The following is a 68319-nucleotide window of genomic DNA, read 5'->3' as shown; positions in this document are numbered from 1 at the left end:
GAGGGGAATAGGAGGGGGAGTGCGGTCGATTGACACAAAAGTGTGATTACGGTGCAGAGTGACGTGACCCCACCTGCTGCTGATTATAAACATATCCATGTGTATAAATATAGAAGATCAGTATGATAGAAGTAAATATTAAAAATATTTTAAGGAAGGGACTTTTTCTTTATTATTTCGATAGAGGCATGACATTTAAATGAATAATATAGAAATGAAAATATACACATCTATAATAAAGAAATAAATAGAGGGAGATATATATATATATGTATATATATTAGTATATATATAGCCATAAAAAAGAAATAAATACAAGTAATACATATCTAGACAAGTAGATTAATATTCAGTATGAAAACTGTATGGATAGATGCTAATATAATAAATTTTAATATCTGTTATGCAACATATCTATGTCTATAAATATAGAAGATCAGTATGATAGAAATAAATATTAAAAATATTTAAATGTGGGACTTTTTGTTTATTATTTGGCTAGACGCATGGCATTTAAATGAATAATATAGAAATGAAAATATACACATCTATAATAAAGAAATGTATATAGGGAGATAGATAGATAGATAGATAGATAGATAGATAGATAGCCATAAAATAGAAATTAATACAAGAAATCCATATCTAGACAAGTAGATTAATATTCAGTATGAAAACTGTATGGATAAATGGTAATATATTTTATATCTGTTATGCATTACATCTGTGTGTATAAATATAAAAGATCAATATTATAGTAATAGATATTAAAAATGTTTAAATGAGGGACTTTTTTTTTTTGTTTGGTTAAAGGCATGGCATTTAAATGAATAATATAGAAATGAAAATATACACATCTATACTAAAGAAATAAATAGAGGGAGATAGATATGTGTATATATATACATATACATATATAAATATAGCCATAAAAAAGAAATAAATACATGTAATCCAAATCTAGACAAGTATATTAATATTCAGTATGCAAACTATATGGATAGATGCTAATATAATATGTTTTAATATCTGTTATGTATTATATCTATGTGTATATATATAGAAGATCAATATGATAGAAATAGATATTAAAACTATTTAAATCAGGGGTCTTTTTTTTTTTATTTTGTTACAAGCAGGGCTTTTGAATAAATAATATAGAAAGGAAAGTATACACATCTATACTCCAAAAATGAATATAGGGTGGTACATATATATATCTTAATATATATAGCCATAAAAAAGAAATAAATACAAGTAATTTAATCTAGACAAGTAGATTAATATTCAGTATGAAAACTATATGGATAGATGTTTATATAATAAATTTTAATATCTATTATCTATTATGCTAATAGAATATATTTTAATATCTGTTATGTATTATATCTATTTGTATAAATAAAGAAGTTCAATATGACAGAAATAGATATTAAAAATATTTAAATGAAGGGCCTTTTTGCTTTTTATTTGGTTAGAGGCAGGGCTTGCTAAGTTCCGATGGGGGGTTTTTTGGGGCGTTCCTTGGAGAAGGGTTTTTGGAAGGGGGTTGCACACGTTCTTTCTTGCCGGGCTTCTTTGCACGTGGGGGGGCGATCCCCGCCCAGCCCCGGGCTGAGCTCTGCGGCAGTGCTGCCACCTTGTGGCCACAGAGCGGTACTGCAGCTGTGCCCCGGCGCGGGCGGGGCCGAGCCGAGCGGAGCCGAGCCGAGCCGAACCGAACCGAGGCGTGCCGTGTCGAGCCGGGACCCCCCCCCGCAGGAGCCGGGTCGGGCTGATTGCCACACTGAAGTTTGCGGCCGGCCGGTAGGACCCCGGCAGAGGCGTCGACTCCAATGCCTGCCGCCGCAGGCGCAGCCGCCGCCCAGCTCCGGAGCCGCTGAGCCCCGCCGCCACCGTCCTCGCCCCGGGAAAGGCGGCGGAAAATCAGCCGGAGTGCTCGGAGTCGGCCGGCTTCGTCGGGTTTTTCGTTCAGGCAAGTAAGGTAGACAGACGCGCTGAGAGCAGCGGGGGCCTCGATCGTGCCACAACAAAGATGGCCGCTCGGCCGGAAGTGGCTTCAGCCACAACAAAGATGGCGGCGAGGAAGGGCGGAAGTGACGTCACGCCCCTCACAAGATGGCTGCCGAGTCGCGGCTGGCTTTGACCTTCCAAGCATGGCGGCCGAAAAGGCGGGAAAATGCAAGGACCCCGGGCGGTGGGTGTCTACTCGACTGCCTGACAAACACCCCGACGCCGACGCCGCTCCGGCGCAATTTTCCGCGGCTTTTCCGGCCGTGCCGACACGGGCTGTACGCTCAGCAGCGCCGGGGCCGGACGCGAGCCAGCCGGGCGCCGACAGGCAGCGGTGAGGACGCCTCTCTCTGACGGGGTCCTTGCCGCGTCCCGCTTCGGCTCGGCTCCGCTCGGCTCGGCTCGTCTCCGCTCGGCTCCGCTCGGCTCGGCTCCGCTCGGCTCCGCTCGGCGCCGCTCGGCTCCGCTCGGCACGGCTCCGCTCGGCACGGTTCGGCTCGGCTCGACACGGCTCGGCTCGGCTCGGCACGCCTCGGTTCGGCTCCGCTCGGCTCCGCTCGGCACGCTTCGGTTCGGCTCCGCTCGGCTCGGCTCGGTTCCGCTCGGCTCGGCTCGGTTCCGCTCGGCTCGGCCCCGCCCGCGCCGGGGCACAGCTGCAGTACCGCTCTGTGGCCACAAGGTGGCAGCACTGCCGCAGAGCTCAGCCCGGGGCTGGGCGGGGATCGCCCCCCCACGTGCAAAGAAGCCCGGCAAGAAACAAGGTGTGCAACCCCCTTCCAAAAACCCTTCTCCAAGGAAAGCCCCAAAAAACCCCCCATCGGAATTTAGCAAGCCCTGCCTCTAACCAAATAAAAAGCAAAAAGGCCCTTCATTTAAATATTTTTAATATCTATATCTATCATATTGATTTTTTATATTTATACACATAGATATAATGCATAATAGATATTAAAATATATTAACGTCCATCCATATATTTTTCATATTTATTATTAATCTACTAGTATATATTTGTTACTGGTATTTATTTCTTTTTCATCTCTCTCTCTCTCTCTCTCTCTCTCTCTCTCTCTATCTCCCTATATTTATACCTTTGTTATAGATTTCTATATTTTCATTTCTATATTATTTATTTAAAAGCCCTGCCTGTAACCGAATTTAAAAAAACATCCCCTTCACCTTAAAGGATTATTTAAATATTTCTAATGCTTATTTTTATCAAATTTATATACTATTTTGAACTAGCCCAGGGGCACTGGGACCGGCCCAAAGGGACCCCGGCCGTGCCCGAGACCCGCGCCCGGAGCGGACGGATCTGCTGCTCCTGCTCCAGCTGCTCCTGCTGCTCCTGCTGGCAGCCTCAGTGCTGGCAGCACAGGGCAATTTCTATGGGGTTGGGAGGAAATGTGCTGTTTCAAGCTGGGATCACTGGCTTCTGTGGGTGGGGAAATCTTGAAGACTCAGCCGAGTCCTTCCTGAGAATTGCAAGGCTCGTGTCCCTGTGATTCTTGAGACAGGGTTTAAGTAGCTGCCATCGACTTGAGACAGCATCGAGTGGGTTTGTTCGAGTGGCAGAAATGATTTCTGTGCCTGGAATAAGGTGTCTTGGGATAAGCAACTCTCTTTGGTGGCAGAATGAACCGGTCTTTTTCCTTTTTCCTTCTTTTTCCTTCTAGATTGCGGAGCATTGGAGACCGGCGGCTCTGTGCTGCTCTTTGTTCACCTGTTGTGCTTGGAAGAGACGTGAAACTGCAGGGAAGCTGCGCTCGCCGTAGTGGCCAGAGGGAGAAGCACCTTGTCCATCTCGTCCATCTTGCCGGCCCCTGGCGTGGTCCTTTCCCCTCTGGCTCCTTGTTTCCCTCTTGTCCAATCAAGGACAGAATCCCTCTGTCCTTGCTGTGTGTTCTGCGCTCGGCCTTTTTCTGTGTCCTTCTCCGTGGCTCACTCACGTGCCTTTTTTAATTCCGTCTGTCTCTCTGCTCTTCCCCGTGCCCTTGTTTCCCAGTGGCTCCTTGTGTCCCCTTCCTTGGCTCTGTTCTTTTTCAATCCCTCTCTGTCTTGCTGCCCATGCCAGGTTTTGGGTTTGGGTGGAAGTTTTGGTTTTTTGGTGGTTTGGTTTTGTTTTTGGTGGTTTTTTTGTGATTTGGTTTGGTTTTTTTTCAGTTTTGTTTTGTTTTTCTATTTCATCCTACAGCCCATTCTTTTGTTCTTTCTTTTCTTCCTGTGTCCTCTCTGCCACCACTCCCTCTTTCTGCCTCTGGCCTGTGCCTGGGGTTTTTGGGGAGGGATTTCTGGCACCTGCCCCCCTTTTCTTGTTGCAGCAGAGCTCCTTTTTGGGAGGGGGTCTAGTCCTAGAAGGGCTTCCAATAAAGCAGGGTGCTGCTGTCCAGGGCAGTTGGAGTTGTTCTGTGCCTTCTTTGGGGGTGAGGAGCAAAGGCTGAGGGGGACGGGGTGGGCACTGGGGGGCTCCCCTGTCCCTTGGGGCACGCCGAGGTCCCCGGCAGAGGGAGGCAGGCGCTGCGCTGGAGGAGCAAGGTGAGCGGGGAATGGGGAGGGCTCGTGCCGGGTACCCTTGCCCAGAGGGGACCCCGAGCTGCCAGGAAATTCCCTGCGAGGGCTGGATGCAGAATCCAAAAACCTGTGGAGCTGTTCTGGTTTTTACGGTAGGCATTGGCAAGGAACAGGAATGGATCTCTCTAAATTCCCTTGGAAAGAAACCCCCTCTCTGTGCACGCCGTCTTTAGGGTTTTGTTATGTCAGGAACGGCTTAGGGTTAAGAAAGTGGCTTTTGTTTTTCCACCTCTTACTTCCCTGTAAAAAGTGAGTGTATAAAACACATCTGTGCATCCATGAGGTACTAAAATGCACCGAGACAAATTTCTGTGCCTAAGTTCCATAGTGACGAGCGCGTTCTGCACTCGGGGTTCACCAGGGCTTTATATTTTTGTCATTCTGACCTGTCAGCTGAATGAATGGGTAGAGTTTCAAAGAGAAAGAAATGCAAATTTCAAAAAGCAGAACATCAGAAAGAGAAATACATACCTGTAAAAATAAATATAGGGGAGCTAGGTAGATACATATATATATAGAGAGAGAGAGAGAGATAAAAAAGAAATAAATACAAGAAATCCATATCTAGACAAGTAGATTAATATTCAGTATGAAAACTGTATGGATAAATGGTAATATATTTTATATCTGTTATGCATTACATCTGTGTGTATAAATATAGAAGATCAATATTATAGTAATAGATATTAAAAATATTTAAATGAGGGACTTGGTGTTTTTATTTGGTTAAAGGCATGGCATTTAAATGAATAATATAGAAATGAAAATATACAGATCTATAATAAAGAAATGTATATAGGGAGATAGATAGATAGATAGATAGATAGATAGATAGATAGATAGATAGAGAGATATAGATATATACATAGCCATAAGAAAGAAATAAATACAAGTTATCTAAATCTAGAAAAGCAGGTTAATATTCAATATGAAAAATATACGGATAGATGGTAATGTATTTTAATACATGTTATGCATTGTATCTATATGTATAAATAAAGAAATCAGTATGATAGAAATGGATATTAAAAATATTTAACTGAAGGGACTTTTTGTTTATTATTTGGCTAGAGGCATGGCATTTAAATGAATAATATAGAAATGAAAATATACCCATCTATACTAAAAAAATAAATAGAGGGAAATATATATATGTATATATATTAATATATATTAATATATATAGCCATAAAAAAGAAATAAATACAAGTAATACATATCTAGACAAGTAGATTAATATTCAGTATGAAAACTATATGGATAGATGCTAATATAATAAATTTTAATATCTGTTATGCAACATATCTATGTCTATAAATATAGAAGATCAGTATGATAGAAATAAATATTAAAAATATTTTAAGGAAGGGACTTTTTGTTTATTATTTGGTTAGAGGCATGGCATTTAAATGAATAATATAGAAATGAAAATATACACATCTATAATAAAGAAATGTATATAGGGAGATAGATAGATAGATAGATAGATAGATAGATAGAGAGATAGATAGATAGATAGATAGATAGATAGATAGATAGATAGATAGATAGATAGATATAGATATATACATAGCCAAAAGAAAGAAATAAATACAAGTTATCTAAATCTAGAAAAGCAGGTTAATATTCAATATGAAAAATATACGGATAGATGGTAATGTATTTTAATACATGTTATGCATTGTATCTATATGTATAAATAAGAAAATCAGTATGATAGAAATAGATATTAAAAATATTTAAATCAAGGGACTTTTTGTTTATTATTTGGCTAGAGGCATGGCATTTAAATGAATAATATAGAAATGAAAATATACACATCTATAATAAAGAAATGTATATAGGGAGATAGATAGATAGATAGATAGATAGATAGCCATAAAATAGAAATTAATACAAGAAATCCATATCTAGACAAGTAGATTAATATTCAGTATGAAAAGTATATGGATAAATGGTAATATATTTTATATCTGTTATGCATTACATCTGTGTGTATAAATATAGAAGATCAATATTATAGTAATAGATATTAAAAATATTTAAATGAGGGACCTTTTTGTTTTTGTTTGGTTAAAGGCATGGCATTTAAATGAATAATATAGAAATGAAAATATACACATCTATAATAAAGAAATGTATATAGGGAGATAGATAGATAGATAGATAGATAGATAGATAGATAGAGAGATAGGTAGGTAGATAGATAGATAGATAGATAGATAGATAGAGAGATAGATAGATATAGATATATACATAGCCATAAGAAAGAAATAAATACAAGTTATCTAAATCTAGAAAAGCAGGTTAATATTCAATATGAAAAATATACGGATAGATGGTAATGTATTTTAATACATGTTATGCATTGTATCCATATGTATAAATAAAGAAATCAGTATGATAGAAATGGATATTAAAAATATTTAACTGAAGGGACTTTTTGTTTATTATTTGGCTAGAGGCATGGCATTTAAATGAATAATATAGAAATGAAAATATACTCATCTATACTAAAGAAATAAATAGAGGGAGATATATATATATGTATATATATTAATATATATAGCCATAAAAAAGGAATAAATACATGTAATCAATATCTAGACAAGTAGATTAATATTCAGTATGAAAACTATATGGATAAATGGTAATATATTTTATATCTGTTATGCATTACATCTGTGTGTAGAAATATAAAAGATCAATATTATAGTAATAGATATTAAAAATATTTAAATGAGGGACCTTTTTGTTTTTGTTTGGTTAAAGGCATGGCATTTAAATGAATAATATAGAAATGAAAATATACAGATCTATACTAAAGAAATAAATAGAGGGAGATATATATATGTATATATATACATATACATATATAAATATAGCCATAAAAAAGAAATAAATACATGTAATCCAAATCTAGACAAGTATATTAATATTCAGTATGCAAACTATATGGATAGATGCTAATATAATATGTTTTAATATCTGTTATGTATTATATCTATGTGTATAAATATAGAAGATCAATATGATAGAAATAGATATTAAAACTATTTAAATCAGGGGTCTTTTTATTTTTTATTTTGTTACAAGCAGGGCTTTTGAATAAATAATATAGAAAGGAAAGTATACACATCTATCCTCCAAAAATGAATATAGGGTGGTACCTATATATATATTAATATATATAGCCATAAAAAAGAAATAAATACAAGTAATTTAATCTAGACAAGTAGATTAATATTCAGTATGAAAACTATATGGATAGATGTTTATATAATAAATTTTAATATCTATTATCTATTATGCTAATAGAATATATTTTAATATCTGTTATGTATTATATCTATTTGTATAAATAAAGAAGTTCAATATGACAGAAATAGATATTAAAAATATTTAAATGAAGGGCCTTTTTGCTTTTTATTTGGTTAGAGGCAGGGCTTGCTAAGTTCCGATGGGGGGTTTTTTGGGGCGTTCCTTGGAGAAGGGTTTTTGGAAGGGGGTTGCACACGTTCTTTCTTGCCGGGCTTCTTTGCACGTGGGGGGGCGATCCCCGCCCAGCCCCGGGCTGAGCTCTGCGGCAGTGCTGCCACCTTGTGGCCACAGAGCGGTACTGCAGCTGTGCCGCGGCGCGGGCGGGGCCGAGCCGAGCCGAGCCGAGCCGAGCCGAGCCGAACCGAACCGAACCGAACCGAGGCGTGCCGTGTCGAGCCGGGACCCCCCCCCCGCAGGAGCCGGGTCGGGCTGATTGCCACACTGAAGTTTGCGGCCGGCCGGTAGGACCCCGGCAGAGGCGTCGACTCCAATGCCTGCCGCCGCAGGCGCAGCCGCCGCCCAGCTCCGGAGCCGCTGAGCCCCGCCGCCACCGTCCTCGCCCCGGGAAAGGCGGCGGAAAATCAGCCGGAGTGCTCGGAGTCGGCCGGCTTCGTCGGGTTTTTCGTTCAGGCAAGTAAGGTAGACAGACGCGCTGAGAGCAGCGGGGGCCTCGATCGTGCCACAACAAAGATGGCCGCTCGGCCGGAAGTGGCTTCAGCCACAACAAAGATGGCGACGAGGAAGGGCGGAAGTGACGTCACGCCCCTCACAAGATGGCTGCCGAGTCGCGGCTGGCTTTGACCTTCCAAGCATGGCGGCCGAAAAGGCGGGAAAATGCAAGGACCCCGGGCGGTGGGTGTCTACTCGACTGCCTGACAAACACCCCGACGCCGACGCCGCTCCGGCGCAATTTTCCGCGGCTTTTCCGGCCGTGCCGACACGGGCTGTACGCTCAGCGGCGCCGGGGCCGGACGCGAGCCAGCCGGGCGCCGACAGGCAGAGGTGAGGACGCCTCTCTCTGACGGGGTCCTAGCCGCGGCCGCATTTTTGGGTTTGGCCCTCGCGGCGACCCGTACCTTCCCGCCGCTCCTCTCGCTCCGTTCTCTCCCCCCGGCCCGGGGAAATGGAGGAACCCCCCGATGGCTTCAGCTCCCAACGGTCGCTCCCCGGCGCTGGGTCCAGAGCGGCCCGAGGAGGGGATGCTCTGTGTGCCGGAACGGTGAGAGGTGCAGGCGGGTCGGGGGGACTTTATCCACCGAGTATATACCTGGAAGTATAATGATGATCAAAATAGATATTAAAAAATATTGAAGATAAACGGGCTGCTTGGTTTTTATTTAGTTAGAGGCAGGGTTTTTAAATAAATAAGAAAAAAATAAATAAAATATTTCAAGAATGAATATGTAAAGGTATAGAGAAATATATATATATATATATGTAGGCATAAAAATAAGTAAAAATAAGTAATAGAAATATATGCATATATATTGATTTATAATCTATAATATGATTTCTGTACGTATAGATGGTAATATGATATATTTTAGGATATGTTATGTGTTATGTATATCAACAAGGTATATAAATCTGATAAAAAATATATATTAAAAGATTTTTAAATACCGTTTAAGATAAAGGGACTGTTTGGTTTTTATTAGGTTTGCTTCGGGGCTTTTAAATAAATACTACAAAAATAAAAACATAGAAATGTATATTAAATATATCAAGATATAGAGATATGTGCAACCAGAAAAGTAAAGAAATAGAAGTAATGCAAATATATACAAACAGGTTTATGTTTAATCTATATATATACATTATATTTATTTAATAGATGTATTATATATATAATAAATATATATATAATTAAAATGTATATAATATATTTAATATATAATAATATATGTATACATGTTAAAATAATATATTTTGATACTTTATATATTGTGTGTTATATATAAATGAATATAGTATATAAATTTAAACACATGTTGTGGAAATAGATGTTAATTTTTTTTTTTTTTTATTATTTTCATTGTTTTTGTAAGTTTCTCAGAGGCAATCCTCCCGTTGCAGCTGCTGCCAGCACTGAAAACCTGTGTGCTTCGTGGTGTCCATCGCCCAGCTGGCAACGATTCCCTGGTGTTTGGTGCATTAAGTCACACCCAGCTGTGTGGGATGGCAGGTGAGCACATTGCCCGAGCCTTTTAGCTTTTCTGGCTCACACACAACTTCCTTTCCTTTTTTATATGGAAATCAGGGAAGAGGGTAGTGTATATTAGTATATTAGCATTTCTAGCAGATTTTTAACTGCCACTGATGCCCGTTCATCTTTGCAGTGTGGGTTTTCATGCTGACAAATCCTCTGCTTTGCCTTCTGCTCAGAGTCAGGTGGGCCCTTTATTGAACAGATTTATCTGCTACAAGGCTACACAAAAGGATGGAAAGGAGGAACACAGGGGGAAAAAAAAATAGATGAAAGGCCATGCATTGATCACCTGATGTACTCCAGAGACAAACATGGCTATTACAGGTAACATGGAGCAGCCCTTCTGGCCTTTTCAGTTGTATTCAGAGAGATGTTTGCCTGCTGTGAATATCTGGGTGCTTGGAGTTCACTCTGATTTTAACAAGCCCATCAATAATAAAACATTGTATTGATAGAGCAAGATCTACTTCTGTAAAGTTGTTGCTCCACAGAAAAGCAGCATAAAGAAGCTAGCTGGATTATTTGTATGATATGTAGCTTTTTTAGGATGTTTTGTTCTTTATATGGTGTTCATTTCAAATACAAGCGTGTGAACTTTGTGTTCCCTTTTAGGGGCTGGTTCTGGGTAACAAGGAAACACAAGGCCTAAACACCTCTGGCTTGTCTGTCCAAGGATCTGCCTCAATTGTGGCTCCCATCCTTCTGAAGAACTCTTCAGCACAGTGAGTTACCTTCTATAACTATTTATTGTTGTATTGATGTTGTGAGACCTCATTGCTGGGTGAGAAGACCAGGGGAAATTAAAGGCTGTATGCCACTGTTACTTCCCTGAATTCTTGTACTCTGTTAAAATCAAAACAAAAGGGATTTACACTGTAAGAAACACTTAAATGTAAGTTAAGGTAAAGGTCACAGTGCTAAAACCTAAGAGCAGATAGCCTTGAGCTCCTTTATATTCCTACTCCTGCCTCCAGGGTATCATCAGCTATCCCCTAGATCTTGCAGTGGAAGAGATGCTGAACCATCAGCTGTTCCATATTCTACACCACGTGTCTTTTTACCATGCTCCTCTGAGAAGCATCTCTCCCTTCTCTGTTTCTTTGCAGACAAGAAGGGAGAAATTGGGATTGCCTTTGTTCTTTTGCCTGTTCATAAAAAGGCCGCTTGTGGCTGTGTGCAGTGGCAACTGCATCACAGAATCTTAGAGGTGATTATTCGCAGGTTAAGGAAATAATTCCCTTTTTTGTCACTGCTGCGCTGAATTTCATAGGCGTGTGTGTGGCTCGATGCCTAAGATATTTAAAGCAGGTTTTATTCTTACAGGGGTTTTGCACACTAAAGTGTGCGCCCAGGTTTTGTTTCCAGAAGTGAGGTGTAGCGCTGGGTGTTTCATTTGGTGTGTTACTTGTTCTGTTGTGTCAATAACTGCAGTGTCCTCCCTGTGCCTGTGTATTGCAGGGGCAGTCGAGTGCTGGTTATAAAGGTGGTGATAATTAGGAATAAGCTGTTTAAGCTTGGATAAATGTTTAGAAATCATTGCTTAGATATTGCTGTGTAAAACGCTCGCTCGCGGTGGGAGAATTCTCCAGGGTCAAGCTGTTCAGGTATGTGCAGTTTATTATATGGGTAAAGAGAGGGGAGAGCTGTGTCCGCCACCAGCCTCGGCGTCCACGTGGACGTTTCATTCGTTTTCCATTTATTTTATTCTCTAAATCTTCAGAGTGCCAGGAAAATACCGGGTTTTTTTAATGTAGGGCCATACTGGAAATACAAAACGTTCTCAGCTGGGCTCTCTTTTATAATTTTGGCTGTGTTCTCGGCCAATAGAAATGAGCAGAGGACAGAGCAGAGGCAGCTCAGTCCATGCTCCACAACATGGGATATTTTAGCTCATTCCGTAATTAAGAGACCAAAAGCCAAAAATGTTCCTCTAGAAACGAATGGCTTTCCCTGTTTGGGGTATCTCACTGTCCTCTCCTGGCTGCATTATCCATCTGCAGACCACTCAGTCTCCCCCAAGCTCTTCCATTAAATTCCCAGCCCACATTGCTTGGACCAGCATCATCTCTCTTAATTCCTGCCAGCCTGGAACTTGTTCATGAAGTTTCCTTTTATAGCTCCAATTGTTTGCACAAACCCAGAGGAGCCGCTTGGCCGAGAAAGTGCCCAGTGGAGCATGTGGAGCCTGGCCCCAGCCAGGCTGGAACATCTCCCCGAATTCTCCAGGGCGTACAAAGTACAGCTGCACTCTGCAGATAATAAATGGAGAGCTCTGGGAGGCCTGAGCAAGCAGAATTGCTCATTTTTAATTCACAGCCTTGGAAATCAGGGGGGTTTTGAGGTGAAATTGTGCCCAGAGTTCCTTTGTCCGGTGGTCCCAGGGAGCCTTAGCGCTGCCCCTGGATTACAATGCAGGTTTGTCTGAGGTGCCTGCACGTAAAGAACGTCCAGAGTCACCTCTGACTTCACTGGAAGGTGCATAACCCCCTTTTTGGGGTTTTATTGCCAGGTAAGGGACTCTGCCCAGTCCTTCCTGACAGTCCACGTCCCTCTCTCCGTGTCCTACGTCTGTGTGACGGCACCGAGGGGCTGGGCTTCCCTGGAGCACCGCACCGAGATGGAGTTCTCCTTCTTCTACGACACCGTTCTCTGGAGGACAGGTGAGCCTGAGGCACTCCAAGGGCTATGGAAGAAGTGCTTCCTTCATGTTTTCCCCTTAGTTCCTGCACTGCCCCCAGAGTCCTGAGGAGTGGGGAACTCGGAATATTGCCTTCCTCTGTGCTTGCGGGGGGCTTAGGCAGCCGATGGCTGGCAGAGGGAGCGTGCAGCTGGCTCACTGGAGGGTGATCCCAACTGAACCCTGCCTTGTGGAGGTGTCCCAAACGCTTCTGGGGCTGGCAGAGCCCAGCAGAGGAGAGCGAAGGTGCTGTGTGGGCTCCCAGTGGCGCTGTCCTTGCAGGGATCCAGACGGACAGCGTGCTCTCGGCCCGCCTGCAGATAATCCCCATCTACATCCGCGAGGACGGACGGCTGGTCAGCGAGTTCAGGACGCAGGCCAAGTTCAGAGGTGAGGGCAGTGATCCTGGCAGGGACACAGAGCAGGGTCACACAGAGCTCTGCTCTGACGGCACAGGCAGCGGAACGAGTCCCTGTCCCTGCCGGGAGCCCCTCTGGCCCTGCGAGGTGGGGCCTCTCCGCGCTCTGCCTCCCGTCACCTCCTTGTCCTCCCCCAGCGCTGTTTGTCACGGAGCACCACAGCCTGCCAGATGTCAGGTCCTCTTGGAGAACTCCAGAGCACCTGGGAGGCATCGAATTTGACCTGCAGCTGCTGTGGAGTGCTCAGACTTTTGATTCTCCCTACCAGCTCTGGAGAGCAACCAGCTCCTACAACAGGTGAGGGCTGGGGGTGCAGTCCCCTCCAGCAGCTTCCCCCACAGCACCACGTTCTCCCTGGCACCCCTCCAGCAGCCACGCCAGCAATAGCACGGAATGCTCAGGAGCTTGGTTAGAGCTGGAGCACTGCTGTACTGAGAGAAAAATCAGCTCAGCCTCTTGGAAAGGAATTTTTCCAGCGGTGAAGCCTGTGGATAGACTGATCCCAGAGTCACACTTGGCCCTCGGGGACTGCCGGATGACATTGCTGGGGCAAGGGAGAGGTGCTGCCCTGGGTGAAGAGCTTTGAGCTCTGCTTGGTGGCTGCAGGGTCTCCTGTCTGTTCCCAGGAAGGATTACTCTGGAGAATACACCATGTTCCTGATCCCCTGCACGGTGCAGCCCACGCAGCCGTGGGCAGAGCCTGGAGCCAAGCCCCTGCCCTGCACGGCTCACGCTCCCGAGCGGTAAGAGGGCAGGAGGGCAGGCTCGGCCCCTTTGGGGTGCACACCTGTCCAGACCTCATCTCCCCTTTGTTTCCTTCCTTGTCCCAATTGCAGGTTTTTGATCCTGATCACCTTCCAGCAGACAAGCCGCCCAGTTCCAGTTGTTTACTCCCAGAACGCAAGAGTTTCAGATCTGTAACGACGAGAAGGTTTTTCTAATGGACCCCACCAAATCGGAAAGGTCTCTGGCAGAAATGGATTACAAGGGGGCTTTTTCCAAGGGTAGGATTTACCTCTCCTCTTCTGCTTGTGCCCAGCGTTTCTGCTTTCACAGCTTCCATTCCCTGGAGAGGAAAGGGCAAAACCCACAGGTAGCTTTGCCTCTTCTACAGCAATCATTGACATCTTACAGGCCTGTGAAAGAGCAGCGTGCTCTGGCACCGCGTTTTGTCACTCCCACCCACCGAGCCCTTCCCAAACAACCCAAACCCTTCTGAACACGGACACTTGGCTCTAGCAGCGTTTTCCTGCTTGGGAAATTTCACCTGCCCCTCTTTGTCCCGACCTCCCCAGGGCAGATCCTGTACGGGCACGTGCTCTGGCACCCGGAACAAAACCTCAACGCTGCTTACAAGCTGCAGCTGGAGAAGGTCAACCTGTGCACAGGCAGGGATGGCTACGTGCCCTTCCTCGACCCCACGGGTACCGTCTACAACGAGGGGCCCCGGTACGGCTGCATCCAGCCCAACAAGTACCTGAAACACCGATTCCTCCTCCTGGTGAGTGCTCTGCTCCTGCTTCTTCCCGTTTGGGATTTGCTCTGGCAACCCGCAGGTGGTGGCTGCAAAGGGATAAGGGAGCCCGTGGGGGATGTTTTGTGCTGCTGCTGCTGCTGCTGCTGCTGCAAGCTGTGAACACCAGATCAGTTTTTCCCCACCCTTGGAGTGTGTTCCTGAATCGGTGCCCACGTGTAGGTGTGGAGATGTGGCATTCGGACTAGATCCCTGACACAGGTGTTTGGTGGGGCTCTGGCTTCCAGCCTCCCTTGGGAAAGCAGACAGCATCCCTCACGACACTTCTCTGACTTTCCAGGACCAAAACCAGCCAGAAGTGAGGGATAAGTATTTCCACGATGTGCCTTTTTGACGCCCACTTTGCTTCCCAGCTGTCGGAGTTCCACTCGGTGAGCAGCACGCCCGGAGTTGATGGATTTACTCTCAAGGTGGACGCTCTCTACAAGGTATGTAGTACCCAGTGCTTTTGGTAGCCCAAAATGGACTTCTCTGTCCAGGACCTCCCAAACACTTGGTGAATTGTAGACTCTGGGCCTTCAGAATTCACCTCTGATACAAGAAATGAAGATTAGGATGTTAGTCCCGTAATTTCATTTTTTTTTTTTCCCTGAGGCACTCATGAGAAAGCTCTTTAAAAACACATTATTCGTGTTCCTGAAGGAATTAATGCCATCGCAAAGGCAGGACACCTCACGGGGTGGTCCGTGCTCCCGAGGAGCTCCCCTTGAACACCCGAGGTGGAGCTGCCCCGGGGCTGCCCCAGGGGCGGCGGGCGGCCGCTGCTGCACCGTCAGGAACCTTCATCCACCGAGGGACGCGGCGGCCTCTGCCAGGGCCAGGGCAGGAAAGTGAAGCAGGTGCACATGGAAGTCAAAGTCCACGGCAATTTGCACGACGGCACGGAAGTTTCATGGAGCACACGCATTGGGAAAAGCTTTTTATAAACTGTAAAATAAAGATAATCCAAAACTGAAAAGCCACCTGGGTATTTTTTTAGTCTGGTGAGGAGGGGCAGCTGTCAATTGCCCCTGCTCCCGTCTTAGCGGCTGCACCGCTGCCCTCCCTCCGTGCTGCTCCAGCTCTCCCGGGCTTAAGTGGGCAGGGTGGGGAAGCCAGCTCCCACCGCTGGCATGTGGGAGCTCTGAGCCAGCCGAGGAGCAGCCGGGTTCCTCTTCCTGTCCTCCGGAAGAGAGTAAGGCTAAAATCACCCGCTGTGATCGGGGTGTCCCTTCTTGCGCCGCCCCGCCGGTCCCCCTCATTCCCCTGGGGCGCGGCGGGCCGGAGCCCCACGGAGCTGCTGGGCCGGGGCAGGGAAGGACGGAGACGAGGGCGCCCAGCGCGGCTCGGGCCCCGCCGCGGCCTCGGGGCTGGCGGAGCGGGGGGGACCGGGCCGGGAGCGCTCCGGGGCTGCGGGACCGGCCCTGCCCAGGCCGGGGCGCCGCGTCCGCACCGGGACCCGCAGCGCTCCCGCAGCCGGAACCGCCCTCCCGCGGCGATCCCGGTACCGATCCCGATCCACCCCACGGGGGAGAGGCGGCACCGCCCGGGACCCCAGGGCGGACACCGGCAGGACCCGAACCCCCCATCCCAGCTCCGGTTGCGGGCTCCGTCACCCGCTTTCGGTCAGCCCCGTCCCGGCATCGCGGCAGGAGGGGGAGTCGAGTCCCGGCGAGGGAGTGCCCCGTCCCCAGCCTTGTCTCAGCCCCAATCCGGCCATGCTCCGCCACCCCCGAGACCCGCCACCCGGGGCCGGCCGGGGGAGAGGCGGCACCGCTCCGCCGGCGGACACCGGCAGGACTCTGCCCCGCTGCAGACCCCGTCCCGAGCCGCGGCCCCGCCGGGGTCGGGGCCCGCTGGTCGGGCCGGGGCTCGACCAGCGCCGAGCGAGAGTCGCGGGCCAGCGGCACGGGGGGCGGGGCCGCATGAGGAGCGGGGCCACGGGGCACAGCCCGACCGCACCTGGGAACTGCCGGGGGTCCCGGGCGGCGCCGCCTGTCCCCCATCGGGCGGATCGAGGCGGCACCGGGCCCGGGATCGGGATCGGGATCGGTCTCGGGCCCGGGATGGGTCTCGGGTCCGGGATGGGTCTCGGGTCCGGGATCGGTCTCGGGATCGGTTCCGGGCCCGGGATGGCGGCGGCGGTTCCCGTTGCGGACTCGCCCCCCCCCCCGCCCGGCCCCGGGACCGCGGCACGAAGGGGGCGAGGCCAGGGAGAGGGGGGCCCGGCACAGGTGTGAGGGGCGGGGGCACGGAGCGCGTGCGCAGCTCGGGACAGCAGAGCGCGTGCGCGGCGCGGGGCCGCCTCAGGTGTGCGGGACGGGGCCGGCTCAGGTGTGAGGGGCTCCAGAGCGGCTGCGCGGGGCGGGACCGAGGGCATTTAAACCCCGGAAGGGCGGCGGCCGCCATTTGCTTCAGTACCGGGTGGAGGCGGCTGCGACCGCTCCGGTGAGGCGCTTCTCTCTCTTCTCCGCTTTTATCTCTCTTTTCTGCTTTTATCTCTCCTTTCTCTGCTTTTCTCTCCTGTTTCTCTCTCCCGTCTCCTTCTCTCCCCTCTCTGCTCTTGTCCCCCGTCTCCCCCTCACACCGCCCGCTCCCTCTCTCCCCTCACCTCCCCGCCCGCCCCCTCCTCCCCAACCTGACCCCCGCCTCTGTTCCTCCTCTGTCTCTTCCTCCCGCTCCCTCCTCACCCGGCCCAACCTGGCTCTGCCCTCCGTTCTCCTTCTGTCACCGCTCCCTTCCCCTGCTCCTTCTTTCTCCCCTCCGCCGTCCCTGCCCCGGCCGCCCCGGCCTCTCCCTGTGTGCCGTACGCCCCTGTTTGTCCGTGTCCCCCTTCTCCTCTCCTTGGCGGCGCTGTCGCCCCTCTGTCTCTGCCGCCCCTTCCTTCTCTGTCCCTTGTCCCTTTCTGTCTTCCCCCGCAGCCGCGGGGCCTCGGGGCGCCGGATAATAAAGCCCAGAGGGCCGGAGCCGGCGCCCCCGGCGGGAATCCCCTCACGGGGCCGGAGCCCGCGGTGCGGGTCCCCCCACGCACAACACCGCCCCACACTGCCGGGTGTCCCCACATCACACTGGGGGCTGAGGGGGGCCGGGGCTGGGAGGGGGGCTTAGGGTGGGCCCCCTCCTCCGGAGGGGTCCTGGGCTGGGTTAGCGAGGGTTGGGGGGCCGGGGGGGGGGGGGATTTTGGGATGGGGGGGTTTGGGAAGGGCCCCCTCGTTAGGAGAGGGTCCCGGGTGGGGGGTGTGTTAGGGAGGGCCCCCTCCGGAGGAGGGGGTCCCGGGGAGGGGCGGGGGGCGGGGCCCCCTCCGGAGGGGGGGGCCCGGGGTGGGAGGGGCTGGGGGGGGTCTGTCCCCCCTAAGCCCCTCCCACTCTGGGCCCTCCCCTCCGGGCGGGGCCCGGCCCGGCCCCTCCCCAGGACCCCTCCTCCGGACAGGGGCCCGCGGGGGGGTGGGGGGGGGAATAGGAGGGGGGAGTGCTGTCGTTTGACACAAAAGTGTAATTACGGTGCAGAGTGACGTGACCCCACCTGCTGCCCCCCCACCCACCCCCCCCCCCCCCCCCCCCGCGGGCCCCTGTCCGGAGGAGGGGTCCTGGGGAGGGGCCGGGCCGGGCCCCGCCCGGAGGGGAGGGCCCAGAGTGGGAGGGGCTTAGGGGGGACAGACCCCCCCAGCCCCTCCCACCCCGGGCCCCCCCCTCCGGAGGGGGCCCCCGCCCCCCGCCCCTCCCCGGGACCCCCTCCTCCGGAGGGGGCCCTCCCTAACCCACCCCCCCACCCGGGACCCCCTCCTAACGAGGGGGCCCTTCCCAAACCCTCCCCCCCAGGACCCCCTCCAGAGGAGGGGGCCCACCCTAAACCCCCCCTAACCCACCCCCCCACCCGGGACCCCCTCCTAACGAGGGGGCCCTTCCCAAACCCCCCCATCCCAAATCCCCCCCCCCCCCCGGCCCCCCAACCCTCGCTAACCCACCCCAGGACCCCTCCGGAGGAGGGGGCCCACCCTAAGCCCCCCTCCCAGCCCCGGCCCCCCTCAGCCCCCAGTGTGATGTGGGGACACCCGGCAGTGTGGGGCGGTGTTGTGCGTGGGGGGACCCGCACCGCGGGCTCCGGCCCCGTGAGGGGATTCCCGCCGGGGGCGCCGGCTCCGGCCCTCTGGGCTTTATTATCCGGCGCCCCGAGCCCCGCGGCTGCGGGGGAAGACAGAAAGGGACAAGGGACAGAGAAGGAAGGGGCGGCAGAGACAGAGGGGCGACAGCGCCGCCAAGGAGAGGAGAAGGGGGACACGGACAAACAGGGGCGTACGGCACACAGGGAGAAGCCGGGGCGGCCGGGGCAGGGATGGCGGAGGGGAGAAAGAAGGAGCAGGGGAAGGGAGCGGTGACAGAAGGAGAACGGAGGGCAGAGCCAGGTTGGGCCGGGTGAGGAGGGAGCGGGAGGAAGAGACAGAGGAGGAACAGAGGCGGGGCTCAGGTTGGGGAGGAGGGGGCGGGCGGGGAGGTGAGGGGAGAGAGGGAGCGGGCGGTGTGAGGGGGAGACGGGGGACAAGAGCAGAGAGGGGAGAGAAGGAGACGGGAGAGAGAAACAGGAGAGAAAAGCAGAGAAAGGAGAGATAAAAGCAGAAAAGAGAGATAAAAGCGGAGAAGAGAGAGAAGCGCCTCACCGGAGCGGCCGCAGCCGCCTCCACCCGGTACTGGAGCAAATGGCGGCCGCCGCCCTTCCGGGGTTTAAATGCCCTCGGTCCCGCCCCGCGCAGCCGCTCTGGAGCCCCTCACACCTGTGTCGGCCCCGTCCCACACACCTGAGGCGGCCCCGCGCCGCGCACGCGCTCTGCTGTCCCGAGCTGCGCACGCGCTCCGTGCCCCCGCCCCTCACACCTGTGCCGGGCCCCCCTCTCCCTGGCCTCGCCCCCTTCGTGCCGCGGTCCCGGGGCCGGGCGGGGGGGGGCCGAGTCCGCAACGGGAACCGCCGCCACCATCCCGGGCCCGGAACCGATCCCGAGACCGATCCCGGACCCGAGACCCATCCCGGACCCGAGACCCATCCCGGACCCGATCCCGATCCCGATCCCGGGCCCGGTGCCGCCTCGATCCGCCCGATGGGGGACAGGCGGCGCCGCCCGGGACCCCCGGCAGTTCCCAGGTGCGGTCGGGCTGTTCCCCGTGGCCCCGCTCCTCATGCGGCCCCGCCCCCCGTGCCGCTGGCCCGCGACTCTCGCTCGGCGCTGGTCGAGCCCCGGCCCGGGGGCTGCTCCCGGCGGGCTCCGCTCCGAGCCCTGCGCGCTGCGGCGGGGCCGCGGCTCGGGACGGGGTCTGCAGCGGGGCAGAGTCCTGCCGGTGTCCGCCGGCGGAGCGGTGCCGCCTCTCCCCCGGCCGGCCCCGGGTGGCGGATCTCGGGGGTGGCGGAGCATGGCCGGATTGGGGCTGAGACAAGGCTGGGGACGGGGCACTCCCTCGCCGGGACTCGACTCTCCCTCCTGCCGCGATGCCGGGACGGGGCTGACCGAAAGCGGGTGACGGAGCCCGCAACCGGAGCTGGGATGGGGGGTTCGGGTCCTGCCGGTGTCCGCCCTGGGGTCCCGGGCGGTGCCGCCTCTCCCCCGTGGGGTGGATCGGGATCGGTACCGGGATCGCCGCGGGAGGGCGGTTCCGGCTGCGGGAGCGCTGCGGGTCCCGGTGCGGACGCGGCGCCCCGGCCTGGGCAGGGCCGGTCCCGCAGCCCCGGAGCGCTCCCGGCCCGGTCCCCCCCGCTCCGCCAGCCCCGAGGCCGCGGCGGGGCCCGAGCCGCGCTGGGCGCCCTCGTCTCCGTCCTTCCCTGCCCCGGCCCAGCAGCTCCGTGGGGCTCCGGCCCGCCGCGCCCCAGGGGAATGAGGGGGACCGGCGGGGCGGCGCAAGAAGGGACACCCCGATCACAGCGGGTGATTTTAGCTTTACTCTCTTCCGGAGGACAGGAAGAGGAACCCGGCTGCTCCTCGGCTGGCTCAGAGCTCCCACATGCCAGCGGTGGGAGCTGGCTTCCCCACCCTGCCCACTTAAGCCTGGGAGAGCTGGAGCAGCACGGAGGGAGGGCAGCGGTGCAGCCGCTAAGACGGGAGCAGGGGCAATTGACAGCTGCCCCTCCTCACCAGACTAAAAAAATACCCAGGTGGCTTTTCAGTTTTGGATTATCTTTATTTTACAGTTTATAAAAAGCTTTTCCCAATGCGTGTGCTCCATGAAACTTCCGTGCCGTCGTGCAAATTGCCGTGGACTTTGACTTCCATGTGCACCTGCTTCACTTTCCTGCCCTGGCCCTGGCAGAGGCCGCCGCGTCCCTCGGTGGATGAAGGTTCCTGACGGTGCAGCAGCGGCCGCCCGCCGCCTTCGGGGCAGCTCCACCTCGGGTGTTCAAGGGGAGCTCCTCGGGAGCACGGACCACCCCGTGAGGTGTCCTGCCTTTGCGATGGCATTAATTCCTTCAGGAACACGAATAATGTGTTTTTAAAGAGCTTTCTCATGAGTGCCTCAGGGAAAAAAAAAATGAAATTACGGGACTAACATCCTAATCTTCATTTCTTGTATCAGAGGTGAATTCTGAAGGCCCAGAGTCTACAATTCACCAAGTGTTTGGGAGGTCCTGGACAGAGAAGTCCATTTTGGGCTACCAAAAGCACTGGGTACTACATACCTTTGTGGGTTTTCCAAGCAAGGCAAACACCCTAGTCCAGGAGCTAGCCCCGTGGCCTCTCTCCCGGGCCACCCTGGCCAATCTACCCACAAGACATCAATATGATGGATGGCGAAGCAATGGCGTTTATTGCAGGGGAATTTGACAATTTATAACCTAGGGTCACTGTGTTACTCCCATCTACATACGTCACACCTGGGTGCTATTGGCTAATTGCAGGTTTTGCTATCCTAACAGAGAGGGGGTCTAGCAGCTTCTCGTTACATCCCGAATTCTTCCGCAGCGCAATGCCCTAGACTACAACATATTCCCCTCTCTCTATGAATAATTAATTTGCTAAAATATAAGGTATATTAGTCTTAAAAATTCTAATGTTATTTTTTATACGTATTTCTAAACACTTTGTCTAACTTATCTATATTATAAAGTTTTAAAAATGGATAATATAAAATTGAATAAAATATAAAATACTTAACTAAAAGGCTAAAAGCTTATAAAATGGATACTACAGTTTTCATTAGTAAATATGAGGCACAAGCGGTGACTAAGTATATTTTTAAAGCATCTGTTGCCTTTCTATAAACAAAATGTTAACTTTTTCTAGTCAGCTTTTAACAAAGGATACAAGCTTATTTAAAACACAGGGTCCAAAGATTAGCACGAATAAAATCATCACAACTGGTCCAATCAGGGTAGACACCAGGGTGGTTAGCCACAGAGATTGGTTGAACCAGGACTGGAACCAGTTTTGCTGGGCTTCTCTCTCTGCTCTCCGTTGAGACAGCCTGTCTCGTAGCTCTGCCATGGTGTCTCTCACTACTCCGGTGTGGTCAGCGTAGAAGCAGCATTCTTTGTTCAGGGCAATGCAGAGGCCTCCTTGCTGCATGAATAGAAGGTCGAGACCTCGCCTGTTCTGCAAAACAACTTCAGAGCTTCAGAGAGGGAGGAGACTGACTTTTCTAAAAAGGATATGGATTTCTCAATTCTCTGTAGATCTTCATCTACAGTCATCTGTAGCTGAGAGAGACTCTGACTCTGGGTTATCGGAGCGGAGACACCCGTGGCTGCTCCAGTTGCTCCCAAGCCGAGCAGCATTGCTATTGACAGTCCTGTCAACAGCTCTCTTTTCTGAAGGCGGCCTGCTCGCTCAAGGTACTGGTCCACTTCTTCTTTGGAGTGGTATAGGACCCTGGGGATGATAACAGCTAATACACAAAAGTCAGCAGAGGAGTTAAAGCTTTGGGTGTAAATGCAAGGGCTTGACTATTAGATCATGGGTTTTCAGCTTGTACCACAAAACTGGGGCTCACTGCTTCAGGTGTTATAACTATAAACAGCACAATTACTATAAGCAGTTTACCATGTAAATGACACCATGCTTACAAACTCACAGTTAAAACTTTTAACGTTAAATGAACCTTTAAAGATGCTTACACTACCTCTTAAAGGAAAATACTTATATTTTATACTAACATAACAATTACTACACAGACTAAACACTTTACCTTAAACTATTATCTAACTACTTCTAACACACGTGTTCTGGTATATATGTAGTCTAAGCGTGAAAGCAATTTGTTAAAAGGATAAACACACAATTACAATTTACTTTATATATAGTTAGATGGAGTCTCTACACTTCCCAAATCTTCTACAGAATTTCTCCAACACGATTCAGTCCTGGAATGTTCACTGCTCCTGTGATGTCAGCTGGCAGCTGATCGGTGACTGAGGGCTTCGATGTTCAAGTTGTTCCTCAAACCCTTCTAAATCTTAAAACAAAGGACAACTGAAAAATTAATAGAAACACCACATCATAATAACAACATAAAATTTCTGTTGGCAACTGTCTGTGTATTGTTCAGACACAACTGTGTCCTGACAGCTCCACTTCTGATCCAAGTCTGGAGTACCAAGGCTGTGTGATGACTTCTCTGTTCACTGCATCTCATGTGTTCAGAGGCAGACAGTCTGGTCAAATGGACAGGTGACTTTTCTGAACCTGCCAACAAAACACAGGCACTTCTCTCTTAAAGTTAATGAATTACACTAATCAAATTGCTTTTAGGGTATCAATTTCCCCCGTTTTCTTAAAAAAATAAAAATGAAATGTATTTCTGTTCAACATTAACACAAAACCTTATACACAATCAGTAAAAACCTATAACAGTTAAAAATCAATCAATATAAAAATACTGTTAATTATTAAAACACTGCACCAGCATCTCATATTTAACAAACAGAAACAAAAAATCAGTGAAGGATTGGATCATCACCTCCGGAAAATGATTCTCCAAGCCCACTTCAAAATTGATCCAGCTGTTATATTAATAGGGTCAAATTGCAAAGTCAAAAAGTGACTCAAATATTGATTTGGGACAGAAAACATCTGGATCTGTTAGCAAACATTCTGTCCAGGTAAAGTTAAGACTTGGCCAGGGCCTTAGACTTTAAACTGGAAAGATGCCTCTTAACTCATTTTTAAAACAAGGTTTTCAATAGCAACAGCTATGAGATGCTTACAGCACAGCAAACTGTTAAAATGCATTTGTACAAAGCAAATGATCAGAAGTCTCAGGTACCAGACTAATTAAATCATTCAGCAGTTGGTTTAATTTGAAGCTTCTTTTATGGCAGCTAATCCTTAGCAATGGTATATCTTTTTAAAATTCTGGAAACACTGAAAAATAATAAAGTTATAGCAAACAAAACTGCAAAAATTGCAACAACTAAATAGAACTCCCAATGAAGTCTAGGGTGTCACAGTCTGCATTCATTTCTGTCCACAAGCAGGTGTTCATCAGTGGTTTATCACAGTTGCTTCAGTTGTAGCTGTCTTCATATTTCTAGGAAAATAACTATACTTTGCAATTTAAACAAGTGTTTCTAATAAAACATAAAACAATTCAAATTAAACAACATTTAAACTTAACAATAATTATTTATAACAAAAGGAAATAACAAACTTAACCTTAAAAGAATATCCAAGTTAGAAAACTCAACCCAAAAACATTCAAGCCCAAACATTACAAAACTTGACTATCCTCAATTCTACCAACACCCAATCTATGCCAAATAAAAACACAACTCAATCTTATTCTGTTACTACAAAAAGCAACTAAAAGCCTGATATATACTCCTTAAACACAATATAACAATAACATGGATTCACTATAAAAATTATAAAAATAAAACAAATACATCACAATTCTATGTTATCTAGCTTTGAGAATAACCCACAATAACTGCAAATATTACTAAAAATACTCATTCACAACAAGAATTTGCCTAATACATGTTCAAATTAGTTAAAATTCTAAAGTGCAGCTTCTCTAAAAAAAAGCCACAACACAGGATTGGGCAAGTTGTCATTTAGCTTTTGTAGCACTTTTCAGGAACATCAAGTCTAATTTTTAAATTAAAATCTAAAATCCAAATTGATATATATGCTGTTATATGTGTTTTATTTACCAAAAAAAATTCACATTAAAATTTCCTTATTAAAATTGTCAAAAACTCAGCAAACGGGTAATATATAATTAACATAACTTTAAAATTACTGAAACAAAGCAAGAATCTTTTAAGTTTCTTGGGATACAAAAATACAACATTTAAACTTTTTAATCTATTTTTAAAGGCACTTCAATAAAAACTTATTTTTAAATCTCAATTTTAATTACAACAATTTGCTAATTTATAAATAATACAATTTATAAAGCTTCTAATTTTTAAATTGTCTAATTAAAACTCTCTCTTTTTTATCCCTCTCAAAAATGTCCAGCTTTTTGTTGTTTTTCTTTTGCTTTGTTGCTTTGGTTTCTGTGTGTTTTCTCAACTCGTCCACGCCGAGCTACTTTTTAAATCTGAGAAAAACTCTGAAAACTCCAATTGCATAAACTCATAATTACTTTAAACACAAAATTAACTCCAAAAGGGTACATAAACACCTTTTAAAAACTCAAGAAATCATGACTTTGTAGCAAACTCGCTATTATCCCAGCGCTTCTTCCCGGGGGGCGGGGTTGAACCGCTCGTGTCTCGGTTACAGTTGGAACTCAACTGCTCAGCTGCTTCCTGCTTGCTGTGCCTTTTCCTTGGGCTGTTCCCTCCCCCCTGGCTCCACTCCGCCTCCATCCCACCTTTCCCTTCGCCCTTCACTCCAGGCTCTAACCCGCCCTTTGCCACCCCTCCTTTCCACTGCCTCTGCATTCCAAGAATTCTGCACGCATCCTCTGCTTTCTTCTCTACATTTCTTATCTCTCTCAACTCCCCAACTGTGCCCATCTTCCAACGCCAGCTTTTGTTCTTTGTTAAAGACATACTTTTCCCGCTCTGTAACATTTTTCTCAGCGCCATCTTTAAGTCCAAGGGGGGATGTATCTCCCCTTACTTTCTTTGCTACATTTCTGGCTTCTTCTGTTAAATTTTCCCAAAAATCTCTTGTTTTCTGTTGCGCTTCTGAGAGCAGCTCAGGGTTTGGGGTTTTAGGGGGCATATCGTCCTCCTGTGTCCCCTTCTGCTCAGCTGAGCTACTCTCATCTGGGGACTCTAAAGTTTGTGTTGTAGCACTCACCCCTAGTTTTGGGGTGACCAACAGACAGCTTTTTGCTGCTGTCCAGGCTTCCTGCTTTTGTCTAGCTTTTTTCAAGGCCTTAACGACCTTCCCCCACAACTTAAAATGTTTCAGATTAACAGAATCTACCGTTTCATTAGCCAGAGCTCTGGTACATTTCTCCCACACCTCAGGGTGAAGAATGTCCACTGGCTGTTCTATAATACCGATTTGTAAAAGCTGTGTAACAGCAAGCATAAAATCCTTAGATTTACAGTCTACACCCCACTGTTTATATAGTTCAGATACGACCTTTATCCTTGGGTCCATCGTCGTTCAAGATGCAGGGACGTCTCCCTCGTCCAGGAAAGGTCCAGCCTGTCCTGACCGCTGCTCCTGTTTTTTCAGGGATTCCTCGCTTTCTGGATTTTTTCCCACTTTTCCTCCCGGGTTTCGGGCACCAATTGTGGGTTTTCCAAGCAAGGCAAACACCCTAGTCCAGGAGCCAGCCCCGTGGCCTCTCTCCCGGGCCACCCTGGCCAATCTACCCACAAGACATCAATATGATGGATGGCGAAGCAATGGCGTTTATTGCAGGGGAATTTGACAATTTATAACCTAGGGTCACTGTGTTACTCCCACCTACATACGTCACACCTGGGTGCTACTGGCTAATTGCAGGAGGTTTTACTATCCTAACAGAGAGGGGGTCCAGTAGCTTCTCGTTACATCCCGAATTCTTCCGCAGCGCAATATCCTAGACTACAACATACCTTGTAGAGAGCGTCCACCTTGAGAGTAAATCCATCAACTCCGGGCATGCTGCTCACCGAGTGGAACTCGGACAGCTGGGAAGCAAAGTGGGCGTCAAAAGGCACATCGGGGAAATACTTATCCCTCACTTCTGGCTGGTTTTGGTCCTGGAAAGTCAGAGAAGTGGCGTGAGGGATGCTGTCTGCTTTCCCAAGGGAGGCTGGAAGCCAGAGCCCCACCAAACACCTGTGTCAGGGATCTAGTCCGAATGCCCCATCTCCACACCTACACGTGGGCACCGATTCAGGAACACACTCCAAGGGTGGGGAAAAACTGATCTGGTGTTCACAGCTTGCAGCAGCAGCAGCAGCAGCAGCAGCACAAAACATCCCCCACGGGCTCCCTTATCCCTTTGCAGCCACCACCTGCGGGTTGCCAGAGCAAATCCCAAACGGGAAGAAGCAGGAGCAGAGCACTCACCAGGAGGAGGAATCGGTGTTTCAGGTACTTGTTGGGCTGGATGCAGCCGTACCGGGGCCCCTCGTTGTAGACGGTACCCGTGGGGTCGAGGAAGGGCACGTAGCCATCCCTGCCTGTGCACAGGTTGACCTTCTCCAGCTGCAGCTTGTAAGCAGCGTTGAGGTTTTGTTCCGGGTGCCAGAGCACGTGCCCGTACAGGATCTGCCCTGGGGAGGTCGGGACAAAGAGGGGCAGGTGAAATTTCCCAAGCAGGAAAACGCTGCTAGAGCCAAGTGTCCGTGTTCAGAAGGGTTTGGGTTGTTTGGGAAGGGCTCGGTGGGTGGGAGTGACAAAACGCGGTGCCAGAGCACGCTGCTCTTTCACAGGCCTGTAAGATGTCAATGATTGCTGTAGAAGAGGCAAAGCTACCTGTGGGTTTTGCCCTTTCCTCTCCAGGGAATGGAAGCTGTGAAAGCAGAAACGCTGGGCACAAGCAGAAGAGGAGAGGTAAATCCTACCCTTGGAAAAAGCCCCCCTTGTAATCCATTTCTGCCAGAGACCTTTCCGATTTGGTGGGGTCCATTAGAAAAACCTTCTCGTCGTTACAGATCTGAAACTCTTGCGTTCTGGGAGTAAACAACTGGAACTGGGCGGCTTGTCTGCTGGAAGGTGATCAGGATCAAAAACCTGCAATTGGGACAAGGAAGGAAACAAAGGGGAGATGAGGTCTGGACAGGTGTGCACCCCAAAGGGGCCGAGCCTGCCCTCCTGCCCTCTTACCGCTCGGGAGCGTGAGCCGTGCAGGGCAGGGGCTTGGCTCCAGGCTCTGCCCACGGCTGCGTGGGCTGCACCGTGCAGGGGATCAGGAACATGGTGTATTCTCCAGAGTAATCCTTCCTGGGAACAGACAGGAGACCCTGCAGCCACCAAGCAGAGCTCAAAGCTCTTCACCCAGGGCAGCACCTCTCCCTTGCCCCAGCAATGACATCCGGCAGTCCCCGAGGGCCAAGTGTGACTCTGGGATCAGTCTATCCACAGGCTTCACCGCTGGAAAAATTCCTTTCCAAGAGGCTGAGCTGATTTTTCTCTCAGTACAGCAGTGCTCCAGCTCTAACCAAGCTCCTGAGCATTCCGTGCTATTGCTGGCGTGGCTGCTGGAGGGGTGCCAGGGAGAACGTGGTGCTGTGGGGGAAGCTGCTGGAGGGGACTGCACCCCCAGCCCTCACCTGTTGTAGGAGCTGGTTGCTCTCCAGAGCTGGTAGGGAGAATCAAAAGTCTGAGCACTCCACAGCAGCTGCAGGTCAAATTCGATGCCTCCCAGGTGCTCTGGAGTTCTCAAAGAGGACCTGACATCTGGCAGGCTGTGGTGCTCCGTGACAAACAGCGCTGGGGGAGGACAAGGAGGTGACGGGAGGCAGAGCGCGGAGAGGCCCCACCTCGCAGGGCCAGAGGGGCTCCCGGCAGGGACAGGGACTCGTTCCGCTGCCTGTGCCGTCAGAGCAGAGCTCTGTGTGACCCTGCTCTGTGTCCCTGCCAGGATCACTGCCCTCACCTCTGAACTTGGCCTGCGTCCTGAACTCGCTGACCAGCCGTCCGTCCTCGCGGATGTAGATGGGGATTATCTGCAGGCGGGCCGAGAGCACGCTGTCCGTCTGGATCCCTGCAAGGACAGCGCCACTGGGAGCCCACACAGCACCTTCGCTCTCCTCTGCTGGGCTCTGCCAGCCCCAGAAGCGTTTGGGACACCTCCACAAGGCAGGGTTCAGTTGGGATCACCCTCCAGTGAGCCAGCTGCACGCTCCCTCTGCCAGCCATCGGCTGCCTAAGCCCCCCGCAAGCACAGAGGAAGGCAATATTCCGAGTTCCCCGCTCCCTCAGGACTCTGGGGGCAGTGCAGGAACTAAGGGGAAAACATGAAGGAAGCACTTCTTCCATAGCCCTTGGAGTGCCTCAGGCTCACCTGTCCTCCAGAGAACGGTGTCGTAGAAGAAGGAGAACTCCATCTCGGTGCGGTGCTCCAGGGAAGCCCAGCCCCTCGGTGCCGTCACACAGACGTAGGACACGGAGAGAGGGACGTGGACTGTCAGGAAGGACTGGGCAGAGTCCCTTACCTGGCAATAAAACCCCAAAAAGGGGGTTATGCACCTTCCAGTGAAGTCAGAGGTGACTCTGGACGTTCTTTACGTGCAGGCACCTCAGACAAACCTGCATTGTAATCCAGGGGCAGCGCTAAGGCTCCCTGGGACCACCGGACAAAGGAACTCTGGGCACAATTTCACCTCAAAACCCCCCTGATTTCCAAGGCTGTGAATTAAAAATGAGCAATTCTGCTTGCTCAGGCCTCCCAGAGCTCTCCATTTATTATCTGCAGAGTGCAGCTGTACTTTGTACGCCCTGGAGAATTTGGGGAGATGTTCCAGCCTGGCTGGGGCCAGGCTCCACATGCTCCACTGGGCAGTTTCTCCGGCCAAGCGGCTCCTCTGGGTTTGTGCAAACAATTGGAGCTATAAAAGGAAACTTCATGAACAAGTTCCAGGCTGGCAGGAATTAAGAGAGATGATGCTGGTCCAAGCAGTGTGGGCTGGGAATTTAATGGAAGAGCTTGGGGGAGACGGAGTGGTCTGCAGATGGATAATGCAGCCAGGAGAGGACAGTGAGATACCCCAAACAGGGAAAGCCATTCGTTTCTAGAGGAACATTTTTGGCTTTTGGTCTCTTAATTACGGAATGAGCTAAAATATCCCATGTTGTGGAGCATGGACTGAGCTGCCTCTGCTCTGTCCTCTGCTCATTTCTATTGGCCGAGAACACAGCCAAAATTATAAAAGAGAGCCCAGCTGAGAACGTTTTGTATTTCCAGTATGGCCCTACATTAAAAAAACCCGGTATTTTCCTGGCACTCTGAAGATTTAGAGAATAAAATAAATGGAAAACGAATGAAATGGAAAATAAATGAAATAAATGCACACAGCGCTGTTTTCTTCCAGGTTAGAGGGGGGGAAAAGCCACGCTCCACCTGTGCAGGGCAGAGCAGCAGCTCCACGCAACGCAGAGCTGTGCCTGAGAACTGAGAGAGATCTGGGATACCTGGAGAGCTCTGGATGGGCCTCTCACCTGGAAGTCAGCGGTGACAGAGCCCCCACAGACATCAATTAACTCGGTCATGTCGTAATAAGCGTCGAAGGTCCAGATGCAGCTCTTGAGGCTGAGGTGCTGGTACAGCTGGATGCTCTTGGGCTCCCTCACCGCGGGCTCCAGCTGCTAGGGGCGGTCGTAGCCCGGGCCCAGCACGAAGCTGTCCTGGGTCACCTCGTCCAGGAACCCTGCCTCTGAGAGAGAGAAGTCAGGACACTGATCCCTCCCCATTTGAAACAGCCCCAGGCCAAGAATGGACGCCTTGCTTCACTCTTGAATCAACGGGAGCTCCTCTCCCTTCATTATCCTGGAGGTCAAACTGGACATACTCAGGTCTTCACAGGGGAAAATCTAACAGGAATGGCATCCTAAAAAACCAAACCTAGGGACCTGCTGATTCAAGGCTGAAGTGAACCTTTAAGAAATGAGGAACAGGTTGAGTATGGAATTATCAGAGCGCAGCACAACTTGCTGCCTGTTGGGGAGGGTGAAACAGGGAAACCTTATGAATGTGATGGTTTGGCAGAAGATTCTGAAAAAAGAAGGCTAGAATCGAAGTAGAAACAAAAGCCTGCTTTGAGTCATAAGATACAGAGTACTGGTTACTATATGACCAAAGAACAATAGCCTAGCCAGCTAAAGGAGAATCCTGCTGATAAAACAATGTCCTTCTGCTGACAGAAAGCCCAAAGGTCAAGAAGCAAGGGAAGAACTTGTAAAGCTTGTAGAACCTCAAATGCAACACTGTATGTAAAATCTTTAGTGGGTGTATCTCGTGGTGATTGGTTACTGGGAATTAGAATATTCACTATAGAAAAAGATAGATTGGATTGTAACAAGAACTTTGCTCTCTTAGCTTTTCTATCTTAAACCTCTCTTAACCTCTCTCTTAGCTTTTCTCTCTTACCTCTTAACCTCTCTCGTACCTCTTGGCTCTTCTCTCGTACCCCTTTACTCCTCTCTCAGCTCCCCTCTCCCCCTCTCTTACCTCTTCCACTCTTTCCCTCTCTTACTCTTACCCTCTTGGGTTTTCCCCTCTTACCCCTCTCTTGTCTCCCCCCTCTTATCCCTCCCTGGTTTCCCCCGCTCTCCCTCTGTTGCTCTTACTCCCTCCTTCCCCTTTTCCATCCTCTCCTCTCCTGCTCTCCCCGTTCTCTCCCTCCTCCCCCGGACCACGTGGACGCCGAGGCTGGTGGCGGACACAGGTCTCCCCTCTCTTTACCCATATAATAAACTGCACATACCTGAACAGCTTGACCCTGGAGAATTCTCCCACCGCGAGCGAGCGTTTTACACAGCAATATCAAAGCAATGATTTCTAAACATTTATCCAAGCTTAAACAGCTTATTCCTAATTATCACCACCTTTATAACCAGCACTCGACTGACCCTGCAATACACAGGCACAGGGAGGACACTGCAGTTATTGACACAACAGAACAAGTAACACACCAAATGAAACACCCAGCGCTACACCTCACTTCTGGAAACAAAACCTGGGCGCACACTTTAGTGTGCAAAACCCCTGTAAGAATAAAACCTGCTTTAAATATCTTAGGCATCGAGCCACACACACGCCTATGAAATTCAGCGCAGCAGTGACAAAAAAGGGAATTATTTCCTTAACCTGCGAATAATCACCTCTAAGATTCTGTGATGCAGTTGCCACTGCACACAGCCACAAGCGGCCTTTTTATTAACAGGCAAAAGAACAAAGGCAATCCCAATTTCTCCCTTCTTGTCTGCAAAGAAACAGAGAAGGGAGAGATGCTTCTCAGAGGAGCATGGTAAAAAGACACGTGGTGTAGAATATGGAACAGCTGATGGTTCAGCATCTCTTCCACTGCAAGATCTAGGGGATAGCTGATGATACCCTGGAGGCAGGAGTAGGAATATAAAGGAGCTCAAGGCTATCTGCTCTTAGGTTTTAGCACTGTGACCTTTACCTTAACTTACATTTAAGTGTTTCTTACAGTGTAAATCCCTTTTGTTTTGATTTTAACAGAGTACAAGAATTCAGTGAAGTAACAGTGGCATACAGCCTTTAATTTCCCCTGGTCTTCTCACCCAGCAATGAGGTCTCACAACAACAATACAACAATAAATAGTTATAGAAGGTAACTCACTGTACTGAAGAGTTCTTCAGAAGGATGGGAGCCACAATTGAGGCAGATCCTTGGACAGACAAGCCAGAGGTGTTTAGGCCTTGTGCTTCCTTGTTACCCCAGAACCAGCCCCTAAAAGGGAACACAAAGTTCACACGCTTGTATTTGAAATGAACACCATATAAAGAACAAAACATCCTAAAAAAGCTACATATCATACAAATAATCCAGCTAGCTTCTTTATGCTGCTTTTCTGTGGAGCAACAACTTTACAGAAGTAGATCTTGCTCTATCAATACAATGTTTTATTATTGATGGGCTTGTTAAAATCAGAGTGAACTCCAAGCACCCAGATATTCACAGCAGGCAAACATCTCTCTGAATACAACTGAAAAGGCCAGAAGGGTTGCTCCATGTTACCTGTAATAGCCATGTTTGTCTCTGGAGTACATCAGGTGATCAATGCATGGCCTTTCATCTATTTTTTTTTCCCCCTGTGTTCCTCCTTTCCATCCTTCTGTGTAGCCTTGTAGCAGATAAATCTGTTCAATAAAGGGCCCACCTGACTCTGAGCAGAAGGCAAAGCAGAGGATTTGTCAGCATGAAAACCCACACTGCAAAGATGAACGGGCATCAGTGGCAGTTAAAAATCTGCTAGAAATGCTAATATACTAATATACACTACCCTCTTCCCTGATTTCCATATAAAAAAGGAAAGGAAGTTGTGTGTGAGCCAGAAAAGCTAAAAGGCTCGGGCAATGTGCTCACCTGCCATCCCACACAGCTGGGTGTGACTTAATGCACCAAACACCAGGGAATCGTTGCCAGCTGGGCGATGGACACCACGAAGCACACAGGTTTTCAGTGCTGGCAGCAGCTGCAACGGGAGGATTGCCTCTGAGAAACTTACCAAAACAATGAAAATAATAAAAAAAAAAATAAATTAACATCTATTTCCACAACATGTGTTTAAATTTATATACTATATTCATTTATATATAACACACAATATATAAAGTATCAAAATATATTATTTTAACATGTATACATATATTATTATATATTAAATATATTATATACATTTTAATTATATATATATTTATTATATATATAATACATATATTAAATAAATATAATGTATATATATAGATTAAACATAAACCTGTTTGTATATATTTGCATTACTTCTATTTCTTTACTTTTCTGGTTGCACATATCTCTATATCTTGATATATTTAATATACATTTCTATGTTTTTATTTTTGTAGTATTTATTTAAAAGCCCCGAAGCAAACCTAATAAAAACCAAACAGTCCCTTTATCTTAAACGGTATTTAAAAATCTTTTAATATATATTTTTTATCATATTTATATACCTTGTTGATATACATAACACATAACATATCCTAAAATATATCATATTACCATCTATACGTACAGAAATCATATTATAGATTATAAATCAATATATATGTATATATTTCTATTAATTATTTTTATGCCTACATATATATATATATATATTTCTCTATACCTTTACATATTCATTCTTGAAATATTTTATTTATTTTTTTCTTATTTATTTAAAAACCCTGCCTCTAACTAAATAAAAACCAAGCAGCCCGTTTATCTTCAATATTTTTTAATATCTATTTTGATCATCATTATACTTCCAGGTATATACTCGGTGGATAAACTCCCCCCGACCCGCCCGCACCTCTCACCGTTCCGGCACACAGAGCATCCCCTCCTCGGGCCGCTCTGGACCCAGCGCCGGGGAGCGACCGTTGGGAGCCGAAGCCATCGGGGGACACGGTGGGAACATGGCAGTGACACTGTGGGGACACAGCAGTGACACAGTGGTGACACGGCGGGGACACAGCGGTGAAACGGCGGGAACACGGGGGGAACATGGCGGTGACACTGTGGGGACACACTGGAAACATGGCAGTGACACTGTGGGGACACGGGGGGAACATGGCGGTGACACTGTGGGGACACGGGGGGAACACGAGGGGAACACAGTGAGAACATGGCAGTGACACGGCGGTGACACGGTGGGAACATGGCGGTGACACTGTGGGGACACACTGGGAACATGGCAGTGACACCGCGGGGACACACGTCAGGCACTGACCAGCATCATGCGGTGCAGATCCGACAGCTCGGGCACGGCTCCCTTGCAGAGGATGATGACGGTGCCGGTGGTGTCCAGCCCGCGGCGGCCGGCGCGCCCCGACATCTGCGTGTACTCGCCTGTGGGGACGCAGAGCCGCCAGCGTCTTCTCCTCACGGATCCTCCCGCTCTTCCCCTCACGGCTCCTGCCCTTCCTCCCCTCACCTTTCCCGTCGCTTTTCCCCCTGCTTTCCCCTCGTGTTTGCTGCTCTTTCTCCCTCAGATTTTCCGCCTTTTTGCTCTCTCATTTCCCACCATTTTTCCCCTCACGTTTTCCCGCTCTTTTCTCCCCTCAGGATTCCCGCTCTTTTCTCCCCTCACGTTTTCCCGCTCTTTTCTCCCCTCACGTTTTCCCTCTCTTTTCTCCCCTCACGTTTTCCCGCTCTTTTCTCCCCTCAGGATTCCCGCTCTTTTCTCCCCTCAGGATTCCCGCTCTTTTCTCCCCTCACATTTTCCCCCATTTTCTCCCCGTTTCCCCATTTTCTCCCCTCATGTTTTCCCCCATTTTCCCCTCACGTTTCCCACTCTTTCCACCCTCACATTTCCTGCCCTCTCCTGCTCGTGTTTCTTTTTCCCTCACGTTTCTGCTCTTTTTTCCCCACACCTTTCCCGTCGCTTTTCCCGATGCTTTCCCCTCATGTTTGCTGCTCTTTCTCCCTCAGATTTTCTGCCTTTTTACCCTCTCGTTTTCCCTCTCTTTTCCTCTCACATTTCTCACTCTTTTCTCCCCTCACGTTTTCCCGCTCTTTTCTCCCCTCACGTTTTCCCTCACGATTGCAACTCTCCTCCCTCCATTTCTCCTCTTTCCTCCCATTTCTCCTCACTCTTTCCTCCCCTATTTCTACATTTTCCCAATTGCCTTTTCCCCCATTTTCCCTCTCAGCTTTCTCCCATTTTCCCTCTCCACTTTCTCCCATTTTCCCTCTCCGCTTTCTCCCATTTCCCCTCCCCGCTTTCTCCCATTTTCCCCTCAGCTTTCTCCCACTTTCCCCTCAGCTTTCTCCCATTTTCCCTCAGCTTTCCCCCATTTTCCCCTCAGCTTTCTCCCATTTTCCCTCTCCGCTTTCTCCCATTTTCCCCTCAGCTTTCTCCCATTTTCTCCCTCCGCTTTCTCCCATTTTCCCCTCAGCTTTCTCCCATTTTCCCTCAGCTTTCTCCCATTTTCCCTCTCCGCTTTCTCCCATTTTCCCTCTCCGCTTTCTCCCATTTTCCCCTCAGCTTTCTCCCATTTTCCCCTCAGCTTTCTCCCATTTCCCCTCAGCTTTCTCCCATTTTCCCTCTCCGCTTTCTCCCATTTTCCCCTCAGCTTTCTCCCATTTTCCCCTCAGCTTTCCCCCATTTTCCCCTCTGCTTTCTCCCATTTCCCCTCTCAGCTTTCCCCCATTTCCCCTCAGCTTTCTCCCATTTTCCCTCTCAGCTTTCTCCCATTTTCCCCTCAGCTTTCTCCCATTTTCCCCTCAGCTTTCTCCCATTTTCCCTCTCCGCTTCCTGCCCGTTTCCCCTCACGTTTCTGCTCTTTTCTCCCCTCAGGATTCCCGCTCTGTTCTCCCCTCACATTTTCCCCCCATTTTCTCCCCGTTTCCCCCTTTTCTCCCCTCACATTTTCCCCCATTTTCCCCTCACATTTTCCCGCTCTTTTTCTCCCCTCACGTTTTCCCGCTCTTTTCTCCCCTCACGTTTTCCCGCCCATTTTCTCCCCTCACGTTTCCCCTCACGACTGCACCTCTCCTCCCTCCATTTCTCCCCATCTTTTCTCCCATTTCTCCTCACTCTTTCCTTCCCTATTTCTACATTTTCTCAACCCGCTTTCTCCCATTTTCCCTCTCCGCTTTCTCCCATTTTCCCCTCACATTTCCCCTCAGCTTTCTCCCATTTTCCCCTCAGCTTTCTCCCATTTTCCCCTCAGCTTTCTCCCATTTTCCCTCTCCGCTTTCTCCCATTTTCCCCTCACATTTCCCCTCAGCTTTCTCTCATTTTTCCTCTCAGCTTTCTCCCATTTCCCCTCTCAGCTTTCTCCCATTTCCCCTCTCAGCATTCTCCCATTTTCCCTCTCCGCTTTCTCCCATTTTCCCCTCAGCTTTCTCCCATTTTCCCCTCAGCTTTCTCCCATTTCCCCTCAGCTTTCTCCCATTTTCCCTCTCCGCTTTCTCCCATTTTCCCCTCAGCTTTCTCCCATTTTCCCTCTCAGCTTTCCCCCATTTCCCCCCTCAGCTTTCTCCCATTTCCCTCTCAGCTTTCTCCCATTTTCCCCTCAGCTTTCTCCCATTTTCCCCTCAGCTTTCCCCCATTTTCCCCTCTGCTTTCTCCCATTTCCCCTCTCAGCTTTCCCCCATTTCCCCTCAGCTTTCTCCCATTTTCCCTCTCAGCTTTCTCCCATTTTCCCCTCAGCTTTCTCCCATTTTCCCCTCAGCTTTCCCCCATTTCCCCTCTCAGCTTTCCCCCATTTTCCCCTCAGCTTTCTCCCATTTCCCCTCTCAGCTTTCCCCCATTTTCCCCTCAGCTTTCTCCCATTTTCCCCTCAGCTTTCTCCCATTTTCCCTCTCCGCTTCCTGCCCGTTTCCCCTCACGTTTCTGCTCTTTTCTCCCCTCAGGATTCCCGCTCTGTTCTCCCCTCACATTTTCCCCCCATTTTCTCCCCGTTTCCCCCTTTTCTCCCCTCACATTTTCCCCCATTTTCCCCTCACATTTTCCCGCTCTTTTTCTCCCCTCACGTTTTCCCGCTCTTTTCTCCCCTCACGTTTTCCCGCCCATTTTCTCCCCTCACGTTTCCCCTCACGACTGCACCTCTCCTCCCTCCATTTCTCCCCATCTTTTCTCCCATTTCTCCTCACTCTTTCCTTCCCTATTTCTACATTTTCTCAACCCGCTTTCTCCCATTTTCCCTCTCCGCTTTCTCCCATTTTCCCCTCACATTTCCCCTCAGCTTTCTCCCATTTTCCCCTCAGCTTTCTCCCATTTTCCCCTCAGCTTTCTCCCATTTTCCCTCTCCGCTTTCTCCCATTTTCCCCTCACATTTCCCCTCAGCTTTCTCCCATTTTTCCTCTCAGCTTTCTCCCATTTCCCCTCTCAGCTTTCTCCCATTTCCCCTCTCAGCTTTCTCCCATTTTCCCCTCAGCTTTCTCCCATTTTCCCTCTCCGCTTTCCCCCATTTCCCCCTCACGTTCCCACCCGCTCTCCCCCCAGCCCCACATCCAGCCCCTCACCGGGCAGGAGATCCCGGAAGCCATTCCCGTCATGTTTGCGGATGCAGTCGAAGACGACGGTCCTCGCCGGCATGTTCACCCCCATGGCGAAGGTCTCGGTGGCAAACAGCACCTGGGCCAGGCGTGGGGCAGCCATGGGGTGGGATCCCCGTGCCCCACAGCCGGCTGTGCCGTTTTTCCCCGCTCACCTTCACCAGCCCCTGGCTGAAGAGCATCTCCACCACCTCCTTGAGCAGCGGCAGGACCCCGCCGTGGTGGACGCCGATGCCGCGCTGCAGCAGCTCCGACAGCTGCAGCACCTGCGGGGAGGAACGCGCTGGATCCCCTCCTCCAGGTACAAACCCTTCCCTCTTTACACCTCACACCCCAAAATCGCCCTCTCCGTCCCTGTGGGACCCCAAAATCACCCAAAATCGCCCTCCCCATCCCCTCACGCCCCAAAATCCCCGTCCCTCACGCCCCAAAATCCCCGTCCCTCACACCCCAAAATCCCCGTCCCTCACGCCCCAAAATCCCCGTCCCTCACACCCCAAAATCCCCGTCCCTCACAACCCAAAATCACCCTCCCCGTCCCCTCACACCCCAAAATTGCCCTCTCACACCTCAAAATCGCCCTCCCACACCCCAAAATCGCCCTCCCATGCCCCAAAATCCCCGTCCCTCACAACCCAAAATCACCCTCCCCGTCCCCTCACACCCCAAAATCGCCCTCCCACACCCCAAAATCACCGTTCCCACACCCCAAAATCACTGTCCCACACCCCAAAATCACCGTTCCCACACCCCAAAATCGCCCTCCCACACCCCAAAATCGCTGTTCCCACACCCCAAAATCGCCGTTCCCACACCCCAAAATCACCCTCCCACACCCCAAAATCGCCCTCCTTGTTCCCCTCACACCCCAAAATTGCCCTCCCACACCCCAAAATCACCCTCCCACGCCCCAGAATCTCCCTCCTCATCCTCACGGGGACCCCACCTGTGGCAGGCGCCGGTCGGAGCCGCGCAGCCGGGCCAGGCAGCGCGTCAGGAAGTGCCAGACCTGGGCGCGCTCGGCGCCGCTCAGCAGCTCCAGGGAGCCCAGGGCGGCCGCCTGCTCCTCGCAGCGGCCACGGGAGAAGGTGAAGGTGACGGCCGGGAGCAGCTCCCGCTCACGGAGGGTCTGCAGCAGGGACAGCCAGACACCACGCTCCTGGGGGGAGAGAACAGGGTCAGTGGAACCCCCAAACTGCCCCATGGGACCCCCAAACTGCCCCTTGGGACCCACAAACAGCCCCCAGCCCCATGGAGGGTCTGCAGGAGGGACAGCCACACCCCACACTCCTGGGGAGAGAGAACAGGGTCAGTGGGACCCCCAAACTGCCCCTTGGGACCCCCAAACTGCCCCCAGCCCCATGGGACCCCCAGTACCTGCCCAGGGTTGGGGGTTTGGGGTCACTGGGACCCCCTGGGACCCCCTGGGACCCCCAGTACCTGCCCAGGGTTGGGGGCCTCCCATGGTGGGCTGCCGTGCCCAAGCTCCTGCGCGTGTTTGCTGCTCTCTGCTCCTCCTTGCCTCCACCGCCGCGTAGTACCTGGGACAGGGGAGGGGCAGAGTTGGGGCAGGTTTGGGGCAGAATTGGGGCAGAATTGGGTCAGAATTGGGGCAGAATTGGGGCAGAATTGGGGCAGAATTGGGGAAGAATTAGGTCAGGTTTGGGTCAGATTTGGGTCAGATTTGGGTCAGATTTGGGTCAGGTTTTGGGTCTGATTTGGGTCAGGTTTGGGTCTGATTTGGGTCAGGTTTGGGTCAGGTTTGGGTCAGGTTTGGGTCTGATTTGGGTCAGGTTTGGGTCTGATTTGGGTCAGGTTTGGGTCAGGTTTGGGTCAGGTTTGGGGTCAGGTTTGGGGTCAGGTTTGGGGTCAGGTTTGGGTCAGAGTTTGGAGCAGGTTTTGGGGCAGGTTTTTGGGGCAGGTTTTGGGGCAGGTTTGGATCAGATTTGGGTCAGAATTGGGCAGGTTTTGGGTCAGGTTTGGGTCAGGTTTGGGTCAGATTTGGGCAGGTTTTGGGTCAGGTTTTGGGTCTGATTTGGGTCAGGTTTGGGGTCAGGTTTGGGGTCAGGTTTGTGTCAGGTTTGGGTCAGATTTAGGCAGAGATTTTGGGGCAGATTTGGGTCAGGTTTTGGGGCAGGATTTGGGGTCAGTTCAGGGTCAGGTTTGGGTCAGATTTGGGTCAGAATTGGGCAGGTTTTGGGTCAGATTTGGGTCAGATTTAGGCAGTTTCAGATCAGATCTGCATCAGGTTTTGGGGTCAGATTTTGGGTCAGTTTCAGGTCAGGTTTGTGTCAGGTTTCAGGTCAGATTTTGGGTCAGATTTAGGCAGTTTCAGATCAGATTTGGGTCAGGTTTTGGGGTCAGATTTTGGGTCAGTTTCAGGTCAGGTTTGTGTCAGGTTTTGGGTCACATTTAGGCAGGATTTGGGTCAGATTCAGGCAGTTTCAGCTCAGATCTGGGTCAGGTTTTGGGGGTCTCACCCCTGGGTGCTGAAGGCCCCCCCTGGGCCCAGCAGCTGGAACAGCTGGTGCCGGTTCCGGGCGCTGTTCCCGGTGAACAGGAAATGCTCCAGCGGCACCGGGCGGCGCGGGGTGCTCAGAACACGGACACAGCGACGCTTGGTGCGACTGACGGGGTGAGAGACACCCTGAGAGACCCCCAGGGACCCCCAAACCACCCCTGGGACCCCCCAAAACCTCCCCAGGGACCCCCAGAGACCCCAGGGACCCCCAAAACCCCCCAGGACCCCCCAAACCCCCCTGAGAACCCCCATAAACCCCTCAGAGATCACTAAAGCCCCTCCAAGATCCCCCAAAGCCCCCAGATCCCCCCCATGTCCCTCTCAGAGACCCCCGAAGATCCTCAGGACCCCCCCCAAACCCACCCAGGATCCCCAAACCCCCCTGAGAAGCCCCCAAACCCCCTGAGGACCCCCCAAAATCCCCCGAGAACCCCCCAAAGCCCTCTCAGGACACCCCAAACTCCTCCAAGACCCCCTCAAACCCCCTGAGGACCCCCCAAACCCCCCGGGGATTCCCCAAAGCCCCCCCAGGACCCCTCAGGACCCCCCAAAGCCCCCCCAGGGCTCCCCAAAGCCCCCCCAGGACCCCTCCAAAGCCCCCCAAAGCCCCCCCAGAGCCCCCCCAGAGCCCCCCAGAGCCCCCAGCCCCACCTCATCGTCATTGACGCAGTGAACCTCGTCGAAGATCACCCACTCCAGGTCCCGGATGGCGTTGGAGCCGTTGGACAGCATCGACCTGGGGGGGAGGAAATGGGGCTGGGGGGGGTCCTGGGGGTCCTGAACCCCTCCCCAGGACCCCTCAGGACCCCCCAAAGCCCCCCCAGGACCCCCCAGGACCCCTCCCCAGCTGAGGATCTCGGTGCTCATCACCAGCCACGCGGCCTCGGGGCGCAGCCGCACGTCCCCCGTCAGCAGCCCCACGTCCCCGAAGGTGTCGCGGAAATCCCGGAACTTCTGCTTGGACAAAGCCTTGATGGGGGAGGTGTAGATGGACCTGGGGGGACACGGGGGGGTCACCCCAAAAAAACTGGGGGGCTTTGGGGTCCCCTCAACGGTTTTGGGGTCCCTGGGGCAGTTTTGGGGTCCCTGGGGCAGTTTTAGGGACCCCCAGCCCAATTATAGGGACCCCCAGCCCAATTTTGGGACCCTCAGCCCAATTTTGGGACCCCCAGCCCCATTTTGGGGTCCCCCAGCCCCATTTTGGGACCCCCAGCCCCATTTTGGGGACCCCCAGCCCCATTTTGGGGTCTCACCGTGTCATGTGGCGCCGGGCCAGCCCCATGGCGTACTCGGCCACCGCGGTTTTGCCGGCCGAGGTGTGAGCGGCCACCAGCAGCAGTGACGGCGCTCCAGGCACAGCCGCGCGCTGCTGGAACGGATCCGGCTTGAACGGGCACTGGGGAGGGGGAAACGGATCTGGGGGTCACTCTGAGCACCCCAAAAACCCCAAAAACCACCCCAAAAACCCCCAAACCAACCCCAAGAACCCCCGAAATCCCCCCCAAGACCCCCGAAATCCCCCCCAAGACCCCCCAGGACCCCCCAAATCCCCCCCAGGACCCCCCAGATTCCCCCCAAATCCCACCCTGTGGGCGGGGTCCAGCAGCAGCTCCTCAAACCCCTCCACGGGGGTGGCGGCGTCGATGAGCTCGGCCCAAACCCCCAGACCCAAAAGACACCCCCAAAAGACCCCCAGACCCCAAATCTCCCCTAAAAGCCCCCCCAAACCCCCCCAAAACTCCCCCAGACCCCAAATCCCCCCCAAACTCCCCCCAAAGACCCCCAAGACCCCAAAGACCCCTCCCCAAAACCCCCCAGATCCCAAAGACCCCTCCCCAAAACCCCCCAGATCCCAAAACCCCCCCAAAACCCACTCAAAGCCCCCCAAGACCCCTCCCCAAAACCCCCCAGACCCCCTCAAAGTCCCCCCAGACCCCAAAACCCCCCCAAAAAAACCCCCAGACCCCAAAGCCCCCTCAAAAAGACCCCCAAAACCCCCTCAAAGCCCCCCCAGACCCCAAAGCCCCCTCCCCAAAACTCCCCAGACCCCAAATCTCCCCCCCAACCCCCCCAGACCCCGAAGCCCCCAAAAAAATCCCCCCAAAGCCCCCCCAGACCCCAAAACCCCCTCCCCAAAACCCCCCAAACTTGAAAACCCCCCCAAATCCCAAAAGCCCCCCAAAAACCCCCCCAAATCACCCTCAAAGCCCCCCCAAAACCCCCTCAGACCCCAAAGCCCCCCCAAAACTCTCTCAAAGCCCCCCCAGACCCCTCCAGACCCCAAATCCTCCTCCCCAAAGCCCCCCCAGACCCCAAAACCCACCCAAAAAAACCCCCAGACCCCAAAGCCCCCTCCCAAAAAGCCCCCCCAAAAATCCCCCAAACCCCAACCAAAACCCCCCAAAACTCCCCCAGACCCCAAAAGCCCCTCAAAGCCCCCCCAGAGCCCAAAGCCCCCTCCCCAAATCCCCCCAGACCCCTCCCCTACCTCGGGGCTGGAACTGCACCCCCCGTTTCATCCCGGGGGGGGTCGTCAGCAGCTCTGGGGGGGGAGGGGAGCGGGTGAGACCCCCCCCCAGAACCCCAAAAATGAGGGGGAGGGGCTCCCCAGGTTGGGGGAGGGGCTCCCCGGAATTTGGGGAGGGGTCTCAGGAATTTGGGGAGGGTCTCAGGAATTTGGGGAGGGGTCTCTGGAATTTGGGGAGGGGTCTCAGGAATTTGGGGAGGGGTCTCTGGAATTTGGGGAGGGGTCTCAGGAATTTGGGGAGGGGTCTCAGGAATTTGGGGAGGGGTCCCAGGAATTTGGGGAGGGGTCTCAGGAATTTGAAGAGGGGTCTCAGGAATTTGGGGGGGTCTCAGGAATTTGGGGAGGGGTCTCAGGGATTTGGGGAGGGGTCTCAGGAATTTGGGGGGGTCTCAGGAATTTGGGGAGGGATCTCAGGAAATTGGGGAGGGGTCTCAGGAATTTGGGGAGGGGTCCCCAAAAATTTGGGGAGGGGTCTGTGGAATTTGGGGAGGGGTCTCTGGAATTTGGGGAGGGGTCTGTGGAATTTGGGGAAGGGTCCCTGGAATTTGGGGAGGGGTCTCTGGAATTTGGGGAGGGGTCTCAGGAATTTGGGGCGGGGTCTCAGGAATTTGGGGAGGGGTCTCTGGAATTTGGGGAGGGGTCTCAGGAATTTGGGGAGGGGTCTCCAGGAATTTGGGGAGGGTCTCCAGGAATTTGGGGAGGGTCTCAGGAATTTGGGGAGGGGTCTCAGGAATTTGGGGAGGGGTCTCTGGAATTTTGGGAGGGGTCTCTGGAATTTGGGGAGGTCTCAAGAATTTGGGGAGGGGTCTCTGGAATTTGGGGAGGGGTCTCTGGAATTTGGGGAGGAATCTCTGGAATTTGGGGAGGGGTCTCAGGAATTTGGGGAGGGGTCTGTGGAATTTGGGGATGGTCTCAGGAATTTAAGGAGGGGTCTCAGGAATTTGGGGAGGGGTCTCAGGAATTTGGGGGGTCTCTGAAATTTGGGGAGGGGTCTCTGGAATTTGGGGAGGCGTCTCAGGAATTTGGGGGGGTCTCTGGAATTTGGGAGGGGTCTCCAAGAATTTGGGGAGGGGTCTGTGGAAGTTGGGGAGGGATCTCAGGAATTTGGGGAGGAGTCCCCAAAAATTTGGGGAGGGGTCTGTGGAATTTGGGGAGGGGTCTCAGGAATTTGGGGAGGGTCTCAGGAATTTGGGGAGGGGTCTCAGGAATTTGGGGAGGGGTCTCTGGAATTTGGGGAGGGGTCTCCAAGAATTTGGGGAGGGGTCTGTGGAATTTGGGGAGGGGTCTCAGGAATTTGGGGCGGGGTCCCAGGAATTTGGGGAGGGGTCTCAGGAATTTGGGGAGGGGTCTCAGGAATTTGGGGAGGGGTCTGTGGAATTTGGGGAGGGGTCTCAGGAATTTGGGGAGGGGTCCCAGGAATTTGGGGAGGGGTCTCAGGAATTTGGGGAGGGGTCTCAGGAATTTGGGGGGGTCTCAGGAATTTGGGGAGGGGTCTCAGGAATTTGGGGAGGGGTCTCTGGAATTTGGGGAGGGGTCTCAGGAATTTGGGGGGGTCTCAGGAATTTGGGGAGGGGTCTCAGGAATTTGGGGAAAGGTCTCTGGAATTTGGGGAGGGGTCTCCAAGAATTTGGGGAGGGGTCTGTGGAATTTGGGGAGGGGTCTCAGGAATTTGGGGAGGGTCTCAAGAATTTGGGGAGGGGTCTCAGGAATTTGGGGAGGGGTCTCAGGAATTTGGGGAGGGGTCTGTGGAATTTGGGGAGGGGTCTCAGGAATTTGGGGAGGGGTCTCAGGGATTTGTTGAGTGGTCCCAGGAATTTGGGGAGGGGTCTCTGGAATTTGGGGAGGGGTCTGTGGAATTTGGGGAGGGTCTCAGGAATTTGGGGAGGGGTCGCAGGAATTTGGGGAAAGTCTCAGGAATTTGGGGAGGGGTCTCAGGAATTTGGGGAGGGGTCTCAGGGATTTGGGGAGGGGTCTCTGGAATTTGGGGAGGAATCTCTGGAATTTGGGGATGGTCTCAGGAATTTGGGGAGGGGTCTCAGGAATTTGGGGGGATCTCAGGAATTTGGGGAGGGGTCTGTGGAAGTTGGGGAGGGATCTCAGGAATTTGGGGAGGGGTCTCTGGAATTTGGGGAGGGGTCTCTGGAATTTGGGGGGGTCTCGGGAATTTGGGGAGGGGTCTGTGGAAGTTGGGGAGGGATCTCAGGAATTTGGGGAGGGGTCTCTGGAATTTGGGGAGGGGTCTCTGGAATTTGGGGGGGTCTCTGGAATTTGGGGAGGGGTCTGTGGAATTTGGGGAGGGGTCTCCAGGAATTTGGAGAGGGGTCTCAGGAATTTGGGGAGGGGTCTCAGGAATTTGGGGAGGGGTCTCAAGAATTTGGGGAGGGGCCTCTGGAATTTGGGAAGGGGTCTCTGGAATTTGGGGAGGGGTCTCTGGAATTTGGGGAGGGTCTCAGGAATTTGGGGAGGGGTCTCTGGAATTTGGGGAGGGGTCTCAGGAATCTGGGGGGGTCTCAGGAATTTGGGGAGGGGTCTCAGGAATTTGGGGAGGGGTCTGTGGAATTTGGGGAGGGTCTCAGGAATTTGGGGAGGGGTCCCCAAGAATTTGGGGAGGGGTCTCTAAAATTTGGGGAGGGTCACAGGAATTTGGGGAGGGGTCTCAGGAATTTGGGGAGGGGACTCAGGAATTTGGGGAGGGGTCTCCAGGAATTTGGGGAGGGGTCTCAGGAATTTGGGGAGGAGTCCCAGGAATTTGGGGGGGTCTCAGGAATTTGTGGAGGGGTCTCTGGAATTTGGGGAGGGGTCTCAGGAATTTGGGGAGGGGTCTCAGGAATTTGGGGAGGGGTCTCTGGAATTTGGGGAGGGTCTCAGGAATTTGGGGAGGGGTCTCTGGAATTTGGGGGGGTCTCAGGAATTTGGGGAGGGGTCTCAGGAATTTGGGGAGGGGGTCTCAGGAATTTGGGGATGGGTCTCCAGGAATTTGGAGAGGGGTCTCAGGAATTTGGGGAGGGGTCTCAGGAAATTTGGGAGGGGTCTCAGGAATTTGGGGAGGGGTCTCTGGAATTTGGGGAGGGGTCTCAGGAATTTGGGGAGGGGTCTCAGGAATTTGGGGAACGTCTCAGGAATTTGGGGAGGGGTCACAGGAATTTGGGGGGGTCTCTGGAATTTGGGGAGGGGTCTCAGGAATTTGGGGAGGGTCTCTGGAATTTTGGGAGGGGTCTCTGGAATTTGGGGGGGTCTCAGGAATTTGGGGAGGGGTCTCAGGGATTTGGGGGGTCTCAGGAATTTGGGGAGGGGTCTCTGGAATTTGGGGAGGGGTCTCTGGAATTTGGGGAGGAATCTCTGGAATTTGGGGAGGGGACTCAGGAATTTGGGGAGGGGTCTGTGGAATTTGGGGATGGTCTCAGGAATTTGGGGAGGGGTCTCAGGAATTTGGGGAGGGGTCTCAGGAATTTGGGGGGTCTCTGAAATTCGGGGAGGGGTCTCTGGAATTTGGGGAGGCGTCTCAGGAATTTGGGGAGGGGTCTCAGGAATTTGGGAAGGGTCTCAGGAATTTGGGGGTCTCAGGAATTTGGGGGGGTCTCAGGAATTTGGGGAGGGTCTCAGGAATTTGGGGGTCTCAGGAATTTGGGGGGGTCTCTGGAATTTGGGGAGGGGTCTCAGGAATTTGGGGAGGGGTCTCTGGAATTTGGGGAGGGGTCTGTGGAATTTGGGGAGGGTCTCAGGAATTTGGGGAGGGGTCGCAGGAATTTGGGGAAAGTCTCAGGAATTTGGGGAGGGGTCTCAGGAATTTGGGGAGGGGTCTCAGGGATTTGGGGAGGGGTCTCTGGAATTTGGGGAGGAATCTCTGGAATTTGGGGATGGTCTCAGGAATTTGGGGAGGGGTCTCAGGAATTTGGGGGGATCTTAGGAATTTGGGGAGGGGTCCCAGGAATTTGGGGAGGGGTCTCTGGAATTTGGGGAGGGGTCTCAGGAATTTGGGGGGGGTCTCGGGAATTTGGGGAGGGGTCTGTGGAAGTTGGGGAGGGATCTCAGGAATTTGGGGAGGGGTCTCTGGAATTTGGGGAGGGGTCTCTGGAATTTGGGGGGGTCTCTGGAATTTGGGGAGGGGTCTGTGGAATTTGGGGAGGGGTCTCTAGAATTTGGGGGGTCTCAGGAATTTGGGGAGGGGTCTCAGGAATTTGGGGAGGGGTCTCAGGAATTTGGGGAGGGGCCTCTGGAATTTGGGGAGGGGTCTCTGGAATTTGGGGAGGGGTCTCTGGAATTTGGGGAGGGTCTCAGGAATTTGGGGAGGCGTCTCTGGAATTTGGGGAGGGGTCTCAGGGATTTGGGGAGGGGTCTCAGGAATTTGGGGAGGGGTCTGTGGAATTTGGGGAGGGTCTCAGGAATTTGGGGAGGGGTCCCCAAGAATTTGGGGAGGGGTCTGTGGAATTTGGGGAGGGTCACAGGAATTTGGGGAGGGGTCCCAGGAATTTGGGGAGGAGTCTCAGGAATTTGGGGAGGGGTCTGTGGAATTTGGGGAGGGGTCTCAGGAATTTGGGGAGGGGTCTCTGGAATTTGGGGAGGGGTCTCAGGAATTTGGGGAGGGGACTCAGGAATTTGGGGAGGGGTCTCAGGAATTTGGGGAGGGGACTCAGGAATTTGGGGAGGGGTCTCAGGAATTTGGGGAGGGGTCTCAGGAATTTGGGGAGGGGTCTGTGGAATTTGGGGAGGGTCACAGGAATTTGGGGAGGGGTCCCAGGAATTTGGGGAGGGGTCTGTTGAATTTGGGGAGGGGTCTGTGGAATTTGGGGAGGGGTCTCAGGAATTTGGGGAGGGGTCTGTGGAATTTGGGGAGGGGTCTCAGGAATTTGGGGAGGAGTCCCAGGAATTTGGGGAGGGGTCTCAGGAATTTGGGGAGGGGTCTCTGGAATTTGGGGAGGAGTCCCAGGAATTTGGGGGGGTCTCAGGAATTTGGGGAGGGGTCTGTGGAATTTGGGGAGGGGTCTCTGGAATTTGGGGAGGGGTCTCAGGAATTTGGGGAGGGGTCTGTTGAATTTGGGGAGGGGTCTCTGGAATTTGGGGAGGGGTCTCTGGAATTTGGGGAGGGGTCTGTGGAAGTCGGGGAGGGATCTCAGGAATTTGGGGAGGGTCTCTGGAATTTGGGGAGGGGTCTCAGGAATTTGGGGAGGGGTCTCAGGAATTTGGGGAGGGGTCTCCAAGAATTTGGGGAGGGGTCTGTGGAATTTGGGGAGGGTCTCAGGAATTTGGGGAGGGGTCTGTGGAATTTGGGGAGGGGTCTCAGGAATTTGGGGAGGGGTCTCAGGAATTTGGGGAGGGGTCCCAGGAATTTGGGGAGGGGTCTCAGGAATTTGGGGGGGTCTCAGGAATTTGGGGAGGGGTCTCAGGGATTTGGGGAGGGGTCTCAGGAATTTGGGGGGGTCTCAGGAATTTGGGGAGGGATCTCAGGAAATTGGGGAGGGGTCTCAGGAATTTGGGGAGGGGTCCCCAAAAATTTGGGGAGGGGTCTGTGGAATTTGGGGAGGGGTCTCAGGAATTTGGGGCGGGGTCTCAGGAATTTGGGGAGGGTCTCATGAATTTGGGGAGGGGTCTCAGGAATTTGGGGCGGGGTCTCAGGAATTTGGGGAGGGGTCTCAGGAATTTGGGGAGGGGTCTCTGGAATTTGGGGAGGGGTCTCTGGAATTTGGGGAGGGGTCTGTGGTATTTGGGGAGGGGTCTCTGGAATATGGGGGGGTCTCTGGAATTTGGGGAGGGTCTCAGGAATTTGGGGGGATCTCAGGAGTTTGGGGAGGGGTCTCTGGAATTTGGGGAGGGTCTCAGGAATTTGGGGAGGGGTCTGTGGAATTTGGGGAGGGGTCTCAGGAATTTGGGGAGGGGTCTCAGGAAATTTGGGAGGGGTCTCAGGAATTTGGGGAGGGGTCTCTGGAATTTGGGGAGGGGTCTCAGGAATTTGGGGAGGGGTCTCAGGAATTTGGGGAGGGGTCTCAGGAATTTGGGGAAAGTCTCAGGAATTTGGGGAGGGGTCTCAGGAATTTGGGGAGGGGTCTGTGGAATTTGGGGAGGGGTCTCAGGAATTTGGGGAGGGGTCCCAGGAATTTGGGGAGGGGTCTCAGGAATTTGGGGAGGGGTCTCAGGAATTTGGGGGGGTCTCAGGAATTTGGGGAGGGGTCTCAGGAATTTGGGGAGGGGTCTCTGGAATTTGGGGAGGGGTCTCAGGAATTTGGGGGGGTCTCAGGAATTTGGGGAGGGGTCTCAGGAATTTGGGGAAAGGTCTCTGGAATTTGGGGAGGGGTCTCCAAGAATTTGGGGAGGGGTCTGTGGAATTTGGGGAGGGGTCTCAGGAATTTGGGGAGGGTCTCAAGAATTTGGGGAGGGGTCTCAGGAATTTGGGGAGGGGTCTCAGGAATTTGGGGAGGGGTCTGTGGAATTTGGGGAGGGGTCTCAGGAATTTGGGGAGGGGTCTCAGGGATTTGTTGAGTGGTCCCAGGAATTTGGGGAGGGGTCTCTGGAATTTGGGGAGGGGTCTGTGGAATTTGGGGAGGGTCTCAGGAATTTGGGGAGGGGTCGCAGGAATTTGGGGAAAGTCTCAGGAATTTGGGGAGGGGTCTCAGGAATTTGGGGAGGGGTCTCAGGGATTTGGGGAGGGGTCTCTGGAATTTGGGGAGGAATCTCTGGAATTTGGGGATGGTCTCAGGAATTTGGGGAGGGGTCTCAGGAATTTGGGGGGATCTCAGGAATTTGGGGAGGGGTCTGTGGAAGTTGGGGAGGGATCTCAGGAATTTGGGGAGGGGTCTCTGGAATTTGGGGAGGGGTCTCTGGAATTTGGGGGGGTCTCGGGAATTTGGGGAGGGGTCTGTGGAAGTTGGGGAGGGATCTCAGGAATTTGGGGAGGGGTCTCTGGAATTTGGGGAGGGGTCTCTGGAATTTGGGGGGGTCTCTGGAATTTGGGGAGGGGTCTGTGGAATTTGGGGAGGGGTCTCCAGGAATTTGGAGAGGGGTCTCAGGAATTTGGGGAGGGGTCTCAGGAATTTGGGGAGGGGTCTCAAGAATTTGGGGAGGGGCCTCTGGAATTTGGGAAGGGGTCTCTGGAATTTGGGGAGGGGTCTCTGGAATTTGGGGAGGGTCTCAGGAATTTGGGGAGGGGTCTCTGGAATTTGGGGAGGGGTCTCAGGAATCTGGGGGGGTCTCAGGAATTTGGGGAGGGGTCTCAGGAATTTGGGGAGGGGTCTGTGGAATTTGGGGAGGGTCTCAGGAATTTGGGGAGGGGTCCCCAAGAATTTGGGGAGGGGTCTCTAAAATTTGGGGAGGGTCACAGGAATTTGGGGAGGGGTCTCAGGAATTTGGGGAGGGGACTCAGGAATTTGGGGAGGGGTCTCCAGGAATTTGGGGAGGGGTCTCAGGAATTTGGGGAGGAGTCCCAGGAATTTGGGGGGGTCTCAGGAATTTGTGGAGGGGTCTCTGGAATTTGGGGAGGGGTCTCAGGAATTTGGGGAGGGGTCTCAGGAATTTGGGGAGGGGTCTCTGGAATTTGGGGAGGGTCTCAGGAATTTGGGGAGGGGTCTCTGGAATTTGGGGGGGTCTCAGGAATTTGGGGAGGGGTCTCAGGAATTTGGGGAGGGGGTCTCAGGAATTTGGGGATGGGTCTCCAGGAATTTGGAGAGGGGTCTCAGGAATTTGGGGAGGGGTCTCAGGAAATTTGGGAGGGGTCTCAGGAATTTGGGGAGGGGTCTCTGGAATTTGGGGAGGGGTCTCAGGAATTTGGGGAGGGGTCTCAGGAATTTGGGGAACGTCTCAGGAATTTGGGGAGGGGTCACAGGAATTTGGGGGAGTCTCTGGAATTTGGGGAGGGGTCTCAGGAATTTGGGGAGGGTCTCTGGAATTTTGGGAGGGGTCTCTGGAATTTGGGGGGGTCTCAGGAATTTGGGGAGGGGTCTCAGGGATTTGGGGGGTCTCAGGAATTTGGGGAGGGGTCTCTGGAATTTGGGGAGGGGTCTCTGGAATTTGGGGAGGAATCTCTGGAATTTGGGGAGGGGACTCAGGAATTTGGGGAGGGGTCTGTGGAATTTGGGGATGGTCTCAGGAATTTGGGGAGGGGTCTCAGGAATTTGGGGAGGGGTCTCAGGAATTTGGGGGGTCTCTGAAATTCGGGGAGGGGTCTCTGGAATTTGGGGAGGCGTCTCAGGAATTTGGGGAGGGGTCTCAGGAATTTGGGAAGGGTCTCAGGAATTTGGGGGTCTCAGGAATTTGGGGGGGTCTCAGGAATTTGGGGAGGGTCTCAGGAATTTGGGGGTCTCAGGAATTTGGGGGGGTCTCTGGAATTTGGGGAGGGGTCTCAGGAATTTGGGGAGGGGTCTCTGGAATTTGGGGAGGGGTCTGTGGAATTTGGGGAGGGTCTCAGGAATTTGGGGAGGGGTCGCAGGAATTTGGGGAAAGTCTCAGGAATTTGGGGAGGGGTCTCAGGAATTTGGGGAGGGGTCTCAGGGATTTGGGGAGGGGTCTCTGGAATTTGGGGAGGAATCTCTGGAATTTGGGGATGGTCTCAGGAATTTGGGGAGGGGTCTCAGGAATTTGGGGGGATCTTAGGAATTTGGGGAGGGGTCCCAGGAATTTGGGGAGGGGTCTCTGGAATTTGGGGAGGGGTCTCAGGAATTTGGGGGGGGTCTCGGGAATTTGGGGAGGGGTCTGTGGAAGTTGGGGAGGGATCTCAGGAATTTGGGGAGGGGTCTCTGGAATTTGGGGAGGGGTCTCTGGAATTTGGGGGGGTCTCTGGAATTTGGGGAGGGGTCTGTGGAATTTGGGGAGGGGTCTCTAGAATTTGGGGGGTCTCAGGAATTTGGGGAGGGGTCTCAGGAATTTGGGGAGGGGTCTCAGGAATTTGGGGAGGGGCCTCTGGAATTTGGGGAGGGGTCTCTGGAATTTGGGGAGGGGTCTCTGGAATTTGGGGAGGGTCTCAGGAATTTGGGGAGGCGTCTCTGGAATTTGGGGAGGGGTCTCAGGGATTTGGGGAGGGGTCTCAGGAATTTGGGGAGGGGTCTGTGGAATTTGGGGAGGGTCTCAGGAATTTGGGGAGGGGTCCCCAAGAATTTGGGGAGGGGTCTGTGGAATTTGGGGAGGGTCACAGGAATTTGGGGAGGGGTCCCAGGAATTTGGGGAGGAGTCTCAGGAATTTGGGGAGGGGTCTGTGGAATTTGGGGAGGGGTCTCAGGAATTTGGGGAGGGGTCTCTGGAATTTGGGGAGGGGTCTCAGGAATTTGGGGAGGGGACTCAGGAATTTGGGGAGGGGTCTCAGGAATTTGGGGAGGGGACTCAGGAATTTGGGGAGGGGTCTCAGGAATTTGGGGAGGGGTCTCAGGAATTTGGGGAGGGGTCTGTGGAATTTGGGGAGGGTCACAGGAATTTGGGGAGGGGTCCCAGGAATTTGGGGAGGGGTCTGTTGAATTTGGGGAGGGGTCTGTGGAATTTGGGGAGGGGTCTCAGGAATTTGGGGAGGGGTCTGTGGAATTTGGGGAGGGGTCTCAGGAATTTGGGGAGGAGTCCCAGGAATTTGGGGAGGGGTCTCAGGAATTTGGGGAGGGGTCTCTGGAATTTGGGGAGGAGTCCCAGGAATTTGGGGGGGTCTCAGGAATTTGGGGAGGGGTCTGTGGAATTTGGGGAGGGGTCTCTGGAATTTGGGGAGGGGTCTCAGGAATTTGGGGAGGGGTCTGTTGAATTTGGGGAGGGGTCTCTGGAATTTGGGGAGGGGTCTCTGGAATTTGGGGAGGGGTCTGTGGAAGTCGGGGAGGGATCTCAGGAATTTGGGGAGGGTCTCTGGAATTTGGGGAGGGGTCTCAGGAATTTGGGGAGGGGTCTCAGGAATTTGGGGAGGGGTCTCCAAGAATTTGGGGAGGGGTCTGTGGAATTTGGGGAGGGTCTCAGGAATTTGGGGAGGGGTCTGTGGAATTTGGGGAGGGGTCTCAGGAATTTGGGGAGGGGTCTCAGGAATTTGGGGAGGGGTCCCAGGAATTTGGGGAGGGGTCTCAGGAATTTGGGGGGGTCTCAGGAATTTGGGGAGGGGTCTCAGGGATTTGGGGAGGGGTCTCAGGAATTTGGGGGGGTCTCAGGAATTTGGGGAGGGATCTCAGGAAATTGGGGAGGGGTCTCAGGAATTTGGGGAGGGGTCCCCAAAAATTTGGGGAGGGGTCTGTGGAATTTGGGGAGGGGTCTCAGGAATTTGGGGCGGGGTCTCAGGAATTTGGGGAGGGTCTCATGAATTTGGGGAGGGGTCTCAGGAATTTGGGGCGGGGTCTCAGGAATTTGGGGAGGGGTCTCAGGAATTTGGGGAGGGGTCTCAGGAATTTGGGGAGGGGTCTCTGGAATTTGGGGAGGGGTCTGTGGTATTTGGGGAGGGGTCTCTGGAATATGGGGGGGTCTCTGGAATTTGGGGAGGGTCTCAGGAATTTGGGGGGATCTCAGGAGTTTGGGGAGGGGTCTCTGGAATTTGGGGAGGGTCTCAGAAATTTGGGGAGGGGTCTGTGGAATTTGGGGAGGGGTCTCAGGAATTTGGGGAGGGGTCTCAGGAAATTTGGGAGGGGTCTCAGGAATTTGGGGAGGGGTCTCTGGAATTTGGGGAGGGGTCTCAGGAATTTGGGGAGGGGTCTCAGGAATTTGGGGAGGGGTCTCAGGAATTTGGGGAAAGTCTCAGGAATTTGGGGAGGGTCTCCAGGAATTTGGGGAGGGTCTCAGGAATTTGGGGAGGGGTCTCAGGAATTTGGGGAGGGGTCTCTGGAATTTTGGGAGGGGTCTCTGGAATTTGGGGAGGTCTCAGGAATTTGGGGAGGGGTCTCAGGAATTTGGGGGGGTCTCAGGAATTTGGGGAGGGGTCTCAGGAATTTGGGAAGGGGTCTCAGGAATTTGGGGGTCTCAGGAATTTGGGGGGGTCTCAGGAATTTGGGGAGGGTCTCAGGAATTTGGGGGGGTCTCAGGAATTTGGGGAGAGGTCTCTGGAATTTGGGGAGGGGTCTCAGGAATTTGGGGAGGGTCTCAGGAATTTGGGGGTCTCAGGAATTTGGGGGGGTCTCAGGAATTTGGGGAGGGGTCTCTGGAATTTGGGAGGGTCTCAGGAATTTGGGGAGGGGTCTCTGGAATTTGGGGAGGAATCTCTGGAATTTGGGGAGGGGTCTCAGGAATTTGGGGAGGGGTCTCAGGAATTTGGGGAGGGGTCTCTGGAATTTGGGGGGAGGTCTCTGGAATTTGGGGAGGGGTCTCTGGAATTTGGGGGGGTCTCAGGAATTTGGGGAGGGGTCTCAGGAATTTGGGGAGGGGACTCAGGAATTTGGGGAGGGGTCTCAGGAATTTGGGGAGGGGTCTGTGGAATTTGGGGATGGTCTCAGGAATTTGGGGAGGGGTCTCAGGAAATTGGGGAGGGGTCTCTGGAATTTGGGGAGGGGTCTCTGGAATTTTGGGAGGGGTCTCAGGAAATTGGGGGGGTCTCAGGAATTTGGGGAGGGGTCTGTGGAAGTTGGGGAGGGGTCTCAGGAATTTGGGGAGGGGTCTCAGGAATTTGGGGAGGGTCTCAGGAATTTGGGGAGGGGTCTGTGGAATTTGGGGAGGGGTCTCAGGAATTTGGGGAGGGGTCGCAGGAATTTGGGGGGATCTCAGGAATTTGGGGAGGGGTCTGTGGAATTTGGGGAGGGGTCTCCAAGAATTTGGGGAGGGGTCTCAAGAATTTGGGGAGGGGTCTCAGGACTTTGGGGAGGGGTCTCAGGAATTTGGGGAGGGTCTCAGGAATTTGGGGAGGGGTCTCTGGAATTTGGGGAGGGGTCTCAGGAATTTGGGGAGGGGTCTCAGGAATTTGGGGAGGGGTCTCTGGAATTTGGGGAGGGGTCTCTGGAATTTGGGGAGGAATCTCTGGAATTTGGGGAGGGGTCTCAGGAATTTGGGGAGGGGTCTCAGGAATTTGGGGAGGGGTCTCAGGAATTTGGGGAGGGGTCTCAGGAAATTTGGGAGGGGTCTCAGGAATTTGGGGAGGGGTCTCTGGAATTTGGGGAGGGGTCTCAGGAATTTGGGGAGGGGTCTCAGGAATTTGGGGAACGTCTCAGGAATTTGGGGAGGGGTCTCAGGAATTTGGGGGGGGTCCCTGGAATTTGGGGAGGGGTCTCTGGAATTTGGGGAGGGGTCTCTGGAATTTTGGGAGGGGTCTCTGGAATTTGGGGAGGAATCTCTGGAATTTGGGGAGGTGTCTCTGGAATTTGGGGAGGGGTCTGTGGAATTTGGGGATGGTCTCAGGAATTTGGGGAGGGGTCTCAGGAATTTGGGGAGGGGTCTCAGGAATTTGGGGGGTCTCTGAAATTTGGGGAGGGGTCTCTGGAATTTGGGGAGGCGTCTCAGGAATTTGGGGAGGGGTCTCAGGAATTTGGGGAGGGTCTCAGGAATTTGGGGGTCTCAGGAATTTGGGGAGGGGTCTCAGGAATTTGGGGAGGGGTCTCAGGGATTTGGGGAGGGGTCTCTGGAATTTGGGGAGGAATCTCTGGAATTTGGGGATGGTCTCAGGAATTTGGGGAGGGGTCTCAGGAATTTGGGGAGGGGTCTGTGGAATTTGGGGAGGGGTCTCAGGAATTTGGGGAGGGTCTCAAGAATTTGGGGAGGGGTCTCAGGAATTTGGGGAGGGGTCTCAGGAATTTGGGGAGGGGTCTGTGGAATTTGGGGAGGGGTCTCAGGAATTTGGGGAGGGGTCTCAGGGATTTGTTGAGTGGTCCCAGGAATTTGGGGAGGGGTCTCTGGAATTTGGGGAGGGGTCTGTGGAATTTGGGGAGGGTCTCAGGAATTTGGGGAGGGGTCGCAGGAATTTGGGGAAAGTCTCAGGAATTTGGGGAGGGGTCTCAGGAATTTGGGGAGGGGTCTCAGGGATTTGGGGAGGGGTCTCTGGAATTTGGGGAGGAATCTCTGGAATTTGGGGATGGTCTCAGGAATTTGGGGAGGGGTCTCAGGAATTTGGGGGGATCTCAGGAATTTGGGGAGGGGTCTGTGGAAGTTGGGGAGGGATCTCAGGAATTTGGGGAGGGGTCTCTGGAATTTGGGGAGGGGTCTCTGGAATTTGGGGGGGTCTCGGGAATTTGGGGAGGGGTCTGTGGAAGTTGGGGAGGGATCTCAGGAATTTGGGGAGGGGTCTCTGGAATTTGGGGAGGGGTCTCTGGAATTTGGGGGGGTCTCTGGAATTTGGGGAGGGGTCTGTGGAATTTGGGGAGGGGTCTCCAGGAATTTGGAGAGGGGTCTCAGGAATTTGGGGAGGGGTCTCAGGAATTTGGGGAGGGGTCTCAAGAATTTGGGGAGGGGCCTCTGGAATTTGGGAAGGGGTCTCTGGAATTTGGGGAGGGGTCTCTGGAATTTGGGGAGGGTCTCAGGAATTTGGGGAGGGGTCTCTGGAATTTGGGGAGGGGTCTCAGGAATCTGGGGGGGTCTCAGGAATTTGGGGAGGGGTCTCAGGAATTTGGGGAGGGGTCTGTGGAATTTGGGGAGGGTCTCAGGAATTTGGGGAGGGGTCCCCAAGAATTTGGGGAGGGGTCTCTAAAATTTGGGGAGGGTCACAGGAATTTGGGGAGGGGTCTCAGGAATTTGGGGAGGGGACTCAGGAATTTGGGGAGGGGTCTCCAGGAATTTGGGGAGGGGTCTCAGGAATTTGGGGAGGAGTCCCAGGAATTTGGGGGGGTCTCAGGAATTTGTGGAGGGGTCTCTGGAATTTGGGGAGGGGTCTCAGGAATTTGGGGAGGGGTCTCAGGAATTTGGGGAGGGGTCTCTGGAATTTGGGGAGGGTCTCAGGAATTTGGGGAGGGGTCTCTGGAATTTGGGGGGGTCTCAGGAATTTGGGGAGGGGTCTCAGGAATTTGGGGAGGGGGTCTCAGGAATTTGGGGATGGGTCTCCAGGAATTTGGAGAGGGGTCTCAGGAATTTGGGGAGGGGTCTCAGGAAATTTGGGAGGGGTCTCAGGAATTTGGGGAGGGGTCTCTGGAATTTGGGGAGGGGTCTCAGGAATTTGGGGAGGGGTCTCAGGAATTTGGGGAACGTCTCAGGAATTTGGGGAGGGGTCACAGGAATTTGGGGGAGTCTCTGGAATTTGGGGAGGGGTCTCAGGAATTTGGGGAGGGTCTCTGGAATTTTGGGAGGGGTCTCTGGAATTTGGGGGGGTCTCAGGAATTTGGGGAGGGGTCTCAGGGATTTGGGGGGTCTCAGGAATTTGGGGAGGGGTCTCTGGAATTTGGGGAGGGGTCTCTGGAATTTGGGGAGGAATCTCTGGAATTTGGGGAGGGGACTCAGGAATTTGGGGAGGGGTCTGTGGAATTTGGGGATGGTCTCAGGAATTTGGGGAGGGGTCTCAGGAATTTGGGGAGGGGTCTCAGGAATTTGGGGGGTCTCTGAAATTCGGGGAGGGGTCTCTGGAATTTGGGGAGGCGTCTCAGGAATTTGGGGAGGGGTCTCAGGAATTTGGGAAGGGTCTCAGGAATTTGGGGGTCTCAGGAATTTGGGGGGGTCTCAGGAATTTGGGGAGGGTCTCAGGAATTTGGGGGTCTCAGGAATTTGGGGGGGTCTCTGGAATTTGGGGAGGGGTCTCAGGAATTTGGGGAGGGGTCTCTGGAATTTGGGGAGGGGTCTGTGGAATTTGGGGAGGGTCTCAGGAATTTGGGGAGGGGTCGCAGGAATTTGGGGAAAGTCTCAGGAATTTGGGGAGGGGTCTCAGGAATTTGGGGAGGGGTCTCAGGGATTTGGGGAGGGGTCTCTGGAATTTGGGGAGGAATCTCTGGAATTTGGGGATGGTCTCAGGAATTTGGGGAGGGGTCTCAGGAATTTGGGGGGATCTTAGGAATTTGGGGAGGGGTCCCAGGAATTTGGGGAGGGGTCTCTGGAATTTGGGGAGGGGTCTCAGGAATTTGGGGGGGGTCTCGGGAATTTGGGGAGGGGTCTGTGGAAGTTGGGGAGGGATCTCAGGAATTTGGGGAGGGGTCTCTGGAATTTGGGGAGGGGTCTCTGGAATTTGGGGGGGTCTCTGGAATTTGGGGAGGGGTCTGTGGAATTTGGGGAGGGGTCTCTAGAATTTGGGGGGTCTCAGGAATTTGGGGAGGGGTCTCAGGAATTTGGGGAGGGGTCTCAGGAATTTGGGGAGGGGCCTCTGGAATTTGGGGAGGGGTCTCTGGAATTTGGGGAGGGGTCTCTGGAATTTGGGGAGGGTCTCAGGAATTTGGGGAGGCGTCTCTGGAATTTGGGGAGGGGTCTCAGGGATTTGGGGAGGGGTCTCAGGAATTTGGGGAGGGGTCTGTGGAATTTGGGGAGGGTCTCAGGAATTTGGGGAGGGGTCCCCAAGAATTTGGGGAGGGGTCTGTGGAATTTGGGGAGGGTCACAGGAATTTGGGGAGGGGTCCCAGGAATTTGGGGAGGAGTCTCAGGAATTTGGGGAGGGGTCTGTGGAATTTGGGGAGGGGTCTCAGGAATTTGGGGAGGGGTCTCTGGAATTTGGGGAGGGGTCTCAGGAATTTGGGGAGGGGACTCAGGAATTTGGGGAGGGGTCTCAGGAATTTGGGGAGGGGACTCAGGAATTTGGGGAGGGGTCTCAGGAATTTGGGGAGGGGTCTCAGGAATTTGGGGAGGGGTCTGTGGAATTTGGGGAGGGTCACAGGAATTTGGGGAGGGGTCCCAGGAATTTGGGGAGGGGTCTGTTGAATTTGGGGAGGGGTCTGTGGAATTTGGGGAGGGGTCTCAGGAATTTGGGGAGGGGTCTGTGGAATTTGGGGAGGGGTCTCAGGAATTTGGGGAGGAGTCCCAGGAATTTGGGGAGGGGTCTCAGGAATTTGGGGAGGGGTCTCTGGAATTTGGGGAGGAGTCCCAGGAATTTGGGGGGGTCTCAGGAATTTGGGGAGGGGTCTGTGGAATTTGGGGAGGGGTCTCTGGAATTTGGGGAGGGGTCTCAGGAATTTGGGGAGGGGTCTGTTGAATTTGGGGAGGGGTCTCTGGAATTTGGGGAGGGGTCTCTGGAATTTGGGGAGGGGTCTGTGGAAGTCGGGGAGGGATCTCAGGAATTTGGGGAGGGTCTCTGGAATTTGGGGAGGGGTCTCAGGAATTTGGGGAGGGGTCTCAGGAATTTGGGGAGGGGTCTCCAAGAATTTGGGGAGGGGTCTGTGGAATTTGGGGAGGGTCTCAGGAATTTGGGGAGGGGTCTGTGGAATTTGGGGAGGGGTCTCAGGAATTTGGGGAGGGGTCTCAGGAATTTGGGGAGGGGTCCCAGGAATTTGGGGAGGGGTCTCAGGAATTTGGGGGGGTCTCAGGAATTTGGGGAGGGGTCTCAGGGATTTGGGGAGGGGTCTCAGGAATTTGGGGGGGTCTCAGGAATTTGGGGAGGGATCTCAGGAAATTGGGGAGGGGTCTCAGGAATTTGGGGAGGGGTCCCCAAAAATTTGGGGAGGGGTCTGTGGAATTTGGGGAGGGGTCTCAGGAATTTGGGGCGGGGTCTCAGGAATTTGGGGAGGGTCTCATGAATTTGGGGAGGGGTCTCAGGAATTTGGGGCGGGGTCTCAGGAATTTGGGGAGGGGTCTCAGGAATTTGGGGAGGGGTCTCAGGAATTTGGGGAGGGGTCTCTGGAATTTGGGGAGGGGTCTGTGGTATTTGGGGAGGGGTCTCTGGAATATGGGGGGGTCTCTGGAATTTGGGGAGGGTCTCAGGAATTTGGGGGGATCTCAGGAGTTTGGGGAGGGGTCTCTGGAATTTGGGGAGGGTCTCAGAAATTTGGGGAGGGGTCTGTGGAATTTGGGGAGGGGTCTCTGGAATTTGGGGAGGGGTCTCAGGAATTTGGGGAGGGGTCTCAGGAATTTGGGGAGGGGTCTCAGGAATTTGGGGAAAGTCTCAGGAATTTGGGGAGGGTCTCCAGGAATTTGGGGAGGGTCTCAGGAATTTGGGGAGGGGTCTCAGGAATTTGGGGAGGGGTCTCTGGAATTTTGGGAGGGGTCTCTGGAATTTGGGGAGGTCTCAGGAATTTGGGGAGGGGTCTCAGGAATTTGGGGGGGTCTCAGGAATTTGGGGAGGGGTCTCAGGAATTTGGGAAGGGGTCTCAGGAATTTGGGGGTCTCAGGAATTTGGGGGGGTCTCAGGAATTTGGGGAGGGTCTCAGGAATTTGGGGGGGTCTCAGGAATTTGGGGAGAGGTCTCTGGAATTTGGGGAGGGGTCTCAGGAATTTGGGGAGGGTCTCAGGAATTTGGGGGTCTCAGGAATTTGGGGGGGTCTCAGGAATTTGGGGAGGGGTCTCTGGAATTTGGGAGGGTCTCAGGAATTTGGGGAGGGGTCTCTGGAATTTGGGGAGGAATCTCTGGAATTTGGGGAGGGGTCTCAGGAATTTGGGGAGGGGTCTCAGGAATTTGGGGAGGGGTCTCTGGAATTTGGGGGGAGGTCTCTGGAATTTGGGGAGGGGTCTCTGGAATTTGGGGGGGTCTCAGGAATTTGGGGAGGGGTCTCAGGAATTTGGGGAGGGGACTCAGGAATTTGGGGAGGGGTCTCAGGAATTTGGGGAGGGGTCTGTGGAATTTGGGGATGGTCTCAGGAATTTGGGGAGGGGTCTCAGGAAATTGGGGAGGGGTCTCTGGAATTTGGGGAGGGGTCTCTGGAATTTTGGGAGGGGTCTCAGGAAATTGGGGGGGTCTCAGGAATTTGGGGAGGGGTCTGTGGAAGTTGGGGAGGGGTCTCAGGAATTTGGGGAGGGGTCTCAGGAATTTGGGGAGGGTCTCAGGAATTTGGGGAGGGGTCTGTGGAATTTGGGGAGGGGTCTCAGGAATTTGGGGAGGGGTCGCAGGAATTTGGGGGGATCTCAGGAATTTGGGGAGGGGTCTGTGGAATTTGGGGAGGGGTCTCCAAGAATTTGGGGAGGGGTCTCAAGAATTTGGGGAGGGGTCTCAGGACTTTGGGGAGGGGTCTCAGGAATTTGGGGAGGGTCTCAGGAATTTGGGGAGGGGTCTCTGGAATTTGGGGAGGGGTCTCAGGAATTTGGGGAGGGGTCTCAGGAATTTGGGGAGGGGTCTCTGGAATTTGGGGAGGGGTCTCTGGAATTTGGGGAGGAATCTCTGGAATTTGGGGAGGGGTCTCAGGAATTTGGGGAGGGGTCTCAGGAATTTGGGGAGGGGTCTCAGGAATTTGGGGAGGGGTCTCAGGAAATTTGGGAGGGGTCTCAGGAATTTGGGGAGGGGTCTCTGGAATTTGGGGAGGGGTCTCAGGAATTTGGGGAGGGGTCTCAGGAATTTGGGGAACGTCTCAGGAATTTGGGGAGGGGTCTCAGGAATTTGGGGGGGGTCCCTGGAATTTGGGGAGGGGTCTCTGGAATTTGGGGAGGGGTCTCTGGAATTTTGGGAGGGGTCTCTGGAATTTGGGGAGGAATCTCTGGAATTTGGGGAGGTGTCTCTGGAATTTGGGGAGGGGTCTGTGGAATTTGGGGATGGTCTCAGGAATTTGGGGAGGGGTCTCAGGAATTTGGGGAGGGGTCTCAGGAATTTGGGGGGTCTCTGAAATTTGGGGAGGGGTCTCTGGAATTTGGGGAGGCGTCTCAGGAATTTGGGGAGGGGTCTCAGGAATTTGGGGAGGGTCTCAGGAATTTGGGGGTCTCAGGAATTTGGGGAGGGGTCTCAGGAATTTGGGGAGGGGTCTCAGGGATTTGGGGAGGGGTCTCTGGAATTTGGGGAGGAATCTCTGGAATTTGGGGATGGTCTCAGGAATTTGGGGAGGGGTCTCAGGAATTTGGGGAGGGGTCTCAGGGATTTGGGGAGGGGTCTCTGGAATTTGGGGAGGGGTCTCTGGAATTTGGGGAGGGGTCTCTGGAATTTGAGGAGGGGTCTCTGGAATTTGGGGGGGTCTCAAGAATTTGGAGAGGGGCCTGTGGAATTTGGGGAGGGGTCTGTGGAATTTGGGGAGGGGTCTCAGGAATTTGGGGAGGGTTCTGTGGAATTTGGGGAGGGTCTCAGGAATTTGGGGAGGGGTCGCAGGAATTTGGGGAAAGTCTCAGGAATTTGGGGAGGGGTCTCAGGAATTTGGGGAGGGGTCTCAGGGATTTGGGGAGGGGTCTCTGGAATTTGGGGAGGAATCTCTGGAATTTGGGGATGGTCTCAGGAATTTGGGGAGGGGTCTCAGGAATTTGGGGAGGGGTCTCAGGGATTTGGGGAGGGGTCTCTGGAATTTGGGGAGGAATCTCTGGAATTTGGGGATGGTCTCAGGAATTTGGGGAGGGGTCTCAGGAATTTGGGGGGATCTTAGGAATTTGGGGAGGGGTCCCAGGAATTTGGGGAGGGGTCTCTGGAATTTGGGGAGGGGTCTCAGGAATTTGGGGGGGGTCTCGGGAATTTGGGGAGGGGTCTGTGGAAGTTGGGGAGGGATCTCAGGAATTTGGGGAGGGGTCTCTGGAATTTGGGGAGGGGTCTCTGGAATTTGGGGGGGTCTCTGGAATTTGGGGAGGGGTCTGTGGAATTTGGGGAGGGGTCTCTGGAATTTGGGGGGTCTCAGGAATTTGGGGAGGGGTCTCAGGAATTTGGGGAGGGGTCTCAGGAATTTGGGGAGGGGTCTCTGGAATTTGGGGAGGGGTCTCTGGAATTTGGGGAGGGGTCTCCAGGAATTTGGGGAGGGTCTCAGGAATTTGGGGAGGCGTCTCTGGAATTTGGGGAGGGGTCTCAGGGATTTGGGGAGGGGTCTCAGGAATTTGGGGAGGGGTCTGTGGAATTTGGGGAGGGTCTCAGGAATTTGGGGAGGGGTCTCTGGAATTTGGGGAGGGGTCTCAGGAATTTGGGGAGGGGACTCAGGAATTTGGGGAGGGGTCTCAGGAATTTGGGGAGGAGTCCCAGGAATTTGGGGGGGTCTCAGGAATTTGGGGAGGGGTTTCAGGAATTGGGGAGGGTCTCAGGAATTTGGGGAGGGGTCTCCGGAATTTGGGGATGGTCTCAGGAATTTGGGGAGGGGTCTCTGGAATTTGGGGGTCTCAGGAATTTGGGGAGGGGTCTGTGGAATTTGGGGAGGGGTCTCTGGAATTTGGGGGGGTCTCAGGAATTTGGGGAGGGGTCTCAGGAATTTGGGGAGGAGTCCCAGGAATTTGGGGAGGGGTCTCAGGAATTTGGGGAGGGTCTCAGAAATTTGGGGAAGGGTCTCAGGAATTTGGGGAGGGGTCTCTGGAATTTGGGGAGGGGTCTCAGGAATTTGGGGGGGTCTCAGGAATTTGGGGAGGGGTCTCAGGAATTTGGGGAGGGGTCTGTGGAATTTGGGGAGGGGTCTCAGGAATTTGGGGGTGTCTCAGGAATTTGGGGAGGGGTCCCCAAGAATTTGGGGAGGGGTCTGTGGAATTTGGGGAGGGTCACAGGAATTTGGGGAGGGGTCTGTTGAATTTGGGGAGGGGTCTGTGGAATTTGGGGAGGGGTCTCAGGAATTTGGGGAGGGGTCTGTGGAATTTGGGGAGGGGTCTTAGGAATTTGGGGAGGAGTCCCAGGAATTTGGGGAGGGGTCTCAGGAATTTGGGGAGGGGTCTCAGGAATTTGGGGAGGAGTCCCAGGAATTTGGGGGGGTCTCAGGAATTTGGGGAGGGGTCTGTGGAATTTGGGGAGGGGTCTCTGGAATTTGGGGAGGGGTCTCAGGAATTTGGGGGGGTCTCTGGAATTTGTGAAGGGGTCTCTGGAATTTGGGGAGGGATCTCAGGAATTTGGGGAGGGGTCTGTGGAAGTCGGGGAGGGATCTCAGGAATTTGGGGAGGGTCTCTGGAATTTGGGGAGGGGTCTCAGGAATTTGGGGAGGGGTCTCAGGAATTTGGGGAGGGGTCTCCAAGAATTTGGGGAGGGGTCTGTGGAATTTGGGGAGGGTCTCAGGAATTTGGGGAGGGGTCTGTGGAATTTGGGGAGGGGTCTGTGGAATTTGGGGAGGGGTCTCAGCAATTTGGGGAGGGGTCTCAGGAATTTGGGGAGGGGTCCCAGGAATTTGGGGAGGGGTCTCAGGAATTTGGGGGGGTCTCAGGAATTTGGGGAGGGGTCTCAGGGATTTGGGGAGGGGTCTCAGGAATTTGGGGGGGTCTCAGGAATTTGGGGAGGGATCTCAGGAAATTGGGGAGGGGTCTCAGGAATTTGGGGAGGGGTCCCCAAAAATTTGGGGAGGGGTCTGTGGAATTTGGGGAGGGGTCTCAGGAATTTGGGGCGGGGTCTCAGGAATTTGGGGAGGGTCTCATGAATTTGGGGAGGGGTCTCAGGAATTTGGGGCGGGGTCTCAGGAATTTGGGGAGGGGTCTCAGGAATTTGGGGAGGGGTCTCAGGAATTTGGGGAGGGGTCTCTGGAATTTGGGGAGGGGTCTGTGGTATTTGGGGAGGGGTCTCTGGAATATGGGGGGGTCTCTGGAATTTGGGGAGGGGTCTCAGGAATTTGGGGAGGGTTCGCAGGAATTTGGGGAGGGGTCTCAGGGATTTTGGGAGGGGTCTCAGGAATTTTGGGAGGGTCTCAGGAATTTGGGGGGATCTCAGGACTTTGGGGAGGGGTCTCTGGAAATTGGGGAGGGTCTCAGGAATTTGGGGAGGGGTCTGTGGAATTTGGGGAGGGGTCTCCGGAATTTGGGGAGGGGTCTCAGGAAATTTGGGAGGGGTCTCAGGAATTTGGGGAGGGGTCTCTGGAATTTGGGGAGGGGTCTCAGGAATTTGGGGAGGGGTCTTCAGGAATTTGGGGAGGGGTCTCAGGAATTTGGGGAAAGTCTCAGGAATTTGGGGAGGGGTCTCAGGAATTTGGGGAGGGGTCTCTGGAATTTTGGGAGGGGTCTCTGGAATTTGGGGAGGTCTCAGGAATTTGGGGAGGGGTCTCAGGAATTTGGGGGGGACTCAGGAATTTGGGGAGAGGTCTCTGGAATTTGGGGAGGGGTCTCAGGAATTTGGGGAGGGTCTCAGGAATTTGGGGGTCTCAGGAATTTGGGGGGGTCTCAGGAATTTGGGGAGGGGTTTCTGGAATTTGGGGAGGAATCTCTGGAATTTGGGGAGGGGTCTCAGGAATTTGGGGAGGGGTCTCAGGAATTTGGGGAGGGGTCTCTGGAATTTGGGGGGAGGTCTCTGGAATTTGGGGAGGGGTCTCTGGAATTTGGGGGGGTCTCAGGAATTTGGGGAGGGGTCTCAGGAATTTGGGGAGGGGACTCAGGAATTTGGGGAGGGGTCTCAGGAATTTGGGGATGGTCTCAGGAATTTGGGGAGGGGACTCAGGAATTTGGGGAGGGGTCTCAGGAATTTGGGGAGGGGTCTCAGGAATTTGGGGAGGGGACTCAGGAATTTGGGGAGGGGTCTCAGGAATTTGGGGAGGGGTCTCAGGAATTTGGGGAGGGGTCTCAGGAATTTGGGGAGGGGTCTCAGGAAATTGGGGGGGTCTCAGGAATTTGGGGAGGGGTCTGTGGAAGTTGGGGAGGGGTCTCAGGAATTTGGGGAGGGGTCTCAGGAATTTGGGGAGGGGTCTCAGGAATTTGGGGAGGGGTCTGTGGAATTTGGGGAGGGGTCTCAGGAATTTGGGGAGGGGTCGCAGGAATTTGGGGGGATCTCAGGAATTTGGGGAGGGGTCTGTGGAATTTGGGGTGGGGTCTCCAAGAATTTGGGGAGGGGTCTCAAGAATTTGGGGAGGGGTCTCAGGACTTTGGGGAGGGGTCTCCAAGAATTTGGGGAGGGGTCTCAGGAATTTGGGGAGGGGTCTCAGGAATTTGGGAGGGGTCTCAGGAATTTGGGGAGGGGTCTCAGGAATTTGGGGAGGGGTCTCCAGGAATTTGGGGAGGGGTCTCAGGAATTTGGGGAGGGGTCTCAGGAATTTGGGGGGGGTCTCTGGAATTTGGGGAGGGGTCTCAGAAATTTGGGGAGGGGTCTCCAGGAATTTGGGGAGGGTCTCCAGGAATTTGAGGAGGGTCTCAGGAATTTGGGGAGGGGTCTCAGGAATTTGGGGAGGGGTCTGTGGAATTTGGGGAGGGGTCTCAGGAATTTGGGGAGGGGTCTCAGGAATTTGGGGAGGGGTCTCAGGAATTTGGGGAGGAGTCCCAGGAATTTGGGGGGGTCTCAGGAATTTGGGGAGGGGTCTGTGGAATTTGGGGAGGGGTCTCTGGAATTTGGGGAGGGGTCTCAGGAATTTGGGGGGGTCTCTGGAATTTGTGAAGGGGTCTCTGGAATTTGGGGAGGGATCTCAGGAATTTGGGGAGGGGTCTGTGGAAGTCGGGGAGGGATCTCAGGAATTTGGGGAGGGTCTCAGGAATTTGGGGGGATCTCAGGACTTTGGGGAGGGGTCTCTGGAAATTGGGGAGGGTCTCAGGAATTTGGGGAGGGGTCTGTGGAATTTGGGGAGGGGTCTCCGGAATTTGGGGAGGGGTCTCAGGAAATTTGGGAGGGGTCTCAGGAATTTGGGGAGGGGTCTCTGGAATTTGGGGAGGGGTCTCAGGAATTTGGGGAGGGGTCTTCAGGAATTTGGGGAGGGGTCTCAGGAATTTGGGGAAAGTCTCAGGAATTTGGGGAGGGGTCTCAGGAATTTGGGGAGGGGTCTCTGGAATTTTGGGAGGGGTCTCTGGAATTTGGGGAGGTCTCAGGAATTTGGGGAGGGGTCTCAGGAATTTGGGGGGGACTCAGGAATTTGGGGAGAGGTCTCTGGAATTTGGGGAGGGGTCTCAGGAATTTGGGGAGGGTCTCAGGAATTTGGGGGTCTCAGGAATTTGGGGGGGTCTCAGGAATTTGGGGAGGGGTTTCTGGAATTTGGGGAGGAATCTCTGGAATTTGGGGAGGGGTCTCAGGAATTTGGGGAGGGGTCTCAGGAATTTGGGGAGGGGTCTCTGGAATTTGGGGGGAGGTCTCTGGAATTTGGGGAGGGGTCTCTGGAATTTGGGGGGGTCTCAGGAATTTGGGGAGGGGTCTCAGGAATTTGGGGAGGGGACTCAGGAATTTGGGGAGGGGTCTCAGGAATTTGGGGATGGTCTCAGGAATTTGGGGAGGGGACTCAGGAATTTGGGGAGGGGTCTCAGGAATTTGGGGAGGGGTCTCAGGAATTTGGGGAGGGGACTCAGGAATTTGGGGAGGGGTCTCAGGAATTTGGGGAGGGGTCTCAGGAATTTGGGGAGGGGTCTCAGGAAATTGGGGGGGTCTCAGGAATTTGGGGAGGGGTCTGTGGAAGTTGGGGAGGGGTCTCAGGAATTTGGGGAGGGGTCTCAGGAATTTGGGGAGGGGTCTCAGGAATTTGGGGAGGGGTCTGTGGAATTTGGGGAGGGGTCTCAGGAATTTGGGGAGGGGTCGCAGGAATTTGGGGGGATCTCAGGAATTTGGGGAGGGGTCTGTGGAATTTGGGGTGGGGTCTCCAAGAATTTGGGGAGGGGTCTCAAGAATTTGGGGAGGGGTCTCAGGACTTTGGGGAGGGGTCTCCAAGAATTTGGGGAGGGGTCTCAGGAATTTGGGGAGGGGTCTCAGGAATTTGGGAGGGGTCTCAGGAATTTGGGGAGGGGTCTCAGGAATTTGGGGAGGGGTCTCCAGGAATTTGGGGAGGGGTCTCAGGAATTTGGGGAGGGGTCTCAGGAATTTGGGGGGGGTCTCTGGAATTTGGGGAGGGGTCTCAGAAATTTGGGGAGGGGTCTCCAGGAATTTGGGGAGGGTCTCCAGGAATTTGAGGAGGGTCTCAGGAATTTGGGGAGGGGTCTCAGGAATTTGGGGAGGGGTCTGTGGAATTTGGGGAGGGGTCTCAGGAATTTGGGGAGGGGTCTCAGGAATTTGGGGAGGGGTCTCAGGAATTTGGGGAGGAGTCCCAGGAATTTGGGGGGGTCTCAGGAATTTGGGGAGGGGTCTGTGGAATTTGGGGAGGGGTCTCTGGAATTTGGGGAGGGGTCTCAGGAATTTGGGGGGGTCTCTGGAATTTGTGAAGGGGTCTCTGGAATTTGGGGAGGGATCTCAGGAATTTGGGGAGGGGTCTGTGGAAGTCGGGGAGGGATCTCAGGAATTTGGGGAGGGTCTCTGGAATTTGGGGAGGGGTCTCAGGAATTTGGGGAGGGGTCTCAGGAATTTGGGGAGGGGTCTCCAAGAATTTGGGGAGGGGTCTGTGGAATTTGGGGAGGGTCTCAGGAATTTGGGGAGGGGTCTGTGGAATTTGGGGAGGGGTCTGTGGAATTTGGGGAGGGGTCTCAGCAATTTGGGGAGGGGTCTCAGGAATTTGGGGAGGGGTCCCAGGAATTTGGGGAGGGGTCTCAGGAATTTGAAGAGGGGTCTCAGGAATTTGGGGGGGTCTCAGGAATTTGGGGAGGGGTCTCAGGGATTTGGGGAGGGGTCTCAGGAATTTGGGGGGGTCTCAGGAATTTGGGGAGGGATCTCAGGAAATTGGGGAGGGGTCTCAGGAATTTGGGGAGGGGTCCCCAAAAATTTGGGGAGGGGTCTGTGGAATTTGGGGAGGGGTCTCAGGAATTTCGGGCGGGGTCTCAGGAATTTGGGGAGGGTCTCATGAATTTGGGGAGGGGTCTCAGGAATTTGGGGCGG

General features: G+C 52.9%; 3 protein-coding genes and 1 long non-coding RNA gene across 4 annotated transcripts; 2 read left to right on the top strand and 2 right to left on the bottom strand.

The window, feature by feature from the left end:
- The first annotated feature begins 9048 nt into the window (after positions 1-9048).
- On the top strand, positions 9049-10337 carry LOC131577984 (uncharacterized). Its single transcript, XR_009277351.1, has 3 exons — positions 9049-9131; positions 9954-10090; positions 10291-10337. It is a non-coding gene; the product is annotated as an uncharacterized LOC131577984 (long non-coding RNA).
- A 406-nt stretch (positions 10338-10743) lies between these two features.
- Positions 10744-15110, top strand: LOC131577982 (extracellular matrix organizing protein FRAS1-like). Its single transcript, XM_058836291.1, has 7 exons — positions 10744-10836; positions 12624-12774; positions 13074-13181; positions 13348-13507; positions 13837-13953; positions 14047-14711; positions 15025-15110. The coding sequence occupies exons 2-6, from the start codon at positions 12732-12734 to the stop codon at positions 14129-14131; spliced, it is 513 nt and encodes a 170-aa protein (XP_058692274.1). The 5' UTR covers positions 10744-10836; positions 12624-12731; the 3' UTR covers positions 14132-14711; positions 15025-15110.
- A 12261-nt stretch (positions 15111-27371) lies between these two features.
- LOC131577977 (extracellular matrix organizing protein FRAS1-like) lies at positions 27372-31275 on the bottom strand. Its single transcript, XM_058836273.1, has 6 exons — positions 30260-31275; positions 29106-29256; positions 28698-28805; positions 28372-28531; positions 27926-28042; positions 27372-27832 (listed from the first exon to the last, which is right to left on the bottom strand). Exons 1-6 carry the CDS (start codon positions 30308-30310, stop codon positions 27748-27750), a joined length of 672 nt encoding a protein of 223 aa, XP_058692256.1. The 5' UTR covers positions 30311-31275; the 3' UTR covers positions 27372-27747.
- A 1204-nt stretch (positions 31276-32479) lies between these two features.
- Positions 32480-39050, bottom strand: LOC131577025 (superkiller complex protein 2-like). Its single transcript, XM_058834325.1, has 8 exons — positions 39036-39050; positions 38744-38956; positions 37953-38063; positions 37765-37876; positions 34523-34641; positions 34110-34220; positions 33154-33262; positions 32480-32517 (listed from the first exon to the last, which is right to left on the bottom strand). The coding sequence occupies exons 1-8, from the start codon at positions 39048-39050 to the stop codon at positions 32480-32482; spliced, it is 828 nt and encodes a 275-aa protein (XP_058690308.1).
- Positions 39051-68319: the final 29269 nt, after the last annotated feature.

The sequence above is a fragment of the Poecile atricapillus genome, chromosome 3 (genome assembly GCF_030490865.1).
Source record: "Poecile atricapillus isolate bPoeAtr1 chromosome 3, bPoeAtr1.hap1, whole genome shotgun sequence".
Lineage (NCBI taxonomy): Eukaryota > Metazoa > Chordata > Aves > Passeriformes > Paridae > Poecile > Poecile atricapillus.
The sequence above is the reverse complement of the archived record's forward strand: the minus strand, read 5'-3'. Positions and strand labels throughout refer to the sequence as shown.

Excerpts from the sequence above, each read along its gene's own strand:
- LOC131577982 (XM_058836291.1), top strand. The coding sequence starts at position 12,732 with ATGGAGTTCTCCTTCTTCTACGACACCGTTCTCTGGAGGACAG. Across the intron at positions 13,182-13,347 it reads GACGCAGGCCAAGTTCAGAG|CGCTGTTTGTCACGGAGCAC; the intron begins GTGAGGGCAGTG and ends GTCCTCCCCCAG. Across the intron at positions 13,954-14,046 it reads ACGGCTCACGCTCCCGAGCG|GTTTTTGATCCTGATCACCT; the intron begins GTAAGAGGGCAG and ends TCCCAATTGCAG.
- LOC131577977 (XM_058836273.1), bottom strand. The coding sequence starts at position 30,310 with ATGACCGAGTTAATTGATGTCTGTGGGGGCTCTGTCACCGCTGACTTC. Across the intron at positions 28,532-28,697 it reads GACGCAGGCCAAGTTCAGAG|CGCTGTTTGTCACGGAGCAC; the intron begins GTGAGGGCAGTG and ends GTCCTCCCCCAG. Across the intron at positions 27,833-27,925 it reads ACGGCTCACGCTCCCGAGCG|GTTTTTGATCCTGATCACCT; the intron begins GTAAGAGGGCAG and ends TCCCAATTGCAG.
- LOC131577025 (XM_058834325.1), bottom strand. Across the intron at positions 38,064-38,743 it reads CCGACCGGCGCCTGCCACAG|GTGCTGCAGCTGTCGGAGCT; the intron begins GTGGGGTCCCCG and ends TCCTCCCCGCAG. Across the intron at positions 33,263-34,109 it reads ATGCTCTGTGTGCCGGAACG|CTGCTGCCAGCACTGAAAAC; the intron begins GTGAGAGGTGCG and ends CTCCCGTTGCAG.